General features: G+C 40.0%; 2 protein-coding genes across 2 annotated transcripts; both read left to right on the top strand.

Annotated features, from left to right (window-relative positions):
• The first annotated feature begins 15,834 nt into the window (after positions 1-15,834).
• LOC150090389 (putative G protein-coupled receptor) lies at positions 15,835-17,031 on the top strand. The gene has a single exon (XM_090390297.1). The coding sequence runs from the start codon at positions 15,835-15,837 to the stop codon at positions 17,029-17,031; it is 1,197 nt and encodes a 398-aa protein (XP_090246423.1).
• Positions 17,032-33,615: 16,584 nt separating this feature from the next.
• On the top strand, positions 33,616-61,472 carry LOC150090388 (uncharacterized). Its single transcript, XM_090369096.1, has 8 exons — positions 33,616-33,641; positions 44,285-44,355; positions 46,797-46,867; positions 50,613-50,766; positions 50,916-51,046; positions 57,185-57,358; positions 57,677-57,830; positions 61,243-61,472. The coding sequence occupies exons 2-8, from the start codon at positions 44,292-44,294 to the stop codon at positions 61,470-61,472; spliced, it is 978 nt and encodes a 325-aa protein (XP_090225222.1). The 5' UTR covers positions 33,616-33,641; positions 44,285-44,291.
• The last annotated feature ends 10,617 nt before the right edge of the window (positions 61,473-72,089 follow it).

The raw sequence follows: 72,089 nt of genomic DNA, 5'->3' as shown, positions 1-72,089 counted from the left end.
ATAGTTTTGAATATCAGTCATCCGTACTTAAAAATGAATTTTACGGTATAATCTCTACTTGTCAAGTACTTTTAAAGATTCTTTTCCAGGATTTAAAGAGAAGATGAGACTAATTAAACTCTCTTTAAAAAGGACGTATAAGATAGATCTCCTTCAAAGAAGCGAAAAATCACTACTGTGTGTTCAATAATACGGGATAGTCAAATGTTTATATTTTTTATCTTAATCCAAGGTAAAAGCAGTTTACTTTGCTTTGTTATCAAAAAGAGAAGTGCGTTTCACTTTTATATTCACAAGAAAGAGTATTTCAAAATTTCAGTGATTTCTCTAAACTTATTCAAATAACAAAATATTTCTCATATTTAAGTAATTAAGTCTTAAATAAGTATATGCAAAGGGTCAGAAAGACCAAAAAAAAAAAAACCTGACGGATAAGAATCATCGATCTTTGAAGAAAATGATGAAAGCGAATTGAGCAATGTCTTTGAAAAACGTTACCGTGTAGCTGCAGATCTCCTGTGTACTTCTGCAGCTTCCAAGGGACTGTGTGCTTCCTTACCGAGGTATATGGTTCCTTGGAAGCAGCATGGTAGGGGTTTTCATGAACTTTAGATTGTTGGGAGGGATGCTAGCCCAGCGTCCTTGAATCATGCAATGGTGAAAACAGATCCAATGGAACGACGAGTAATTTCAGATCAAGATGTTGAGCGTGGTTGTTATTTCTGTAAAATAATTTAAATTAATCTAATAAAGCATAATGAAATGTTTCTCAAATTAACTTTTAATTAAATTTAATGCTCAGAAACTATCACTACCGCAGTGTACTCATATTAATCCGGAAGAGGCGGGGTTATGGTCTGGGCCGCTCTCTTGAGTTGGACTCGGATCGTTGGCTGTTGCGTCCAGAACCATCACTGATTAATCGCACACTGACATCATAACACTTCAGTGGTGCTCGCACTCTGGCAGTTCTATGAAAATAGATACAACTGTTCCAGCGCGACAATGCCCCATCCCACGCAGCGAGCAATTTAAAACTCTGACAAACGAAGTCTAACAACTCATCAAGCCAGCCCAGAGTCGAGACCTGGCTCCAATTGAACACCATCGGGATGAACTCGATTGGAGGATCAGAAAGAGGACTATAATCCCCCCCCCCCACCAACATCTGAACTGGAGAGTGCATTCAAGGAAGAATGGGCACAAATTCCTGCTACTTGCTTCAAGGAGGTGGTCGAAAGTGTTCCACGACAGATCGACGCTGTGACTAGCAGCGTAGGTGAGCCTACACCTTATTTATTTGGTTATTAAAACTTTTTTTTTTTTTTTAACTTGATGATATAATACTTTTGGTAGCGTAATATATTTAATTAAAAGTTTAAAGAGACCGAACACATAAATATCAAAATATTTACGTATTAAAATTTACGTATTAATATTTACGTCAAACCTCGAGTTTGACTACTGAATGCAGCAGAAAAAAAAAAACCTCTGGGAACCTCTGCAATAATTTATCAACTCCTGAATCATTCACTCTTTAATAATTTATCAACTCCTGAATTTCACTCTTTAATATTTTAGGATAATTTATTTCATAAACGGCAGATGGCAGTAGTGTGACCACATCGCCTTTACTTGAAAGAAATATGGAATGTCGACAGGTTGTCACAGTTGGAGGAATGTTGGTTAACGGAAGCTAGAAGTCACAGGTGGTGATGGAGGGGAGGGGTGCTAAGTAGTAGTATTTACAAAACCTTAGGTGGCAACTGCCACAAACTTACAGTTAGCAGACCTTGTCAATTCTTAACCATTAAATCGTAATTGAGAAGCGAGTTGTTTCTTCTCTTTGCCTTCCCACACCATAATCCAAACCGATTCTTTTGGCGACGATGTGGTACACCGGTCGTGCAAAACATTATGTGTAATGTACCGCTGGTGTACCACATCGTCGCCAACGTGTTAACAGTAGTTAGCCGACCGGGCTAGTCGGGTGGGTAAAGTGCCTACCTGGCAACCCAAAGGTCGTGGGTTCGAATCCCGCCTCGGGCTTGGATCAAAGTACTGCAAAAACCTTGGGAGGTGCATTATGGTCACAGAAGCCGATGCGCCAACAACTACCAAAAAAAAAAAAACAGTAGTTATTATCTCCCTTAAAACGGGTTCCGATATTCCCAAGGAATAGATTTCAGAGCATTAAAGACGTTTCTTTCATTTGAACACTCCTCAAAGAATGAGACCTTTCGTTCTTTTCAACATCGAAGAAACGGGAACCTACACGTACGTGACCCGTTTTAGTGGTGGCATCGTTACTTTAGTAAAGATATAAAATAAACATTTCTCAGACCCGCTTATCTCTTCTATAGACCCCCACCGTTATGGTCATGGTCGCTAGAGATAAGCGTACTGACATACAGTAGTAACCTTTGGAAAATTTTAGCTTGACGAAAGCAATTACCAGCACATTAGATGATATTTGCCCTTAATTTAATACAGACTAAATAACAGACTCTCTGAAAGAAATACTTTTAATCTTTTCGTTGATGAATCATTTCGTTTATATCTTACACATTTTCTGTTTGGTACCCCACTAACCTCATATCAGCTTTTATTCATGAAGTGGTATTTCATAAGTCTTTCGATTTACAGCGTCCATGCAGGTCAAAATGATAATCCATAATTCACAGCAAATGGGTCTTGTTTATTTTACTTTTCCAGGGCACTATACAAATGCAGTATTATGAGATACCTAGCGAGTAGGGACAATGAATTATTGAATTTTATGTTTTAGCCAACAAATATCAAAAACCAATCTCATACAGTCGTTGAGACATTCAAAATCACCACGAGGCATATTGTAACACGTGATCTAATAAAGGTTGATTTAAAATACCATAGTATGTGCTTAAAAAAAAAGAGTTAGATGAACATTTTCAGTTCCGTTGTCCAAATTGAATATCATAATCTTCATCATAAATGAATGTCTGCCATGTTTAAACCTATGAACCAGTTTGGAGTAAATGGGCATCTCCCTCATCTTAGGACGAGAAATAGCTTACTATTTGGTGAGGCCAGTGAGAGAAGCAGTTTTAAATTATGATTCTTTTTGCTGTTTTAAAACAATTTTAACTATAAGCTGAGCTTTTCCTCTTTTTCAGTATAAAATACGCTTAACTGGAAATTTGTTAGACTTCGATTAACTGATTTCTAATTCCTACCAGTGAGCGTATAAGCAGCTTGACGAAAGTATAAAGCATTCTAGAAAATTATATTAGCTCTGTTAAGAGTAATTACTCATTTTATCAATCCCGATGCAATTCCAGAACAATTTCCAATTTATGATAGTTGCAAGTTATAGTTCTAATTATTGACAGCGACTGCTTAGTGCAGGGTTCGGAATGGACGGACTCACACTGGTACCCAATTCGGTTCGTCATGAGCATCGGTAATGTCATGTGTACACTTCATTGTTAAAAATCAGAAAACAGGATGCCTGAGAACAGTAGCACATAAATGAACAATAGCTTAAATGATCTGCATAGGCATTGAATGGCAGCGCCACCGTACAATCACTCAAGTTTAATCGAACTGCCGGTAGATTGCAGGCAAGTGTATGCCCAAGAATACGCTAATGAATAAGCAGCAAAGTTACTGACCGTAAGGGTCAACTGTTTAGTGAGGTGTTTCTGAATCATGATGACCGATCCATGACTTATCACCAGTCATTATGTAACTAAGAAATTCTTTACCGAGTCTCTCAAGCCATGCGATTTTATTTCTGATCAGATGTCAAATAGCGAGCACAAAGATTATCGACATTTAATTACGCTTTGTAACAATCCCCATGTGAACTGCCATATGAGATTGATATTCTGCTGTTTTAACAGAGAGTGATTTACCTTCATCGAGACCCCAGGGTTCGGTGTTGGGTCCATTGTAGTTTTCTGTATTTATTAATGATATTGTTAAAAGTATATCAGGCTTAATATCCAAGTTTGCAGACGATACAAAGGTTGGGCAGGGTTGTTAATGACACTAATGACAGTACACTGCTGCAACAGGATCTAGAAAAGTTAAGCAGATGGGCTGAGAGGTGGCAACTGAAGTTTAACATTGACAATGTAAAGTACTGCATATGGGTAGAAGTAACCCCACATAACGTATCAACTGTGTGGTACTACATTCAGGGTGGCAGAGAATGAAAAAGACCTGGGAGTAATTGTGCAGTCAGATATGAAGTTTTCTGAGCAGTGCAGACAGTCTGCAAGAGTAGCTCATGGTGTCCTCTCAATGATATACAGGAATTTTTCTAGCATGGATAAGGAAATGATTATCCCCTTGTATAAGGCAATGGTCAGGCCACACCTTCAGTACTGTATACAGGTCTGGAGGCCTCATTTTCGGAAGGATGTAGAAATGCTGGAACGAGTACAGAGATGCTCAACGAGATTGGTTAATGGAACAAAGAGTTGCTCTTACAAAGAAAGGCTTAAGTTCTGCAAATTGCAGACTGGATGTTAGGTACCCGCGGGGTGATCTGATTGAAGTGTATAAGCCCTGAATGGTTTGAGCGAGCTCAATGTTGATGGGATTCTTCCTCTTTCCCAGATTAGTCGCCTAAGGGTCCATAAATTGAAATTGAGGAAACACAGTTGTAGAATAGATGTGCAGAAATTTGCCTTTGGCCAGCGGGTGGTTGATTGTTGGAACAAACTTCCATCTGTCGTTGTAGAAGTGGACAATTTAAATAAATTCAAGGCAAAACTAGACAAACATTTGGAATGAATGGATGGGTGAAATGGGAAGGTTTTTTTTTTTTTTTTGCTGATGCTATATAAGCTTGTTTTCTTGCATCATATGCCTCTACTAATGCTAACTGGTTTCAGATTGATCACAGTTCGGAGAGGAGGGAGGGGGTTTGACCGACCTCACTGAACAGCAGAAGAAAGCAATTAAGGTCCTCATAAATAACTTCCAGGAAAACGGAGCCAATCTACCAAGTCATAAAGAAGATAAACAAACGGCACTCACCGCTCAACTTCAACTAGGAGACGCCACTCAGACAGACAAAAGAAACAAGGGCAGAAAGGTGGGCAAAGAAGGCACTCCATGACAGACGCTACAATGACCTTCATTAAGACTACATAGATAAGATGCCTTCGAATGCATGGCTCACGAGCGGGGCTCTTCCCCGAGACCGAAAGCTTCATGCTCGCCATTCAAGGCCAGGGGTAATCAACATCTGGAACTACAGGAAATGCATCGCCAAGGATCCCGGAGACGACACTTTTCGAAGACGCCACCTGGCTTCAGAAACAATCCAGCACATCACCACAAAATGCAGGGATCACCCAGACGGGGTACACTCATAGACACAATCAGGTCGCTAGGATAGTATTTCAGAATCTAGCGCAAAAATACCAGTTGATGAAAGAAAGTTAACTATATTACAATATGGTAGCTTGAATGTAAATGTCTCACTATGAAGAAATAAACTGAATATACAAGTAAATGGCATAAAATTATAAGGTTGCACCTGATCGTTTTCACTCCCTCCCCCTTTTTTTAGTTGGATTTGAAGTTTCCCCACGAATCCTAGCTGTGACCCCCATTTTTTTCTCTATATTTACCATGTTTCAGCAACTGGAATTTCAGTTTAGAAATGTTTGTATCAGGCGCACACGTGATCATGGTAGGATCGACTCCGGAAGATACCAAAATATTTTTGGGTTGTGGGGGGGGGAAGGTTACATCATCTCCTTCTGAGGCCGCGTTAAGCAGAGCACACGCAATCTACAGATATTATATATATATATATATATATATATATATATATATATGGTGCAATAGGGCCTAAGTTGCTGATGCTCCTAAACTCTACTATAACAACAATAACTGATGCTCACTATTGACCACATGATATTAAGGGCTATATCATATTACTCAAACTATTGCCATCTGCAACGAGCCCTGGATCGTATTTTTAATTAGTTTTAATTATGTGCAGTTAAATATTAGTGAAAGTTTTATGGTTTATATCAACGAAATCTATAAAATACAGTGACGATTTTGTTTTTTTAAGCAATTCATACATTTTAAACGACATTCTGTTTATAACTTTACTGACTCTCATTTCTCCAACATACGTTTAGTGTTTTCCCGAAAGGTCTGAAAATTTTGGGCTTAGTTAAAAGATTTGGCAGACGTTTAAATTACATATCTCAATAAATTTGCATAAGAAATGTTTGAGGTAGAGAATCTCATCAGTTATATGTCAACAAAAATCGAATTGCTGTAATAGGTCCAAAATGGCAGACAGTTGCCTTATAGAAAATGACTTTGCCGTTTTCTATTAGGTTGAAGAGGTTCTAATCCCGTCGCGGATTAAGGGAATTGTTAGACGTGCTTAATCGGAATTGTAGATAGGTGATCTCAGGAGGAAGGAGTGGGGTGTGTTTACCCCCTTGAAGTATTCCAGGTTTTTCATTTCCACATTCAATTACACAACTTGCAAATCGATCAGTGAACATACACCTGTTCACTGGTCGATTTGTAAGTTTTTCACAAAAAATGGGCGAAACTGAAAAATCTTTCATCAAAAATAGTTTCACAACTTTCAGATTTTATCGTATTTTTTTTGCCACCGAATTTAAATAATTCTTTACTGATATTTATATATCTTAACGTTTTTTTTTTTTTCTTTCATTTTTTTTTTTTTTTTCAATCCGCGACGCAAGGAACCCAAATAATTCTTATTCAAAAATTTAAAAAACATTATAATCACGGAGCAAGAAATATTAAAAACAGCCCGAATTAAGAAACAGGAAACTACATTAGTACTCAACAAGCAGATCATGAAACACGTCCAAAGATGTACAGGGGATGGACAAAATAATGGAAATACCTGATACGAAAGCAGTGGATTATGTAAGGACTGTACGCGTATTTATGAACATGCAGTGATGAATTTTTTTTTTTTTTTTTTGGTTTTGTAGGTAGTACTGTGGAGGAAAGATGATAAAAGTTGATGTTTATTTAGAGGTGGTGTAAAAAGGTACATAAAGAAAATGACCGCCTGTCTGAATTCCAAAGAGATCAAATTGTTGATTTCCACCATCAGCAGTGGCATCGGTGACTAAAACTGCTGATTTGTTTAATGTATTCAGAGCAACTGTATCGAAAGTGTAAAGTGTATTTAGGGTCAAACGGCACCAGGGGTTTCCCCCCATCTCCGCGTAGTTTATATTGTGTGGTGATAGAGTTCGCGCTATGAAGACCACAGATTTAAAAGTGTGTAGTGTCGTGTACCATTGTTCTGGCCATTTAGCCGCCAGACCTCTGCTGAAACCCGACATTGTCCCACTTTCACCTCGTGATATTTTGAAATAAGTACTCTGGAAAGTCCTGCCACCTAATTTCCTGAAATTTCAGTGGCTAGGACCTAAAAAAATAAATAAATAAAAATTTCGCGCCCGTTTGTAGGTTTAACAGTACACTGGTATGCAAAACTTAAGGACCAACACCATTTCTAAAGGTTACAACCACAAAATCTTTACTTAAGGTACTCTTTACTGATGAGAGTAGATTCAGTCTCAGCAGAGATTCTGAAGGTCAGCAAATCTGGCGAGAGGTTGGTATACGGTATCACCCCGCAAACATCACTGAAAAGGATCGATATGGCAGTCGAGGTGTTCTCGTCTAGGGAGGCGTTATCTTGGATGGACGTACACAACTCCAGATACTGGAAGGTGGTACTGTAACCGGTGCCCGCTACTGTACTCAGGTAATCCTTCCCCATGTGCGTCTGTTCTTAGGTGCTATTGGCCCGCAGTACATGTTTATGGATGATAACGCTACACCCCCATCGCACTGCAGCTGTTGATATGCATTTGGAAAGTGAGGACACTGTTCGTATTAATTGGCCTGCCCGTTCCAACGATCTAAATTCCATCGAACACATATGGGACGCTCTGGGGAGACGCCTAGCGGCACGTCCATACCCGCTAGAAAATGTTCACCAGCTGAAGATGGCGCTGACAGAGGAAGGAATGGATAATGTTATCGCAAGAACTTATCAACAACATTGTTCTAAGTATGGACAGGCGGTGCAAAGCCTGCAGTGACATTACGGGTGGCCATATCTCCTACTGAGGAACACCTTTTCCCTTTGTTCCATCTTTGGTAGTGATGCATCTGTATCATGGCAGTCAGTGGTATGTACCGTTTTGTTTCCGTTGTTGTGTCGGTGTTGTTTCCTTCATAATTTCTGTACCTACCTCACGAGCTTCCTTTGGTATGCTTTTCCCATATCCAGGCCACTACTAGGAGAAGCTACAGGTGAAAACCTCACTGGTCCTTAAATTTTGCACACCAGTGTACATATTGTATTTTCCCGGTTTGGTGGGGGTGTGTTGGAGATTTAGTGGCCGAAGAGTGGGCGAAATAATTTAGACAAGTTAATATTTTGGTGTAGGTCGTGCGCTGGCGTGCAGATAGAGAGAGAGCGGGGGTACAGACAGAACACTGGGGATAGGATGAACTGGGGTCAATAGAGTAGATGATCCCAGCAGCAGCACGTGTCAGTGGGCCATGCCTATGCCCCGCCAGAGGGAAAGAATGGGGTGGCGAGGAAGGGAGGAGACAGGGGACTGTCACACTTACCTGTCTTACCTGTCACACTTATTGTCTCTTGCGTGGCACACTTAACGGAGTAAAGTGTGCCAGGCAAGAGAGCCGGCACAGATCGCCAAAAGGCATAGCAGCTGTATGTCTGCTGTTTGGTTAAATCCTTGAGTCGAATTTGATCAATTCCATGGTTGTCACTTCCAGGTGTGTGGTCCAGTTTGTGGTGTCACACAGCAGCAGCAGTGTGGCTGCTTCTTGGTCAAATCCGTGGGTCAAATCTGTGGGACAGGTCTGTGGTTGTCAGAATCAGGTATTTGGTCCAGTCAGTGGTTGTTGGACAGTAGCAGTGTGTCCGCTTTGTTGGTCTGGTTCTTGGGTTAAGTCTGTGAATTTAGTATGTGATTGTTACATCCGAGTGTTCGGTCTAGTCCGGTCGGTGTTATCCATCCTGGGATGTGGTCCCGTCCTAAGTTGTTTTGTTTCAGTCAGTTGAGAGTCCGTCCATGGACACTGCGTGGTGATTTTAATGGTCAGGCTTGGTAGGTTCCGGTAGTACCTGATGGTGTCAGGTTAAGAGTTGAAGAGTTGACTACCCAATACAACATGGGCCAACCCGGAACAATATCTGGCATGACCATGCTGCGTCGCATTTCGCACGTATGGGCTGTACCAGCAGAAGACCCCTACGGCATCCTCTCCTAACCAAGGTTCATCAGCGTAAAAGACTCACCTTGTGCAAAGATCATCCAAGTTGGACGTTAGTATTAGTAATGGCCGTATGGTACAAGGAAGCCTATGGTGCCTATGCTGCACTAGCCAAAAAAAAACCAAAAAAAAAAAAAACCACCCGAATAAAACAATGATAAAAAAAACTATTAATTAATAAAAGAAAAGGAAATTAAACCTAACATCCTATGCATTTCCCCCACCCGAAGATACTAAACAGATGACCTTTGCATTTCCCCAAACTATCTACCGCCTCTACCACCCATGTAGGCAACTTATTCCAGTAATTTATAACTCGCTGGCTAAAATAAAACTTCCTGCAGTCGAATCTAAACATTTCCCCCCGTAACATGAATTTATGTCCCGTAGTTCTAGCATCATTTATAACCTTGAAAATTCCGTCCTCATTCATTTTACTGATGCCTCTCAGAGCCTTAAACACCTCAATCAAATCTCCTCTAAGGTGTCTAGTTTCCAAACTCTGCAACCCACATATTCGAAGTCTTTCTTCATAAGGACTTTTGCCGATCTCACCAAACGAGTTACCCGTCTTTGCACCCTTTCAAGAAGCCCGATGTCTTTCTTTAGGTGCGGTCTCCATACTCGAACACAGTGTTCCAAGTGTGGTCTAACAAAAGCCTTATATAATGGGATTATCACGTCCCTATCTCTACTTGCAAAAGTTCGATAGATCATCGACAGGACACGCCTTCCTTACAACCAGTTTACAATGCTCAGAGAATTTCATGTCTGACCGTATCGTAACACCCAAGTCCCTTTCCTCCAGTACTGGGTTTAGTTGAACTCCACCAAGTGAATAAGTTATTTTCCCAGGTGTAATACCTTACACTTTGTTGGATTAAAGCATAGCTCCCATTTTTCTGACCATTCCTGAAGTCTATCTAGGTCTCTCTGAAGAAGCTCAGCTTGACAGTGATCATTAACTACTCTACCAATTTTAACATCATCTGCAAATTTAGACATCACGCCCTCTATCCCTTCATCGATGTCCTTTATGAAAATTAAAAACAACATGGTCCTAATACTGATCCTCGGGGAACCCCACTTCTTACATCAACCCAATCTGAGGAATAGCCATTGATCACAACCCTCCGCCTCCTGCCCTGAAGCCATCCTGCTCTCAATCGAAGGAGTTTCCCAGTGATTCCAACCAGTTCCAGCTTATAAAGCAACCGCTCATGTGGGACTGAGTCAAAAGCTTTGCTGAAATCTAAATAAACAATGTCGAAATTATTCCCTAAATCCAGCTCGTGAGTGACCCTTTCAAAATAGCGAACCAGATTTGTTAAACATGATTTTCCCTTTACAAAACCATGCTGAGTATCCTTGAGAATTTCAATTCGATCTAAATAATCCTGAATTCTACCCTTGATTTGCCTCCATGATTTTCCCTACCACTGAAGTCAGACTGACAGGTCGATAATTTCCCACTTCACTCTTAGAAACACCCTTATACATGGGAGATATATTGACACTTTTCCAATATAACGGAATCTCCCCAGAGTCTAGTGATGCTCGCGTAATTAACCTCAATGGTTCAATGCACTCACTTGCCACCTCCCTTAAGATTATAGGGTATATTGCATCAACTCCAGGAACCTTACTGGCCTTTCGGCTCGAAATTTTTTTCATTAAATAATCTTGCGAAATTTCAATATCATTGATTACATATTTTTCAACTTCGCTCCCACAATTTCCCATTGCCACAAAAGGTTTTTCTTCTGGAAATATCGATGCAAAATAACTGTTGAGTTCATTTGCAACGGCAGCTGGTGTATTTAATACTATCCCCTTTCCCTTACGTAAAGGTCCGATCTGGTTTGTCCTGCTCTTCTTAGCGTTTATATATGTGAAGAATTCCTTATCCCCCCTCTTTGCTCTGTTTGCTGGCGATTTCTGATAAACTGCCTTTGCCTGTCGAACCTTTTCAGTGGAATTATTACAGATCATCTTGTAGCTGATATAGGCTTCAGTACTTTTCATTATACGTTAGAAGACGGGAAGAAGGTGTGCTGGTCGGATGAGTCACGTTATTCACTCCACACCGTGGATGGTCGTAAACGGATTTGGCGTTAACAACATGAGGCTCTTCATCCACCATGCATGGTATCAAACGTGCAGACCGGTGGAGGCAGTTGTACGGTGTGGGGCATGTTTCACTGGCAGGAACGTGGACCCCTGGTGCATATGGAACAACGTATCAGTAGTCTCCGCTATCGTCAACTGCTTGCTGATTGTGTATACCACGCTATGTTACACGTTTTCGAATGGCGATGGTGTCTTCCAAGATGACAATGCGCCGAGCCATCGGGCACTTATTGTGCAGGGATGGTTTGAGGAACACAGTTCTGACTTCCAGCACAACGATTGGCCTCCGAACTCCCCCGATATCAATCCCATAGAGCACTTGTTGGGCACTATGGAAAGGCATATCAGGCGTCTGATACACCAATCACCTCCATACCTGCATTGCTGAGCATTACACACAGCTTGGTTGGCCATACCTCCCGAACGCTTCCGACATCTTGTTGAATCAATGCCACGTCGGATAGCTGCTGTACTGAAGGCAAAAGAAGGACTTACGAAGTATTAGGTAGATGGTCATAATTCAGTGATATATGTAAGAGATTACGGGTGGCCCTAAAATAATAATTTGAATTTGTACCATGCAGAAGAGCGGCAGTTAACATCTGCGCCTATAATGACTCTTGCATTAGGGAACTCTGTACGGATGGTCTGTAGCTAGGTTATGGTCGCGATGTCTTCTCTCGGCTGACTGTAGAGTGAGACTGCATAAAATTCTCCTAGAGCTGTGACAATGTGGGCACATGCAGCCAGTTGTTTGAGAGCGTAGTTACTGTGTAATCAGGGTTTCTAACCAGGATGGCTGCCCAAGGGGGTTTCGCCATCAGTCTGGACTATCTTGTATTTCAGGGGTATCCCCCGACCTCCGTACAGTGAGGTGAGTATATGACTCCTGTATAAGCATTACGTCTATGTTTTCTTCTTTGGCTTTCTTCACTAGCTGAGCAGCGACTGCCTTGGATCTGTGTGCGTTTAGTTGGGCAAATTGTACCTTATGTTGATTAAACTGTTTAGGGTGTACTTCCATAATCAAGTCGTAGTTGGTACTCACCCTTTGCTTTGATGTATACAGGACACTTGTTGTCCCTGATTGAGTGGTTCGCCTGCATTTTTTGCGCCTTGCAGTTTGCGCATGTTGGTGGATCTTCGCTCTTGGGGCATGTCTTAAATTCATGGCCTATCTCAGCACAGTGGGCACATGTATGAGTGGTGTGTCAAAAGCGGCCACACCGGAAACATTTGGGGATAGTCACGTGTTCGTTGTAGCGATGGCTGCCCCAATTTATAAAATCTATTGGGTTGGTTTGTCGTCTTCCATGCTGCCGGCGAGAGCTTCACCACCCAGTTTGTTGCAGTGCCTGGCCTGGATTTCGTCTGGTATCGTGGTGTTATTAGCGTTGTTGGGTCAGCTTCCGGGTGATCCTGTTGAAGGGTTTTTACGTAGAGTTCATCTCTTAATGTCTCTGGTGTCAGATTTTTTTCTGTATTGTAAATGATTATGCTGGGTCCTCTCATTTTTGGTGGGCACAGCTTCCAGTCCAAGGGTCGGAATCGTGGGGTTCGCGATTATTCTTTGGGCATCTTCTTTGGTTTCGGTTTCTATAATGACGCCTGTGCTTCTTATTTTTCGAACAGATTTAATTCTTGCTGTCTTGAAGTCGTCTGAGAGTTTTGTAATTATTGTGTTTTTCATAGTTTCGCTTGTAGCGAGTCTTCCATTGATTTTGGTCTGAGGATGATCAAATGTGGGGTAGGCAGGAGCGACGATTTGGGTTAGTATTACTGATGGTTGCTTTGCGTTTGTCCTCAGCGCTTCTGAATATGTCGGGGCGCGCTGTGGCATTTGTATTGCCTCGCATTCCATGTAAGCGTGTAGAGGTGTGACAGCTCTCTCGTTTTCCACGTATGTATCATGCAGAATTGTCTCCATCTTGTGTGACAAAGATGGTGACAATCTGCGATCTCAGGCCTGTAGAAATTTATTTTATTTTATTAACAACAAGATACACAACAGGTAACCATTAACAGTGTATCTGAGGGCAGAAAATTGAACACAATTGATAATAATAATATGAAATCCAACAGGAAGATAAACATTGATATAGATTTAAAAATTAAAATCATATGTACAAAAGAGGATTTCATTAAGTTGTATGAGTGGTGTGTCAAAAGCGTTACTGGTAAAGTTACTGGTTAATTAGTTAGAGAATAGAAAAATAATAAAACAAATAATAATAATAAACTACAATAATTAGATGAGAGCTAGTCACTTTGCAGTTTAAGAGAAGAGGCAAACTTGTGGATGGAGTTCATCAGTGATTGGGAGTTGTCGAAGAAGTCAATGAGAGAGTCATTTGTTGATTTGCTGATTCTGTTCAGTGGTCTGAACTTCATAAAGTCCGTGGTGGCAGAGTCAAGGCGAATCGGTGTAAGGTTCCTAACTTGTCTACAAGGATCATTGAAGTTTATTTTACTAAGGATATCAGATGCTTCATAAGTTCCAGTGATTACTTTGGGCTAGAAGGGTGATGTCAGCAGTAACTCTTCTAGTGCACAGAATCCTCAGATGAAAGTAATCACACAGCGATTCATAGTACATTGTTTGATAAAATAGAGGATTACGGAACGTAAGGTAACGGACAAAATTTTTTGGACTGCTTCAATTTTGTTAATTAAAGTTTTCGTGTGAGGATTCCAGATGGATGAGCTGAATTCAAGGATTAGCAGAACAATAGTTTTATAAAGGATAACCGCATATCTGTAGTTTTTGAACTTGCAGGTGTTCCGTTTGATAAATCCCAGTGTTTTGAATGCTTTGCTGATGATTTTAAGGACATGGGCATCAAATTTCGCACTGCTGACTGGAGAATCCGTAAGTGGTTAACTTTGTCACACCTTTCAATGATCACAGAGTTAATAGTATTTATTAGTTGTGGAGATCTGCAGGATGAAAAAGAGACAGAGGCTATATGGTAAAGAAGACGATCCGGACATGCTGATGAAACTGAACACATATCTCAAGGTTGGTTGCTGTAGGGTTTAGATGCATCAGCAACATAGGCCATATTGCGTCGCATAAGATGTCTGTAAACTGTAGGTGTGCTGTGGTCGATTTGCTGTTTGTTGGACGAAAAATCCGAGTTTTCGGGAGAAAAAACTATGCTACCCTCGCCCGAGACCGACTAACTCAGCCACGTTGTGAAAAATACCCACAAAAATTCCTCACGTCACCGACGGAAAGGACTCGAACTCAGTTCTTTTCCACCCGCTGTGGGGAGAACAGTGATTATACCAACTGTGCTACCCACGAGAGCATATCTCGTCGGTAGCACAGATATATTGCTGCCCATCTCAATAAAAGATGGACAGCAATGGACAGAAGCCGGACTACGAAAAACAGATGACAGATTCCACATAGTGCCAATCAAATCGAACTCACTCCTATACCTATCACGCGTTAAAAGATCCTGTATAGGACAGAGGGTGCAGAATGGTCCTCATGTTAAACACTCTAATTTGTGCATAAGCAAATTCTTATAGAAGAAAGGGCGTGTACTAGATGAAGACCAGAAGAATAAAACCATAGACTAGAAGAGTAAAAATACTTGGAATATATTGAACCGTATTGATGGATTCATGGATAATTAAAATGGGAAAACGTAGATGTCTACCAACATGGAAATAAAAAATAAATATAAGCTACATTAATTTCGTTAAAATTAGATCGTTAGACTATACATGAATAAAATTATGTAAAGAAGACATATGGCAGAAAAATCTATTTTTTAAAGAGAGTAAAAATTCCAATGTATGCAATATCCTCTAGGTAATATACAGAGGGAGTTAAAAGCCTATCCTTCCCGCTGATGTTACCACATAGTGTTTTATGACACAAAAGAAAAATGCATCTTCTGCAAACGCTAGTTTAGAGCAGGCTACAACAGGAGCTGAAAACTTTATAAAGTCATTTGTTTCTTACACTCCTTAATTTAACTATGCGACCTCCCGTCCCCTCGCTAGTAGGTCACAATTGCACCCAATAATAAATCAACGGCGCAAGGATTATGTACGGAGTGGAGAAAGAGGTACTCCGTTATCGCACAACGGCTTACAGTGATTGTCTGCTAATCCAACGCCGTGATTTCATCACTGAGGAACAGTGCGCGCGCAACCAGATTACCTGAAGGAGACGGTTGGGTAAGAAGAGAAATTGTTAAGTGCGATCATTGTGGACCAGTTAAGGATGACGGTGGCGCGCTTCTGCTGAGGCAGATATGGAAGACGAGGAAGGAAGCGATAAGCGGGACTGGAAGACGGTGGAAAGGTTGTCTCTCTAGCGGCACTCATTCAGCTTAATCGGAAGTTTCGCGAGTGGTCGTCATGATCGACAACTTCACGCCAGTCGACCCACCCAGCAACGAAACTTTTTTACCATACCAGAGGACTACGCCCAAAGATTCGATGGAGGCGTCTCTGGAAGCTCGTGTGCTGGGAAGTGTTGTCATGGCAACCGTGATCATTCTTTCCTTCGTTGCTAACATCAGCGTGACGTACGCCGTCGTCCGCAGGCCAATTCTCCGTCATAACTTAACCAATGTGTTTGTTCTGAATCTCTACCTGTTGGGGATCACTGCATCTGTAACGGTGATGCCCGTAGCTGCTGGAACCTTCGCTATAGGAAGATTCTCCCTTCCCTTATCTTGGTGTGACCTTACAGGGTTCACGCACTCGGCGCTGTTGTTTGAAAACGTGTTTACGGTGTGTCTCATCAGTGTGGAACGTTACTTCTTCATTGTCCATCCTATGCTGCACGAAGTATACATGACTTTTCGTAAAGCCCTAGTAACAGTAGGAATTTCTTGGATCTGTGCTTTATTCCTGGCACTCCTTCCCTTGATTGGAGTGTCTCGCTACGAGTACCAGCCGTCTAGGGCTAACTGCATGTACGCCAGCCACTTGGGGTATGCGGTCACTGTGTTTATATTCGCCTTCTTCATCCCGGTTTCAATTACTATAGTGATGTATGCGGCCATTTTCAACGTGGCACGAACAGTTCAACGTCAGGTGCGTCCTCTGTTGTTAAGCATCCCCAAACCTGTGATATTATCAGCAACTGTGGTGACTCCTCAGGATGACTCGTCGACCACCAGCTTAGAGTCTGTTGCGTCTGTCAATCCTGGAAGTGTTTTCTACAAGGAAGGAACCCTTCCGAATAGGCGAACTGTGTCGGAACAAGCATGTCCACTTTCAAAAGCGACTAAGACTCTAATCCTACTCATGAGCTTCCTCCTCTTGATGACCTCTCCATATTTCATAACGGAACTGACACTTGTGGGAAGAGACACCAGTTACGTTACTGGATTGCTTCCTTTGTGGCTCGTCTACTTGACTTTCACCCTGAACCCTTTCCTGTACGGATATTTGAATCGGCCAATTCGCGAAGAATTTTGTCGTGCAGTTAAGGACATTATTAGCTACTTTCACTGTTACAAAAGGGGATCAATGCCGGATAACAGACCGGAGGAAGTTGAAGATTTCTTTCAGTTCTTAGAACACACCAATACGTCAGTTCCTTAGATATGTTCTATATCTGCAATAGATTTATTCGTCGAAGTCCAACAGGCAAAGGAATTGCTAAATTCCTTCCGCATATCAGGTTGTAACTCCGACAGTTGATAGAGGGAATGAACTGATTTCTCTGTCAGCTGTTCACTGCTATCTCTGGAAGCGATCAAAGAAGAAATGAAGCATTTTAAGACGTTAAGCCAAGTTTTAAGTTAAGTCTAACTGAAATGAATGATCACATTATTCGACATTTCATTATTTTATATTGCCCATCAGCTTATCAATTACCACTCCGCAAGTTGCTTCTTGACGTTCAGTTGAGGATTACAAGATGTTTTCGAATGACTCTCCCGGATCTTCTGGAAACATCTGTCGTCGGTTTTATCATGGGGATGAAACACACTGTGCAGTGCCAATGCTTCCAAGCAAAAACAAAGATTATGGTGGTGGCGAATCTTCAAACTGTCAGTTGTATCATATATTAGAACACTGAAAAGGCCACACTGGTAAGTTTAATAATTCGTGTTTTCAAAGATGTTAGTAGACGGACTGAGTACATAGTGAGTGCTTTATTGAAAAATAATGAAGAATATTGAGGAGAGACTTCAAAAAGTCAGCCTAGACTTTTCAGAGCAAATATTTTAATGATGAACCGTTATGCTCACATTATGCTCTTGGGTATGAGCTCAGTGTCTCTGTGCTAAGTCTGAATAAACACGTGTCATTGGATTGATGTGTACAGTACGTACTTTTTTTTCTTTTAAGGTACAGATTTACTACATGTAAAGCACATGTATAACTACACCATCTTGTCATGTTCTTTATTACGAGATTTTGGTAATAATATTTTATAATTCTGCCAGTCATGTAATATAACAACGAACTCGGATATTTAAAATAAAGCTTTAATGTTTTTAAGGGAATGGAGGATACCATTTCGTATTGTACTCATTCATTTCACACTGTAATGATGAATTTTCATAAATAAAATTATTTAAAAAATGTTTTTGTCTCTCACAGAATTACTAGAATACCTCATATTGATAAATAAGTACAATTGCAACTGTCCCGTCACGGCCAAAGGCCAGGGGCTCACATCAGAGTAAAATAATTAATTGTGTACACAACGATATAAAAAGGAAAATTTCAAAAAAATGTAACACGTTGTTATGATCCCTTACGCTTCATGCCTTCTCTGTGGAGACGCATCAATGCGCTCTTGTTTAAAGACGCGTGGGTATGGTGAGACTTTGCCCCCACACGTAGCGAACGAATTTATTCAAAGCACAGGAGAGTTTGGCAGACGGTGTAAAAAGGAGCACGAGCTTGTTTTTATTGACTTCAGTGACTCGCGCGAGCTGCTAAGACCTTTTTCTATAGGTTTTATTGGTGCAGAACTTATTCAAGTCGGCATCGAGGTGCTGTACTTCCGTAGCTCCCTGTTGGTCCTGGGGAGCTCCCGCCACTTATTTTAGGGCCTCAGACTACCTAAATCTTGCTTTGGTCAGCAGGACCTTATTGTAAATCTCATGAAATGTAAATAGTGTTCTAAATGTTATGCAATATCATCAAAAATAAGAAATGAGGTTTAAGAAGAACAAATTACAAAACAAAAAGAAACTGCAATAAAACTATAAAAGGAAAACATCCAAAGCAGCTGTTCAATGTGCCCTCCATTTTTTACTCAGTGCAACATTCAGCGCGACAAATCTGAAATTTTTATTGCTTAATGGCTCCAGTACCTTCCAAAATGCATTTTTCCATTTTCTTATGGTAATAGGTGTAGAATAAACCATGGATTTCATGGATGACTATCCCGGATCTTCTGGAAACATCTGTCGTCAGTTTTATCATGAGGATGAAATACATTGTGCAGTGCCAATGCTTCCAAGCAAAAACAAAAATTATAGTGCTGGCGAACCTTCAAACTGTCAGTTGTATCATACATTAGAACACTGAAAAGACCACACTGGTAAGTTTAATTATTCGTGTTTTCAAATATGTTTGCAGTAATCTGAGGACGCGAGTCGAGTAATCGTGGTCATTGTACAGAGCCGTTTTGGCCATCGATTATTGTACTCCGTATTTTAAAAAATCGGAAACATTAAGGCATAAGTGGGGTTGGTGCATCTTCGAGCAGAAACTACATCCTCTTCCGATTTTCAAGAGGTGCCTTCCAGTAGTGCCCACAAATTATTCCTCAGAAAATGTGGGTTATGCGATTCTTCAGAGGTTTGCCGGTAAAAAAAAAAAAAAAAAGGCCCAATAAGATTTCCTCCAAGAACAGTCCCAAAACCTACCCAAAAAATAAACACAATCACAGACACGATATGATGTACTTTGAGACATAAGTTGCTTCGCAGTTAACACAACACGCACCTAACAGTTATAACTATTATTGTTATTATTATTATTATTATTACTATTATTATTAATATTATTAGTCGTAGTAGTAGTGGATTTTTTCGACTCGTCCAGGTTTCTAGGTTTCATTAATAACAAGAACATGACTAAGAAATTGAAGATAAAGTGTACATTGCAGAATGAGTCAATGACAAAACTTTCTGCGTTTATTCATGTAATGTCCTACATATGCTTGCAGATGAAACATTCAAGCTACCTGACAACTCTCTCGTAATTGAGATGCTTCTACGTGTAGAGAAAATATATCTGATGCGACCTGGTAACTTTCTGGTAATTGTACAGCGCGAAGAATGTGGTCTTCAACAGTTTCAGTTCGTCGAAATCTTCCTCAACTGCCCTCGTGGGTAGCACAGTTGGTAGAATCGCCATCCTCCTCCATACCGAATGGAAAAGACCTGAGTTCGAATCCTGTCGATAACGTGAGAAATTTTTATGGGACATTTTTCACAATGTGGCTCAGTTAGTCGGGCTCAGGTGATGGTAGCGTGGTTTTTTCTCCCGGGAACTCTGGTTTTTCGTCGAGCAAGCAGAAAATCGACCACAGAACACACGCAATTTACAGACAATATACACAGAGCAATATGGCCTTAGTCGCTGTGCTCCTAAAAATCTGCAAAATCAGTCAATCTCCCTCAGCTAACTCGGCAAAACTAAATAGATTTGTAGTATTTTCCATAACATCAGTTTAACAAATGCCACACTGTAAACAATGATGCAGTAGTCGTGGACCCGGAAACTCAAGTTTTTTTTTTAAATTTATGCCATATTTCTAAGATGTAAATTTGGACAATAAAATGTTTTTCCGCTTTACACTATGTCCTCTTCCGATTTTCAAGGGGCGTCTTCCAACAGTTCTCACAAATTATTCCTCAGAAAATGTGGGTTATGCTATTCTTCAGAGGTTTGCCGGTAAGAAAAAATAAGAACCAATAAGATTTCCCCCAAGAATACTGTCCCAAAACCTACCTAAAAATAAACAATTACAGACTTAATGTTTAATATCTTGGAAATAAAGACTTTGAGACATATATTTATAGGAACTTATTTTATTTTATTTTTAGCTGTAGAATACGCTTCGTCAATTGTTCTGTAAAATTTTTAAACGTCCCGTACAGGGCGTTTACAATTTAGGGTCATTAACTTAGAGAAAAACTGGGCTAATTTAACATTATGGAACGTAATACGAGTCTAACATTAAGGAAAGCGTTGCATTCGGGTTGAAACATTGTTTACTCTGTTATATGTACCCGTTTATCAGCCTTCATCGCAGTCCTGATAAATAAAAGGGACAATATTTTTCATCAGCGGGCCCTCGTGGGTAGCACACTGGTTTTAATCACTGTCCTCCCCCTACTAATCTCTCAATAATAAGAGAGATTTATATTGACTTTTTTTCCACACCGTGGCTGAGTAAACAAACTGGCTGAAAACTTGTCAAAACTTTGTTAACGCTAGTGTATTTAGACAAATTAAGCTGGTACATATCGTATATTTGACTGGTTGCCTTTGTCCGAATGAAAAACCGAATGAATTCATTCGATTGTTACTCATAATCGAAGACGACAGTTTGAATCAACTGAATAAATCGATAGTTTGACACAATTAAATAAACCGATAGTTTTCGTTTGATTGCGCTCATCAGTAGCCTGTATTACTTCTAGGCAATGCATCATTGTGCTGGTCTTAGGTCACGATTATACGATTTTTTTTTCATTCTCTGCGTCACTGATCGCTATCTAGTTGTGCAGCTATGCCTGTTTGCATCACTGTATGGTTTTGCTTCCACGGGCCCAACAGGCTCTTTTAGCATAAGATAGTTTAATTAGGCTCGAAAGATGTACGCAGGCTCCACAGAACCGCTTTCGAAAGTCATTGATACATTATAGATGAATACATTACATTACAGATACACTGACAGCCATTGATACATTACAGATGGGTCTTCTGTTGGCACTCATCACACGTCACACTTGATCGTGTCTTTTGTGAGCAGCTTTCAGCATTCAAAGCTCTCAGTGAACCGGATGGAACTACAGGGGGTTTGTGTTTAACAGCGCCACAGGTCGCTAGAACAATGAAATGGACAAGACCCCTCAGACGATTAGTACTGTGTATTACATGGAGTCAGGAGGAACCCCTGGATCCAAGGGATAGGGTGCGATCGCCTCCTCTAGAGACCGAGTATATGGAAACAAACACTGCGTGCTTTATGATATTAAGTTTTGCGGTAACCATTCATTTATATTTTATAAACACTGGTTAAAATTCCACAAAAATTCCAGCGAAATTCGAGCTTAATTTTCAGTGACATATATAATCATCGTTATATCGTCTAGAAAAGCAGCCTGGATCCAACACTGCTATAAGAAAAAGAAAGAAAAATTGATTGAACATGTACTTGGGGAGAAAGAAAATTTGTTAAGAGATATAATGGAAAGGAAATTGATGGACAAGAGACAGAGATTTGGAATGTTGGATGACTTGATAGCGACTGATAGATGTTGTGAGCTGAAGGAGAGGGACAGGGACAAGGAGAGATAAAGATGCCATTGATCCGCAATGCGGCAGAGAACGTTTGATGATGAAACAGGTAGACCGACTTTAGAATATATAATTTATTGACACCCGCTGTTTGTGATATTTCGTCCATCACGCTAACTCAAACCAACAAACAAGAAAACCTCTCTCTCTTTCCTGTCCATCACGTTAAGTCAGACCAACAAACAAGAAATCTCTCTCTCTTTTTTTTTTTTTTTTTTTGCTGATCCCTTTTTGGGGATGGGACATGCCAGTCTCTTGAGGCAGGACTGCTGGTGCTTCCAGTTTAGAATCCCGGGGTTGCTGGCACCCACAGCTTTAGCTTCTGTCTTTATGTGAGCTAAAGACCTCACATAAAGACAGAAGCACAGTGGCATTGTCACCGTCCTCCACACACCGGGTGGAAAAGGCCAGGGTTCGAATCCCGTCGATGACACGAGAAACTTTGATGGGAAACGTGGCTGAGTTAGTCGGTCTCAGGCGTTGAAAGCAAGTTTTTTTTCGTCCAGGAAAACAGGCAAATCGATCAGAGAACACACGCACGCAATTTACAGACACAATACACATGGGTATATGTAATAACTTACCAGGTTACCCTAATGTAATCGTTTGGTTTGTTTGTCTTCATGTGAGTGCAGGATCTCATTAGTCCTACCTCATGACAGGACAGTTCGCAAACAATTGTGGCCCACCTCCTCGTGGCGAGGCGTATTGGGGAGCAGCCTTCCTGGTAGCAAATTGGCCAGAAGCTACTAAACAACACAACAAAAACACATACAGAGGCATAATCATACAACTATACTCATTTCTGGCCATTTTACAGAGTTATGCATCATCACAGTGATCACGGTGGAGTTGACCTAAGAAGCCGTCTACAAAAAACACAAAAAAAAAAAAAAACACACCCTGAAGAATAAAAAATAAAAAAATAGTTTTATTCTACAAGCAAACTCTCGATGGCACATTAACCTATCTACTAGTTTTCATCTATAACATCCATCTTCTTAATACAACTTATTCGTGAAGGCAGTTGTAACAGTTTGTTTTTGTAGGATTTTAGGAGGTTTAGCGACTTAGCCCATATTGCTCCATGTATACTGTCTGTAAATTGCGTGTTTTGTCGTCGATTTTCTGTTTGCTGGACGAAAAACCCGAGATTCCAGGCGGAAAAACCATGCTACCCTCCCCTGAAACCGACTAACTCAGCCAAGTTGTGAAAAAGGCCCATAAAAATTCATCACGTCATCAACGGGAGTCGAACTCTGGTCTTTTCCACCCGGTGTGGGGAGGACGGCAGTCCTACCAACTGTGCTACCCACGAGGACTCTATAAGATAAATGGTACTGTTCTTTTAAAGGTATACGTATCTACAATCACAAAAAAACAACCTCTGTTGCGTGAAAATTGCGTTATCGTTTAATTTATCGTGTTTTAATATATTTAATTTTACGTGATTTCATTTAGAAACTATTTTGTGTGCAGTTTGGTTCTCTTATAATATCCAAGATGCCTTACCCTACGTTTAATTTTATTTTATTTTCTCCAAAGTGCCCAAATTCGACAATCACCCGAAGTTCTCCGGTCCAATTTGTTTTAATCTCTGCATTGGAATACCTGATGTCAACCGTATTAAGATAGTTTTGGAATTTTTACGAAAACTTTATAATAACATTTAAATTTTTTTTTAAATTAAGAAGAAGTAAACCTAGAACACGAACACGAACACGAAAGTATTTCAATACTGTGGCAACACCGGAGTTTCCTTCTGATAATGCAGACAACATGGCAACATTTTACAGCATTCATCAAATGAAAAATACGCTTTAGTGAGAGTATTTAAGAAGTTTTTGAGACATTTGGCGCGTGTAATAATGAGCAATGCATGCACATGGAGAGATGGAGGGGCCGGGGAACAGAAATGATTATAAAACTATTAAACACTTAACTGCTTCATTTCTCGAATCCTTTAATGACACTTCTTGTCGCTGTGCAATCAAGTAAATATGGTCAAGGTCATTCGTACCTAAACAGCTGGCGTGAAGCATTTCGCTCACAACTTCATCCTCCTATTCGAGAACACAAGAGAGATCAAAGTCTGCCAGACTTGTGTAATTAGAACGGATGGCACCGATAGCAATTCTGCAATTCTATATCGCGTGAACTGTTTAAATAAACACTATCCATTCCTTTATTCAGTACATTTTATTCGAGCGTCAGTATTGCTTTCACATTTACCAACCACAGACTGTAGAAAGGAAATACTGTACTTTTAAAGCTTACGCCATTTTAAATAAAATATTCACCACATATATATAACTAGTAGAACGCTAAATTATTTTTAAATAGTATAATATACGGAACTCTATAAAGATAGTACAAAATTGTAAAGTAGTAATAACAAAATTAATTACCTTTCATTTAATTTATATATCCATATATATGCAAAATTAAGCACGAGAAGTAAATAATACAGTAACAACAGAAACACCATTTTCATTAAATCACTTTATATTGAAAGAACGTCTCACGTGACTGAATGTCTTCTGCTAAGTTCATTCAACGAACATTTAAATTGTATGAAATATCGCTAGAGGCGCTTTAACAGCAACGTTTACTAGCAAATGTTATTTAAATTTTTAATCCAAATAAGAAATAAATAACACTTTAATTACTAATTTAAAGAAACATTAATTTTTTTAATTTCCTGGATTTGCTCAATATATATCCTAAAATATATAATACTTATAGTATATAGAATATTTAAAGTATACAATAATTAAACTTTATTGCATTAGCTGGAAGAAAATGTGGTAACTTTTAAATATGATTGAAAAGACTCGTGTAGTGAACCTTGGTTATTTATTTACCAAAATATTGTTCTTATATTTTTTTGCCATATCCATGTTTAATGGCTCACGTGTTACTAGAGTAAACAATTGACAAATTATTCCCTCTCACATCAACTATGCGATGCCGTTGAGGAATTCATAATTGATTTACTCTGTTTGGGGGGGGGGGTTATTTTAATGTTATTTCTATTTATCTTTTTTTATTTACCTTATATCTCACACAAGATTACTACCCTTATTTATATTTATTTAGATTTTTCTTAGATGCCTCACACCTATCAAGGCCCCACCTTTTGCCACCTGACTGCTGTACTCTGTATATATCACAGAAGATTCTGAGGATCATGAGAATTTCTTTTGTTTCCCTTTAATCAGTGTCCAGGATTCTCTGGCCAACCTGTGGGAGAGCAAACACTTAACTAGGTAAGCAAGGCGTGTGTTACTTAGAATAACAGGACTCAAAGTGAAAGCAAAACATGAAATTTATTACATACACATATACAACATAATATACAATTGAATTAGAAAGCATGCAGTCCTAATATTAAAAGTCGACTCAGAGATACCTTGCATATATTATTCTAATTACAGTTTCCATTTACTAGTTATTCTGAATTGACAGTTAAAAAAAAAAAAAAAAACCTGATTCATTCTACTTTCCTTATTCCCCAACTAACTCCTAACGCTTGTACATTCACTATACCTATTTCTCTTACTCCTGTATACAATACTGTTTCATATATTAATAATCAAATATGCTACATTCATCATTAAGCTCGGTGTTCTCACCACTCTGTTACAATATACTTGTAGACCAATCTTCAATATTCTAAAGTCCCTACTTGTTATTAATCACTCAGATAAACCAAAAAATCTTCATCGATTAAAACACTATATTCAGAATTGCTCGCTCATATAACTCAATTATCTGTAATCAAAACATATTCAGAATCCCTCTTTATAAACTTTACTACCCTTTTAACACATTATAGCTATTTGTATATCAATTTCATCATTACTCATTCCTTCGTTTCCCTTACATTATACATTAATCTTTTTTAACATAATAAACTTTGTTAGTATATCTACCTCAGAAATAGTTTATCTTTCACTTTACTTTCTAGTGCTACCCCCTTTTCATTAATTACTATACTATTTCACTAACAGTCCTTGTTAACTTAGTGTACTTAATATATCGCTCACCTACTTTTTCTTTTCTTTTCCAGGGAGGTTTCAGGCCTTCATCTGCTTTCTCCTGAATCTGCTTCAGATAATTTTCCGGAACTCTTGGCCGCTTAGGTCTGGCATCCTTGATCTCCTGCTTTGAATACACAACTCCTCCTTGCCTACAGATCATTCAGATGTATCTTTCTCCAAGAGGTCGTTATCTTTCCTGGTTCACTTTACTGTCTTTCATAACCTTTTTGCTTTTCATCCTTAGCCTATCCGTTACTTTTCTCCTACATTTCTGCACTGCCCGACTTACTTTTCTCACTGCGGCTAAAGGGGCTAAAGGGTGTCTCCACGATCACCCCTTCAGCCACACTCCCTCTTACGCTTGCCACTTCTGTGTCTCTCACACATTGATGACCCCAACATTTTCTCCGTCGTTTGACCCTCCTTCCCCAGGACTCTCTACCAATCCCAGGAATTCACCTAATCGTTCCCTCTTTTCTATTCTTTAAAAAAAACTTACCATAACTATTTGCCTCGTGTGCAAACCAAGCCATTTTCTTGTTTATTTCTCAGGGTAGCACAATCCTTTCATGTCTGCCATCCGTTGTCTCCCAGGATAGCCATTTTCATCTTTTCCCATTTGCGAAAATGTTGACAACTTACCAAAAAAGCCCCCACAGTGACCTGGTCTTTTCCGACCCAAACGCTAGCCCATAGGGACTTATGTCCAGATGCTGCATAGATCAGACGTTTCTTAATCATCTGCATTTCACCGACCCATTGTTCTTTTTCCAGTAACTCCTTTCCGCTTGTTCACTAATGACTACTCCTTCCCTGGTATGGGGTGACGGTTTTTGTTTACTCACCGTTCACCCCTTTTTTCCACGGATCTACATTTATATATTACTTTCTCTACCATTTGACTGCTATTCAGTTTGCACAACTGTAATCGCTTTTTTTCTAAATCTAATATTCTTCCCATATAAGCTTCTCTTAAATGTCAGAACTTCCTTTCCATATCAAAGATTAAATTATTCCCAAATTACAAATTTTTCCATAACCTCTAAATCTCTATATTTGTAAGACTGACATCTTACAACTCGTTAACACGAGAGATGTTCAACACATGGCAGGTCCTTCTTGTTTCCCTTCTAGAAATTTGATTTTTCTTCAGCTGAACAGGTAACCCGTCCATAGAATTCAATTTATTTACAGATATAATATAATAGTGCCCGATAGCTCTATTTTCTCAGTGCAATTTTTTAAACAATGTGACCATCCCTGAAATTATAATTTTTCATCCCGAAAATAGCAAACAGACCATAGAATATACATCAATTAGGCATCAGCATTAGTAGAGGCATACGATGCAAGAAAGCAAGCTTATGCAGCATCAGTCAAAAAAAAAAAAACCCAAAAAAACTCTCCCATTTCACCCCTCCCCCCATATTAGGCATGACATACTGAACGTCAGAATACCACAGCTACCTCACGCTTATTTTAGACGAGTGTTTTTTTTAAATCTGTAGTCAGTGTATATACGATTAAAGATCAATAAACGATTCTATTTAACAATAAAATGTAAAGCTGGTTTTATTTCGTTTTATGACACCAGCCATTTTAACATCTCATCTATTAAGAAGTAATATTAAACTTTTGTTCAAGATCCATAATAATAAATTAAGACAGCGTCTATTATTCTCAATACAAAAAATAAAAGAAGTGTAAAATATATCAATGGTCCGTGTTATTTGTTCAATTAAAATTAAACGAACAGTGATTCTTACCTCTTTCTGCAACTGGAAACGTTAAGAATCATTGTTCTGAAAAAGCAGACCCTCCCCTCATGACAGCCAAGTCGGCACTCCTGCCACTCATTTAGGAGGTCTAAGTTCGTAGTGGAGGAATTTCTAAAGTTCCTTCATTCGGGAATGAAATTAGCCAATCTCAGGCGGAAGGTGTTCGGTTTTTCCCTGTTGAGTATTCCGGGTGTTTCAGCCCACACAACACGCAAATCAACGGACGAACACATCAGTTACTATAGACAAAATGCATTGATAGTTATCAAAGTAAGTTTGAAAGCTGTTAATAGCAATATTTTTTTAAATTTCTTTATGATGTCTGCGCGGTAGCACAGTTGTATTGTCACCGTCCTCCCACACAGGTTGGAAAGGGCCCAGGTTCGAATCCCATCGATGACGCGAGGAACTTTGATGGGCTTTTTTCACTCAGTGGGTGAGTTAGTCGGTCTCAGGAGTAGATGGCAAGGATTTTTTCCCCAGAAACTGGAGTTTTTTCGTCAAACAAAGCAGGCAACTCGACCAGAGAACAGAAGCAATTTACAGACACGCAAATGAGCATGTAAAAGAAATTCTGGTGACTCTAATAAAATAATTTAATTTGAATTAAAATTTTTTTATGTTCCAAACAAGAAATCCTAGCTTGATCCAATCCAAGCTAGTGAAAATATTTATAGTAGGGTAATTCGAGGTCTAGAAGTAAATGCTCAGATATCACACTTTCTTTCCGTGTTTTTTATACGAAAAACACATTAAAACTCTAGCGTCCAATGCGATTTTTCGGATCATAATAGAATTAACGTAGCTACAGGTGTTCAGGATTGTGACTTTCTGGAGTTACTTGTAGGTATTCGCTGGGAGACCTATTGCTGCTAGATTCTTACGTAGGGATTTTGGCACCATACCGGTTGTTTCAACGATAATTCTGCTGATCGTTACTTTTTGCGTATGCAACATCTCTGTGATCTCCTGTCTCAGGTCTGTGTACTTCCTGATATTTTCCTCGTTAGGTTTTTTGGAGGTTGCTGTTGTTGGATACCGCTATGTCGATCACATAGGTAGCCTTTCCCTTCTTGTAGACAAGGGTTATGTCGGGTCTGTTGTGCGGGATTTCCTTGTCCATTATTACCGCTCGGTCCCAATACAGCTTGTGGATTGGGGTCTCGAGTACGGCATGGGTTTCGTACTTGTAATACGATACACTTTCTTAGAGCAACTAGTATTTCCTCGCTAGCTTCTGATGTATCATCCTGGCGACCTGGCCGTGTCTGTGAGTATACAGTATTCAGTCTGGGTGATCGCCCTGCATCCTGCGGTGATGCATTGGATCGTTTCTGAGGCCAGAAGGCATTGTGACATGTGCCATCTATCATTCCGGGTTCCTCAGCAATATATTTTCAGGCCACCATAGCTGAGTGGTCATGCGCGAGGTTCATAAGTACATGTGTCTTGAGTAACTGGGGTTCGACATTGTGACTGCTAAATACCGTGATGTTTCTTGTATTATCTCTACCGTGTAGTCATCTCAGAATATAAACAGAATATTTATTTATTTATATTTTATAGTATTGATTACCTGCTCTTGGATGGCTAGCATAGATCCTTCAGTCTAGGGGAAGAGCGTCCTTTCGATTGAGTTATGTCGCTTATCTATCTTCCTTATGGCCTGATAGAGTGGTTTTTTGGAATTAATCCGTCAGATTCTCTATCGCTTTCTTTTGTTGAGCGATGAGGTCTATGAAGCCCCTTCCTCCTTCTTTCCGAGCTATGGTCAGTCTCTCTACGGCTGACATCGGGTTGTGTTGAAGGCTCTTCGTCATCATTGTCATTGTCTTTCTCAGGATCTCGTACAGCTCTGTGCTGCCCCATTATATGATCCCGAAGAAGTATGTTAACACTGGAACTGTATAGGCGTTTATGGCTTTAACTGCGTTTTCTCCATTGAGTGGGCTTCTTAGTCTCTGATTATATTTTTCAGTCAGGCAGGCCTGATCTCCTTGTGTTCTAACTGCTGGGCCTGCATTTGTAGGTCTCTCCCTCTGTCATGGCTTCCATCTATTTACTACCTTCAGCTAGTAGATTTGGCCAACTAATTTCCCCTGATGCAATCCGTGTGTCTTGCATTTGTCCAGTCCAAATTCCATCCTTATGTAGTTGCTGAAGTCTTCGGTAATCCGGAGTAGCTGTTGGAGTTGTTTCTCAGTTCCTGCATAGAGCTTGATGTCATCAGTGTATCCGTAATTGCTGTTGTTGATCATGACGATGCCCTGAGCCCACACCACAATGCCTCAGGGAATCGCCCTGAAAGATTCCTTTCCTGATGGGAATCGGTCTGCTTGAGATGTTCTCAACCTTGATGGTGCTACTCCATTTCGCCATGGTTGTCTCTAGGAAGTTTGTTGTTGTCTGATTGAGTTTGTAGACCCTCAGTGTCTCTGTTAGATAACAGTGAGGCACAGAGTCGAAGGATTTGTGGTAATTGATGTAGGCCGTGTACAGGTTGCGGTGCTTCTTGTGGTCTGACGTCTTTTTGGTTATTCAGCTGGTCAGGATCTTGTACATTGTTGGGAGACAGGTGATCGGCTTGTATTTCGCTGGATTTCTTGTATCTTGGTCCTTAGCCGTCATGTATGTGATTCCTTGAGTAAGGAACTCTGGGACAGTCTCTGGGTGACTTATCATCCGAGTGAAATGCCCTGCTCGGTTCTTGAGTGTACACGTGAACTTCTTATGCCAGCAGTTCTGGATCGTTATCTATTCTTCGGCTGGCAGTTGTGAGACTTCTGATCGCCTGTTGTACTTTTTCCTCCCGAATCGCACATCCTCTCATCCCTTATACGTCCTTGGTTTTTTTTCCGTTCTACTTCTATCCAGGGAGCTCAGCTGTTATCTCTTTCTTCACTGCTCTGTATGTTCTCCACAAAACTCCTCGATTGTCTTCTGCCCGGGTGGTTCATTACCTTCTTTCTTCTCTTGTCCGATGTTCCTATAGAAGGATCTTTGATTTTCATCGAAGATTTGGTTGTTTGTTTTCCTCTGGAAGCTCTCTTTGTATTGGCGTAATCTCTTGAAGAGTGCGAGGAGGCTCTGCTTTAATATGTCTAAGTATTCTCCTATTCTGATTTTTGGTCTCCTGATTTCTGTGGATGCTGTCTTTATAAAGGATACCTTTCACTTTTACAATCAATTTCTTACTCCTATTACCCCTTTGGTACCGGGTCAATTGGCCTCTCTTGACTCTTAGTTTTTATATATTCCGCTGAAGTCTTCTTTCCCAAGCTGGCGGTTACTTCCGTAGCAGCCACTAGGAAGTGGCTGCTACGGAAGTAACCGCCACAACATCTACATCTGAATCTAGAGAAACGAACGCGGAACTAAACTGCATGAAAGACCACAATCCTGGACTGAACCAGTGGCCGGATTGGAATACACCGATCTAGACCACGCAGCCTCGCTGACGAGACGCCTTGTTGGCGATGAATCGAGCACTCTGACTTGATTCCTTTTAATTCCCTTCCCTGTCAGGGGAGGGAGGAGACACTGTCTCCTCACTCTCCCGCCGACCCTCTCTTCACCTGGTGGGGCATGAGCATGCCTCACTGATCATCTGGGAGCACCTTTCCTGTCGTCCCCATACTTCTGCCTTTATCTCCAGTCTTCCACCCCCCCCCCTACTCTATCTGTACTCAAGCGACGCCCCACATACCAAATAAAATTTCGCTCAAAGTATAGTTTCGCCCAGTTTCGGCCTGTTCATTCTAAGCGATACCCCAACAATCGATGACGCATGCATGTGCATGCATGCAAATTCAAATTCATTTTTTTAAAGGTCAGTGCCGCCGAAATCTCAGGAAAGTAAGCGGCAGGACCTGCCAGAGTAAATCTAAGTCTACCGGGTTCCTAGTCTGCCTCCACGGGGCGAAAGTGGGGCAACGTTGGGCCTCAGTAGAGGTCCAGCGGCTAAATGACCAGATGAACAACGGTACATGACACTACACATATACAATGTCCATACACTTTTAAATCTCTGGCATTTCCAGTCAATTGGTACACCCACAATGAAAGCAACGCGGAGATGGGGAAAACCCTTGGTGCCGTATGACAACAACACACTTTACACATAGCTATATACTGTGTATACAAGACAATACAAGATGTAATCCTTCAGCCTTTTAATAGCTTTATTCTGTTGTTCGATGAGGTCAGTCAAACCCCCTTCCTTCTTCGTTCCAGGCTATGGTCAGTCTTTCGACGGTCTTCTTAGAATCCCTTCCAAAAAAAAACCTTGGTAAGGGTCTTTCGGAAGGGTTCCAGTGACTGGCGACCCTGCTGCTTAGAGCCGCTCAGGTATTTTTGTCGTGCTGTGGTCTGGGGGTATCTTATTGGGTATTCCGGACTCTATGAGTACATGCATCATGTTCATTTTAAAAGAAAGTCTGGACGAATTTCTCCGACAAAAGGAAACCACAGGAATCGAGGATGATCTCATCTCTGTAACTTACAGCAGTCCGTGGTTAAAATAACATTTAAAAAACAAAGGGCTGCAGCTGTCAGGTAGAGTTTTCACACAGAGATTTGGTTAGTAACGGCAGACAGCCAGCGACTTGCACCAAGATAACGAGCGTGCTAATATTTGAAGTCAGCAAAATGTGAGATAAAAAGCAATAGAAAAATTGTTAAAATCGGAAGATATCAAAAGTAAATCAACAATATGAGATAAAATCTTTGAATATGACACAGCATATGCACAATAGACGAAACATGAATCAAATTTGATTCATGGTATCAAATAGCAAAAGTATTCATAATATTATCAAATAGCAAATAACAAAAGTATGAATAAAAAAGCCATAATTACACAATAAAATTGTTTCTCTGCGTGACTGTAATGCAAAGTGAGGCCTTTTTTCGATACAGAAGACAAAAACATGTAATATCTTACCTACCAGTGCAAAAATTTGCATAATCGATTGAATAATAAACTGCGGTAATAAACCAAAGAAATAATAATTGTCCTTTTCTCTTGTCCGATTTTAATATAAAATTTCCTGAAAATCCATTGAATGCGAGTCGAATTATTATATGCAGACAGACAAAAAAAATAATAATTGATAAATTTCTACTGGTCGGATTTTAGTGAAATTATAAATTTCTCAAGATCTCTTTCTTACAGAGCCATATATAAAATTTCATGAAAATCCATCCACTAGGAGACAAATTAATACATGCGGATGGACAGACGGATACGGTAAAGAAAATAGGCGCTTTATACCTAAAAATTAATTAGAATTTCAGTTATTTTTTCAGAAAGATAGCAAGCTTACAGTTTTACGATTACAATAACTTATCTATCGTTCGATAAAGGGAAGATAAAAAAGTAAATATTAAACCATAATTTTTAATTAAGTAATATTTATACTAAGTAGGTCCTTATTGTGAATGAATGCAAAGAATTAGCACCGAACTAAAATAATATAAATTAGGATTAAGAAATATTTGTTCGTTTATCTTCGGGTTGGTTCTGAATCCCCACTGGTTATAGTAAACACTTCAAAATAACATATTTTGAAGTGACGTTAAACGTATAATCACATATACAGATATTAAAATAATGTATAAAATACGGTATATTATTTTAGTACTTTCCCACAGTCTCGTTTAGATATGAAGCAGATCTTCGACGAAGTTATCTGAAAAATTATCACAGTGAGCAGTCCGAATTAACAGACGTTCCGATGGAAATTCAACAGATGTCGACATCAGAATGGAATATAAAGATGTCGCAATTATTTCTCTGCCTCTACGTCTCAGTTCTGTGAACTTGAAGCATCGAAAGGTAAGAAAAGTAAGGTAAAAATTATCACTTTGCTTAAAATTGTTGCCGAAAGAGGGACACATACAATTCAAAAAATAATTAGAGCAGTTTATTATTTAAGTGCAGTAATATTCAAAACAGTATTTCATTATTTAAGTACAATATTTTGAATTAGAGTATTTCAAAAATATTTTTGCGCTTAATGAGGACACTAAAAATATTTTTTGGTGTCCCCATAGGACACCAGTAAAACCGTACTTAACGGTTTTACTGTATTAATAAATTACGTCAGAATCATCACTAATTACAAGCATAATCATGTTAACAGCTGAATGCAATTTCGCTTACAGCATTAAGCACTATTGCCATCATCAGCATTGGATGACAAAATAGGAAACATTAGCAGTGTAATTAGGGCATGTTTCCGACAAAGCTGTCCCAGGCGTCTCTTAATAGTTCTACCACCGATTGGTACCCGCATGTTTCTGGCGAAAGTTAAACTACTCACAGTTGAACATTAGAACTCTATCATGAGTTAGTAAGAACTTATAATTTGCGTGAAATAATTCATTTCATTGACAGAATTAATATTTACATACTACAGTATTTATATTCCACCTGTATTGCAATGACTTGTAATATTCTGTTATGTGATTCTTTCACTAATGGCTTTTTTACGTTTAATTTTTATGTGGGATCAAGGTAGTGTCAGTAACGAATGATCTCTCCACACAAAAGAGCTAAATATAAAATCCATCTACTAGAAGTCCATTTAGTACACGTGGACAGGTGAATGTTGTGAATATGATAGGCGAAATATGGGTTTTCCACTCTTGACGAGTACTGGTACGGGTGTTCAGGATTGCGACTTTCTGGAGTTCCTTGTATATGTTCTCTGGGAGACCTATTGCTGCTAAGCTGCTATGAAGGGTCTTTGGCACCTTATCGGTGGTTCACACGATGATCGGGATGGTCGTTACTTGTTGCATATGCCACATCTCTTTGATCTCCTGTCTTAGGTTCCTGTACTTCCTGATCTTTCCCTCGTGGGTTTTCTGGAGGTTGCCAGTGTTGGCGGGTTATGCCGGGTTATGCCGGGTCTGTTGTGCAGGAGTGTCTTATCAGTTATTATGGCGCGGCCCCAGTACAACTTGTGGGTTGGGGTCCTAGTGCGGCCTGGAGTTCCTATTTGTAATACGGTACACTTCCTTTGATCAACTGGTATTTCCTCGCTAGCTTCTGATGTATTCTCCTGAGGACCTGGTCGTGTCTGCCAGTGTACTCTGTCTGGGTGATCACCCTGCACCCTGTGGTGGTGATGTGTTGGATCATTTCTGCGGCCAAGCGGCATCGTCAGCATGTGTCATTTGACACTCCGGGCTCCTTCGCGAAGTATTTTTTATAGTTTTTTGTGTTGATTACCTGGTCTTGGATGGCGAACACAAATCCATCAATCTCTGGGAAGAGCGTTCTGCTCGTGAATCATGCGTTCGAAACTATTTTATCAATGTGATGGAGTTCATTTTAATGGGAAGATAGAGCTTGATGGAGATCAATCTTCCTTATGGCCTTGTAGAATGCTGCTGTGTTTTTCTGGCAGTAATCCTTCAGGTTAGCTATCGCTGTCTTCTGTTCCTCGATAAGGTCTATCAGGCCCATTCCTGCTTTCCGAGCTAGTATCAACCTCTCTACAGCTGACTTCAGTGGTGTTAGCGGCTCTTGGTCATCATTGTCCTTGTCTTATGACATCCTCCACCTCGGAGTTAGTCAAATCTATGATCCCGAAGGATTATGTTAGCACTGGGTCTGCATAGGTATTTATAGCTTTAACTGTGTTCCCTCGGTTCAGCTTTGCTTTGAACAGGCTTCTGAATTACTGATGGTATTTTTCGGTCAGGCAGACCTTGAATTCCTTGTATTCTAACTGGTGAGCCTGCATCATCCCAGGTATTTGTGGGTATCTCCCTCTGTCATTGCTTCGATCTCTTTACCTGTGTACAGCTGATAGTTTCAGCCGACTAATTTTCCCTAATGCAATTCGTGGGTCTTGCATTTGTCTAGACCAAATTTCACCCTGATATCATTGCTGAATTCTTCGGCGATTCGGAGTAGTTGCTTCTCGCTTGCCGCGTAAAGCTTGATGTCATCCATGTACATTAGGTTGAAGTGGGTGTGTACGGGTTTTTCCTTCCTTCCTTCGTTGAGGTTATATTCATACTTGCTGTTGTTGAGCATAGTAGATAGCGGGTTAAGTGCTAGACAGAACCACAGTGGGCTCAGGGCATATCCCTAAAAGATTCGTCTGCTGATGAGGATCGGTCTGGTTGTGATATTCTCCACCTGGCTGCTGGTAATTCATTTCGCTATGGCTGCTTCTAGGAAGTTGGTCACTGTCCGATTGACTTTGTAGATCTTCAGCGTCTCTATTAGCCAGCAAGGAGCCACGGACTCGAAGGCCTTGCAGTAATCGTTGTTGACTGTACACAAGTTGAAGCGCTTTTTGTAGGCTTGCTCTCTAATTGTGGCATCAGTGGTCTTTGTAATTATTTCTTGCATCCTTTCCTCTGTTCGGTCATGATGTTCGGGCTCTGCAACTATATTTTTGTCTGATCTATTTTTGACTATTCAGCTGGTCAGGATTTGTACATCGTTGGAAGACAGGTGATCGCCTTTATTTCGCCGGGTTGCTTGTATCTTGGTCTTTATCCTTCCGAAATGTGATTCCTTGAGTACGAAAGTCTGGGACTGTCTCTGGCTGACGTATCTTATCATTTGGGTAAACTGCTCTGCAAGGTGCTTCTTGTACCAGTAATTGTGGGCTTATACCAGTAAGTGAGCTTCTTGTACCAGCAATTGTGGACGTTATCTATTCCAGTTGTGGGACTTCCTGAACGCCTGTTGTACTTCTTCTTCCCAAATCTCCCATTCTCTCACATTTTATATGTCCTTGGTTTTCTTCCGTCCTAGTTCTATCAAGGGCTTGGCTGTTCCATCTTAGTTCACTGCTCCATATGTTTCGCCAGAGCTCCTCGATCGTCTTCTGCTTGGGTGGTCGGTTTCCGTCTTTTTAGTCTTGTGTGATACTACTGTAGAAAGTAGTTTTCATCAAAGATTTTTCGGTTTATTTTTCTCTGGGAGCTCTCTTTGTATCGGCGTAGTCTCTTGATGAGTGTAAGGAGGTTTTGCTTCGGTGTGTCTAATTATTCTCCAATTCTCTGATTTCTGGTATCGTGTTTGCTGTGGATGTTTTCTCTATTGAGTATGTTCTTCACTTTTCCAATCAATTTTTCACTCCTATTACCCCGTTGGCACTGGGTCAATTGGCCTATCTTGACCCTTAATGCTGCTATCTTCTGCTGAAGTCTTCTTTCCCAGGCTGGCGGTTCCTTGTTTTTTTCTGTTCTTCTACTGCTGGTCTCTCGTTTCTCTTTCATTAATCCTAGTGGCTGCTATGACAGCGCTGTGGAGATAATGTGGCATTATTTGCCGATTGAGGTGGTCTATGACTTTCCATAGCATTCTATTGGGTCTCTGCTTCGGTATCGCGTGTGTTTTTGTGGGGTCTATCCTCTCGAATTCTGTTAGGGCCTTTTTCTACTCGTCTTCTATTCTGTATATCGTGACCTCGTCTGTTTCGATTTCAGCTGCTCTGGGTTGAATTTCTTCTTACTCTTCCTCCTCTGGTTCCATGTTTCAGTATAATTGGCCGCTCACGTCCTGCTTCAGTTTTTTCAAGATTACAGGAGCTATCAGGTTATTCGTGACGATGGTCCTTCTCTGGTCTGCTATTCGTTGTTCGGTGACGTGAATATCCGGGATTCGTTCCAATCACTTGATATGTAGTCTCGACCTGTATAGCTTGGTTATTTCGTAGTATGTTCGCATGATGAAGGTATTCATTTATATGCTCCACTTCATGCGTTGGCATTTTCTTCCTTCCTGGTAGATCACTAGCGCAGTTGCGCAGGAAGCACTTCCAGTTGGTTGGCCTAGATGGCCTTGTCCTTCCCTTGTGGTGGCCATACGGAAGACACGCCACTTGTTCCACTGCTTTGCTCGGGAAACTGTCTTCGACTTTTCGAGCCGACCCCTCTGCCTAAAGCCTGAACGCGAGTGACTTTATCCTGCGCCACACTCGATGCAGTATGATTATTATTTCTCTCCGATATCATCATCCATCTATGGATTTGTACCTGTTTAGCTTTGGCTTACGTCCAGTGGTAAAGTTAGTTCTTGGGAATGACTGCTAGCGCTACCATCTGTCTCAGCCGTCATTTCGGCCTTTGGGAGGTACGTCTGCTGAAGTGACTTTCGGGATGGTTTTTTCTATTATTACTATTCTTATTATTATTGTCTGCGCGGGTAGCACAGTGGTATCGTCATTGTCCTCCCCACACCGGGTGGAAAAGGTCCGGGTTCGAAACCCGTCGATGACGCGAGGAACTTTAATGGGCTTTTTTCACTCAGTGGCTGAGTTAATCGATCTCAGGCGTAGCTAGCAAGGTTTTTCTCCCCAGAAACTGGGGTTTTTTCGTCCAGCGAAACAAACAGGCAAATCGACCATAGAACACACGCAATTTACAGACAGAAAATACGGGTTAATGTATTCAATTACGGGCAGCCCTAAAATAATAATTTTTTTTATAATAATATTCTTATTATTATTGTTGTAATTTATTACTATTATTATACCGGTCTCCCAGCGTGAAGGAGATTAGCATTAGCATTAGTATAGGCATATGATGCAAGAAAGCATGGTTATTCAGCATCAGCCAAAAAAAAAAAAAAAAAAACAACCACTACTCCCATTTCACCCCTCCGTTCGTTCGAAATACCTGTCCAGCTGAGCCTTAAATTTATTTAGGCTATCAACTTCAACAACAAGCGATGGGAGTCTATTCCACAAACCAACTGCCCGCTGGCTAAAGGCAAATTTCCGCATATCTATCCGACATCCGTCCTTCCTCAATTTGAATTTATGCCCTCTCAGGTGATTATTCTGAGCAAGAGGAAGAATCCCATCGGCATTGAGCATGCTCAAGCCATTCAAAGCCTTATACACCTCTATCAGATCACCTCGCCGATGCCTAGACTCCAGGCTCTGTAATTTGCAAAACTTAAGCCTTTCTTCGTAAGAGCAACCCTTTGTTCCATTCACTAATCTTGTTGCCCTTCTCTGTACTCGTTCGAGCAGCTCTACATCCTTCTTGAAATGAGGCCTCCAGACCTGTATACAGTACTCAAGGTGTGGCCTGACCAATGCCTTATACAAGGGAATAATCACATCCTTATCCCTGCTAGAAAAATTCCTGTATATCATTGACAAGACACCATGAGCTACTCTTGCAGCTCGTCTGCACTGCTCAGAAAACTTCATATCTGCCTGCACAATTACCCCCAGGTCCTTTTCATTCTCTACCACTGTCAGTGTAGTACCACAGAGCTGATACGTTGCTCTGGGGTTGCTGTTTCCCATATGTAGTACTTTACATTTGTCAATGTTAAACTTCATTTGCCACCTCTCAGCCCATCTGCTCAACCTTTCCAGATCCTGTTGCAGCAGCATAGTATCAGTAGTGTCCTTAACAACCCTGCCAACCTTGGTATCGTCTGCAAACTTGGACATTAAGCCTGATACACCATCATCAATATCATTTATAAATACAGAAAACAACAATGGACCCAACACTGAACCCTGAGGAACTCCACTAATAACATTAGTCCACGTTGAGCAGTGTCCATTGATTACCACTCTCTGTCTTCTGCCACTCAACCATCCCTTTATCCATAGCAGCAATTTGCCTCCAATGCCACACTTCTCCAATTTGTGCAGCAGTCTTCCATGCGCAACAGTATCAAAAGCCTTTCTAAGATCCAAATATATAATATCAAAGTTATTCCCTGCATCCAGTTCTTTTGTGACTACATCATAGTATCCAATCAAATTGGTCAGACAAGATCTACCCTTAACAAAACCATGCTGTGTCTGAGCTATAACTGAATTCTTGTCCAGATGATCCTGCAGTGCTTCTTTAACCAGTGCCTCCATTAATTTTCCTGGAACCGAAGTTAAACTAACAGGTCTATAATTACTTGTGTCAGCCTTTGATCCTCCTTTGTGAATTGGGGTTACATTTGCACATCTCCAGTCCATGGGTACCTCCCCTGAGTCCAAAGAAGCTCTCATAATTATGGCTAGGGGTTTGCTTACTTCCTTTGCTGCCTCCTTTAATATAACTGGATAGATCCCATCCACCCCTGGTGCCTTTTTTATGTTTATCCTCAGCAATTTCTCCTCCACTTTCCTCTCAGTTATTAGAAAATAATCTAGCTCACTGCCAATGTTTACTTCACCTACGACATTCCCCTTCCTGAATAACTCCTCATGTGTGAATGTAGATGCAAAATACTCATTTAGATTGTTAGCCACCTGAGCAGGATCCTCAACTGTTGAACCATCAACATCCAGTGGACCAATCTGATTCATCCCTTTCCTTCTTGAGTTTAAATAGGTAAAGAACTCTTTTCTGTTTTTCTTTGCGTCCTTTGCCAAGGATTTCTCATAATCTGCCTTTGCCTGCCTAATCTCCTTTGTGACTTGGTTACAGACCAACTTATATCTATCATAGGCTTCCATGTCACCCATTAATTTATATGTATCCCATGCATTTTTCTTCTCTGCCATATGTCTCATTAGTTCATCTGACAACCATTTAGGCCTGAACCTTGAACAATATTTCTTGGTTGGTATGTAAAGCCTGGTAGCTTCCAAGATTAGTTCCTTGAATGCTTCCCATTTTGAATTTGCTGTTGGTAACATCATCAGTTGGTCCCACTGTATAGAATTTAAATACTGTCTCAGACCGTCATAGTCGCCTTTACGAAAGCAAAAACCCTTCCCTTTGCCTCTGATGGTAGTTACCTCCTTGAGTAAATCCCACTTCAGCACACTGTGATCACTGCCACCCAGTGGTTCCTTTATCTGCAGATTCCTAATGCATGAAGAATCACTACTGATAATCAGATCAAGAGTACTACTCCCTCTAGTTGCCTCCCGAACATGCTGGTGTAGAAAACAATCATCCAATAAATCCACAAAAGCCCTGCTAGTGTGTGAGTGACCAACCCACAAATTCCAGTCAATATCTGGGAAATTAAAATCCCCCATTATAAGACTCTCTGATTTACTGGCCCATTCTATTTCCCTGTACAGTATCTTATTATACTCATCAGAGTCATTAGGCCTATAGCACACTCCTACTCTCAATTTTGATTTACCTATGCTTGTGTCACACCAAACTGACTCGACACTGCACTGTCCGGCGATGTCGACTGGCTTCACTTCCTTGGATTTTATGTGTTTTTTAACTAATAGCATAACCCCTCCTCCCCTCCTGTCCTGTCTATCCTTTCTATACACATTGTACTCCCCAAATTCCAGTTCTGCATTCCTTATATCTGTGTGACACCACGTCTCTGATATCCCAACAATATCTGCCTTTGAAGTTTTGAGCAATACCTCAAATTCATCAAATTTATTTACTAAACTCCTAGCATTGGTGTACACGCAAGTATACCTGCACTTGTTTCTATTCTTAGCTACCCTAACACAACCCATGTGTTTACTTGTATCACAATGACTTCCAGCAGTCTCTGAAATATCCTGCATCTTGTTTTTCAGATTACTTCGCTTCAGCCAAAGAGTGAATCGAACCCGGGTCCAACCACAGGGTAATCGCACCTCGTATTATTATTATTATAAGTAGTAGTAGTAGAGTACACTGGTGTGCAAAACTTAAGGACCAGTCAGGTTTTCACCTGTAGCTTCTCATAGGAGTGGTCTGGATATGAGAAAAGCATACCAAAGAAACTTCGTGAGGTACAGAAATGATGAAGGAAACAACACGACACAAAAACGGAAACAAAACGGTACAAAGGGACTTTATTCAAAAATTACAACATAGCACGGGCTGCCATGATACAGATGCATCACTGTCAAAGATGGGCAAAGGGAAGAGGTGGTCCTCAGTAGGAGATATGGCCACTCCTAACATCGATGCAGGCTTTGCACCGCCTGTCCATACTCAGAATAACGTTGTTCATAAGTTCTTGCGGTAACATCGTCCATTCCTCTGTCAGCGCCATCTTCAGCTGGCGAACATTTTCTGGTGGGTGGGGACGTGCCGCTAGGCGTCTCCCCAGAGCGTCCCATTGTGTTCGATGGGATTTAGATGGCGAGAAACGAGCAGGCTAATCCACACGAACAATGTCCTCACTTTCCAAAAGCATATCACAGCTGCAGTGCGATGGGGTGTGGCGTTATCATCCATAAACATGAACTCGGGGCCAATAGCACCTAAGAACAGACGCACATGGGGAAGGATTACCTGAGTACAGTAGCGTGCACCGGTTACAGCACCGCCTTCCAGTATCTGTAGTTGTGTACGTCCATCCAAGACAATGTCTACCCAGAAGAAAACACCTCGACCGCTATATCGATCCCTTTCAGTGATATTTGCAAAGCGATACCGTGTGCCAACCTCTCGCCAGATTAGTTGACGTCCAGAATCGCTGCTGAGACTGAATTTACTTTCATCAGTAAAGAGTACCTTATCCCACTGCGCTGCTGTCCAGTCCTTGTGTTCGATGCACCACTGTAAACGGTGTCTCCGATGGGCAGGTGTTGAAGGGATACAGCATACTGGCCTTCGAGCAAGAAGTCCACCTTTGTGGAGTCGCCTGGCCACAGTAAACCGCGATATCCTGCGTCTTGTGCTCCTGTGCAGCGGGTTTGCAATGGATCTCGCTGTCTGGTGTCAGTCCCTCTTGACCTGTATGAGTATATAGAAGTCATCATTGGGCGTAGTTTTCGTGGATGACCACGAGTGGTCCTTCGAGCAGCTGTACCTGTCGTTCAAGGCCGACCACGCACGTGAGACGATGTTATGGGAAATACCGAACTTTGCAGCCACACTGCTCGCACTTCGACCTTCCTCGATCTTCCCAATTATTCGACTCCGGGTAAAGTCATCAAGATGTTGTCTACTGGCTATTTCGTTGTCTGTACCACTGTATGAAACCAATCGAACGTCTGTAACAATCGTGCTCACCATTCGGTAATTTGCACATAACAGCTGAATTGCTGCTTTTATCTGTTTATGTGAGTCCTCGCATCACGATTAAAACTTTTGCATGTGCACCAGCTTTCTACTGAACGGCCACAGTTATGCAAATCGCCACAGGCTGTTGAGTTTGATTTTGTGGTTGTAACCTTTAGAAATAGTGTTGTCCTTAAGTTTTGCACACCAATGTAGTACCATATGATGCAAGAAAGGAAGCTTATAAAGCATCGGACAGAAGAAAAAACTTTCCACATTACCTGACCATCCTCTCCAATAATTTTTCTAGTTGTTCCTTGAATTTATTCGCACTACCCACTTCCAAAACAACAGATGGAAGTTTGCTCCAACAATAAACCATCTGCTGGCTAAAGGCAAACGTCCATACATTTATCTTGCAAATGTTTCCTGAAAAATTTCAGGATACATTATCCTGAAATCCTTGCTCAATTTGAATTTATGCCCTCTCATGTGTGTAGTCTCAGCAATAGGAAGAATCCTATCAGTATCGAGCTTGCTCAATCCATTCAGTGCCCTAAACACATCAATCAGATCTCCTTGCAGGTGTCCCCCAGATGTTGTAATTTGCCACGTCTTTCTTGATAAGACCACGCTTTCTTTCCTTCTCTAATTTCGTTGCCTTTCTCTACATCTGTTTCAGCAGATCTACCTCCTTCCTAAGATGAGGCCCCTAGACCTGTATGCGGTACTCCAGATGCGGTCTAACCATTGCCTTTTACAATGGGATAATCACCTCCTTATCCCTGCTAGCAAAGGTTTTGTATATTATTGACAAAACCCCACGAGCTGTCTTGGCACCCTGTCTGCACTGCTCAGAGAACTTCATATCTGGCTATATAATTACCCCCAGGTCTTTCTGATTTTCTACTTACCTGAGTGTAGTACTACATAGTTGTACGTTAATCTGGGATTACTGCTAGCCATATGCAGTACTTGCATCAATATTAAACTTCAATGGCCATTTCTCAGCCGTTCTGCCTAATTTTGTTTTAGAACTTGTTGCAGTATCTTACTCTGATTGCTGTCATTAACCACCCTGCCAACATTTGCATCCTCCGCAAACTTGGACATTAAGCCTGATATGGCTTCATCAATATCATTAATAAATAGAAAAAAAACAATACCGGATCCATAACTGATCATGGGGGAATCCACTAATAACATTAGTCCATGAAGAGCAGTGTCCATCGATAACCTCTCTTTGTTTTCTCCCATTCAACCATCCCATTTTTAAGAGAGCAGTAACTTGACCTTAATATGACATTGCTCCAATTTGTATAGCAATATTTTTGTGCAATAATATCAAAAGCTTTCCTGAAATACAAGCACGTGATGTTAAGAAGTTTAAAGCAACTAGAAATTTATAGTACAAAAGGTGTTATCGATAGTCAGTAATATAGTTAATAAATAGTAAAAAGAGTATAAAGAGTAAAGAAACTAAAGAGTTAATAAAGATTTCGCAAAAGCAGAAATTTAATTTATTTTTGCATTGCCCTCGAACAATAATTAATATTTTTCTTTCAGAATAGATATGAAGACTATTGCCATTTTTGTGTGCTTCCTGCTGGGAACTGCTTTTGCTTCCCCTGTGGAATGTAAGTACCTCTTGGGTTTAATATTTTTATAGTGTGTGTACGCAAATTATGCTTTAGCATTTGTAATATAACATAAAAATAATTTCCTCTTTATACTCCGTGATAACTACATAGGGTATAGGAAGTTCACAACATAGAAAGTAATTAACAGTGACGTGGACTTAAACCACGGGCACTTAAATCTATCCGCTCCTTTAGTTTAAAAAAATATAATATTAGTATTAGTATTAGTATTAGTATTAGTATTAGTAACGGCCGTATGGTGCAAGAAAGCCTATGGCTTATGCTGCACCAGCCAAAAAAAAAAAAAAAAAAAAAAAATCCGAACAAAACAATGATAAAAACAAAAATTAAATAAATAAATAATAATAATTAATAAATAAATAAAAATAATAAAATGAAATTAAAAATTAAATAAAAAGGAAATTAATCCTATCATCCTATGCGCTTCCCTTACCCGAAAGTACTATCCAGATGACCTTTGAATTTCCCCAAACTGTCGGCCTCTACCACCCATGAAGGCAACTTATTCCAGTAATTTATAACTCGCTGGCTAAAATAAAACTTCCTGCAGTCCAATCTAAACATTTCCCCGCGTAACTTGAATTTATGTCCCCTAGTTCTAGCATCATTTATAATCTTGAAAATTTTGTCCTCATTCATTTTACTGATGCCTCTCAGAGCCTTAAACACCTCAATCAAATCTCCTCTAAGGTGTCTAGTTTCCAAACTCTGCAACCCACATATTCGAAGTCTTTCTTCATAAGGACGCCCTTTTGCCGATCTCACCAGGCGAGTTACCCTTCTTTGCACCCTTTCAAGAAGCTCGATGTCTTTCTTTAGGTGCGGTCTCCATACTTGAACACAGTATTCCAAGTGTGGTCTAACATAGGCCTTATATAATGGGATTATCACGTCCCTATCTCTACTTGCAAAAGTTCGATAGATCATCGATAGGACACCATGGGCCTTCCTTGCAACCTGTTTACAATGCTCAGAGAATTTCATGTCTGACCGTATCGTAACACCCAAGTCCCTTTCCTCCAGTACTGGGTTTAGTTGAACTCCACCAAGTGAATAAGTTATTTTGGGATTACTGTTTCCCAGGTGTAATACCTTACACTTTGTTGGATTAAAGCACAGCTGCCATTTTTCTGACCATTCTTGAAGTCTATCTAGGTCTCTCTGAAGAAGCTCAGCTTGACAGTGATCATTAACTACTCTACCAATTTTAACATCATCTGCAAATTTAGACATCACGCCCTCTATCCCTTCATCAATGTCGTTTATGAAAATTAAAAACAACAGTGGTCCTAATACTGATCCTTGGGGAACCCCACTTCTTACATCAACCCAATCTGAGGAATAGCCATTTATCACAACCCTCTGCCTCCTGCCCTGAAGCCATCCTTCTATCCATCTAAGGATTTTCCCAGTGATTCCAACCTGTTCCAGCTTATAAAGCAACCGCTCATGTGGGACTGAGTCAAAAGCTTTGCTGAAATCTAAATAAACAATGTCGAAATTATTCCCTAAATCCAACTCGTGAGTGACCCTTTCGAAATAGCGAACCAGATTTGTTAAACATGATTTTCCCTTTACAAAACCATGCTGAGTATCCTTGAGAATTTCAATTCTATCCAAATGATCCTGAATTCCACCCTTGATCAATACCTCCATGATTTTCCCTACTACTGAAGTCAGACTGACAGGTCGATAATTTCCAACTTCACTTTTAGAGCCACCCTTATGTATGGGAGATACATTTGCACTTTTCCAATCCAAGGGAATCTCCCCAGAGTCTAGTGATGCTCGCATAACCAGCCTCAGTGGTTCAATGCACTCGCTTGCCGCCTCTCTCAAGATTATAGGGTATATTCCATCAACTCCAGGAGCCTTACTAGTCTGTAGGCTCGAAAGTTTTTTCATTAAATAATCTTGGGAAATTTCAATATCATTAATTACATATTTTTTAACTTCGCTCCCACAATTTCCCATTGCCACAAAAGGCTTTTCATTTGTAAATATCGATGCAAAATAACTGTTGAGTTCATCTGCAACGGCAGCTGGTGTATTTATTACTATCCCCTTTCCCTTACGTAAAGGTCCGATCTGGTTTGTCCTGCTCTTCTTGGCATTTATATATGTGAAGAATTCTTTATCCCCCCTCTATATACTTTTTATGATGTGATAAAAGCAATATCAGTTTTTAAAAAAAAAAACTGATACAGGTCAAGGAAATTTCGCATTTAATTTAATTAAAAAGTAATGTTAAATTAAAAATTTTATTTAAAAAATTAAATTAATTTAATATTATATTTAGCTCAATTGTAATTTAGATTATATTTAATTAAATAACATTTAAACAGTGGTTTAAATTTATTATTATCTAATTTCCTGAAGGGAAAGTCCAGTTAAAATTATATTAATTTATTCAACAGACCAGCTAGATTTTGAATTCCATGGCGTGGTGGACACTTTGAAGGAATTTGGATTAAATGTCATAGCAAAGGTAAGGAACCTTACAAAAATATTTTGAATTGAAAATTGTAAAGACCAATCGATCGTACTAAAAATATAACAAAGGTTTTTCAACATTTTTAATTTATTGATCCCTTCCCCAAAGTTTGGAAATTATGTTTGAAAAAAGAGGAATTAAAAATAAGAGATGTAATTAAAAATATTAATTTTAATTTCATCAGCCTGCCGAGCAAATTATACATTGGTAAGGTATCATTTGAAGCTGCTGGAGAGCTCTTCAGTCCATGAATAAGCTTTCAGAATACAGCAATTTTCAAAACTTTCTGGCAACGTCGGAGGGGATTTGTATTTATTTCTCGACGAAATTAGCACAAAAATGTGCTTATTTTGGAGTGAAACTCGATGACCAAGATAAACAATGAGCTGCACATAAAGTTTGTGGAACCTGTATTGAATTGTGTATTGAACATGGATTGTGGAAAAATGGTAAAAAGAATGCTATGCCATTTGCAATTTCCATGATTTGGGGGAAAAGGGGTAAGCACTGGGATGTCAAGTCTGGCCAAAGAGGGTCAGCTTGTTACCTAGATCAGAGACCATAGTTCATAAACACTAGTAGGCCCCAAAACTGTTCTCCTTCCACCCTTGTAAACTGGGTTTGAAAACTGGGTTTGTAAACTGGGTTTCATCAAACCCAGTTTCATCAAACTGGGTTTGATGAAAGCGTTTCAGAAAGATTTAGCACAGGAAGGTCCCTGATTCAAGTGCCTCTGTACTAAATTCACATCGATCAACCAAAAAAAGATATTTTTGTTGGATCTCAAGTTCGAAAACTGATGAAGGGCCGAGATTTTGAGGGAACTATGAATAAAAGAGAAAAACAGGCATGGTTTACCTTCAGGTCTGTTGTTGAGAACTTCTTAGGGAAAACAAGGATCCAGATTACAAGAATATAGTTGGCAAACTTCAAGAAGCTGGGCTGCAACATGTCAAGGTACATATTTTATACTCCCACATCGACTACTTCCAAGAAAATCTAAGAAGAACAGGGTGAGAGGTTTTACCGGTTTTACCAGGATATTAAAGACATGACGATGAGGTACCAAGGGAGGTAGAATGTCAACATAATGGTTGACTATTGCTGGATGCTGTAGAGTGACTGTAAAGTAGAAGGATCTGCAAGAAAATCAATGAAACAAAATTTTGATCCATCATAGATTAGGTTTTAAAATGAGAACAGTGTCTTCGGCACTGTTCACAATAAACTATTCAACAAACATTTTGTTCTGTTAATTTTGTCGAGCAGTGAATTTGAGGTGTTATGCATTAAGTACTGAAATTTTTAACACTGTACAACTACCCTTTCTTACTCAGGCCACGAACGTTTCAAATTCCCCTCGTATGTTTCTGGTTAGCATCGTTGACATGCGATTCATCTAAAGTTAGACTATGAGAGGATGCGCACAGACAGGACGTACAGAACCACGGTGGCTGAATTGTAAAAAGTGATCACATTTTGACTTGGAAGTGAAAAATTAAAATGAGGTTTAAAATGCACCAAAAATAGATGAGGTATGTTTTAAGCTGAGATGTATTTTAAAGCCAGATTTCTAAATCAAGTGCTATCTTATGTATTTGATTATGGGCACGTATGTATGTTTTTTAAGTCATGGATGGAATTAAATGCGCCAGTCGATGCATTTGTAAGTGCCCTAGTGGCCAAGCATGCCCTGAGACAAATGTAAATTAAAATGAATAAAATAAACAAATAATATTTAAGTGGCCGAAATATTGTTCTGAAAGAGTTAGAAATGCAAGGGAGGCAGTAATACTCAAACATGGTACTCCAAAAATATACAAATTGAAACTCCTGAAGGAGGGATCCCACTCGTATATGTTTTGTTTCACTTTAGTTGCGGACACTGGTGAATTCATTTATAAAACAAATGAGAGCCGTGAAACTGATAACTTTAATCCCTGTTGCAGCATTAAATATTTATTGGACTGACACTGGTGCTTGTTTAAGACAACGCTTTAGATCCGAATGACGTCACCCCTATATGATAACGTGTACTTTTAACATAGTGGCACGTGCTCAGGTGGTAGCGATGACTCGGGAGGCAGCAAATGCTTCAAAGCTTAAATGATTTTGTTAATCTACTCCTCAAAAGCTCGCTAACTTCTCTTCTTAATCGTAGATGACTGATAATACTTCATCAGCCTATCCTAGTCCTAAAGCAAACAACTGAATAAAGGGAGCGTGACAGGAACTGTATATTGCATAGTATGACACGCTATTTCTTCATGTTTAAATACACTTTGACTTTTAACTTTGTCGGCATATTATGCAATGTAGAAGAGCAAATCTCACTGGAAAAAAGGTCTTTGGAGAGAAAAAATACATATATAATAAATATACGTCTGTAAATATTCGAGCGATTTGAATTTTTTTTAGATTTCAGCAAGTGAGGACATCAATGCCTCCATTGCTCATATGTTGGTTACAATCGCTACACCTCCATATCTCGTGGACATTGTCTGAGTTCGAGTCCCATCTAGATGGGGGAACTTTTATGAATTTTTTTCACGCTATGGGCTAGTTAGTCGGCCTCTAAAGAGGATTGCATCGTTTTCTTCCCAAAAAACGCGAGTTTTTCATCCCATAATACTGACAAACCAGCTGGGGAACACTCATTTTACAGATTATGGTACACCACCTTATGGCCTTAGTTGCTTGGGCATCACATCTAAAAATATTTTTAAAATAACCAACAGTAAGAATTCGATCATGGTTAAAGGGGTGATTTTGTCGAATTGCACGAAATTGTGGAGATATATTCGGATTGGTCAGCACACCTAGTTAAATAGGAACTCTCCTCCTTAACTCCAACTGTACATCTTTGATTGTAATAATATCTTTTATATGTCGGTTATTTCTCCAGGTTCTTCTACCGCTTCTGGAACCAATGCTCAGTTCTGGACAGTCATTACAATTACCGATAGCATTATTAGCAGACCTGAAGATTATAGTATGTTAATATATCTTTACATAACAACTGATTTCGTTACTAGCTTACCCAAAACTATACAGTTTATTTGTACCTGGTCTCTAATTATTGTAGAAACAGGATGGTAGGATGATCGAGGTCTGATACCACTGAAATTCAGCAAAGCACGTTTTCATTTTAACTATTAAGAATATATGAAATTTATATAAATTAAAGACACAGGCCGGTGTAAAGTTTGCAAGGGAGTCCCACGCCTGAATATAAATTTTTACTCAAGCAACTGATGGTCATCACTACTGCGAAGATTCCTCGAGTTATTCAAAATTTAAATCATGATGTTTATACACTTTCCCTTGTAACTGACCTCATAAATGCCCTCATGGGTAGCACGGTAGGTAGAATCGCCGTCCTCCCCACACCAGGTAGAATCGCCGTCCTCCCCACACCGGGTGGAAAAGACCTGAGTTCGAAACCCATCGATGACGGGAGGAATTTTTATGGGTGTTTTTCACAACTTATCTGAGTTAGTCGGTCTCAGGCGAGGGGAGCATGGGTTTTTATCCCCGGAAACTCGAGGTTTTCGTCCAGCAAACAGAAAATCGAGTTCAGAACACAATTTACAGACAATATACATGGAGCAACATGTCCTTAGTCGCCGATGCTCCTAAAACCCAATAACAGCAACCTCATAAATGCATTTTCTATTTGCAGTTGAGCAACTGAGAATACAAAACTCTAGGACTAATTAAAATGCTCTGTATTTTCCAGATGATTACTCTCGCTACCAAACTTGAGCAGGCACTTATTGAGGTGAAAGACAGTCTACTTGACGATGCAAAACCGATGCGTGATTTATGTGACCAGCTACTGGAAGAGCTTAAAGACATCATTCGGGAACTCCAAGATTGGTACAAAGAAAGAGGTGAGAACCTTGTATCCAAAGGAAGTTTACTTTGAAATATTATATAAATCAGAATATAATTACATATTTCTTATTTACACTCAAAAAAGCAGGATTTGCATCGTAATACGAGTCTGCCATGTTTTACCATCACTTCTTTTTTTCTACAGAAAAGACTGCATACGGTTTTGATATTCTAGACACGTTGACTGACCTTACTGGTGGCACCAGCATTGGTACAGCTCTCCGACTAATCCGCCTGGCAAATAAAGTCATTAAATTCTTCAACGATCTCAAGATGGTGAGTTTCCTTAATGATAATTTGTATTAATGCCTTTCTAAGAGATGTAAATATTCATTTAACGCCAATTTTCTAAAAGTTATTGTTACAGGCATGCATTAACAAACCCTTGAAATCACTGGACACACGAATCCGCTAAGTATCGATAAGAGTCATTCGTGCCATATAATTCATATGTTAAGAACTAACTATGATTTAAAAGTAATCATTCTTATTTTAAAATAAGAATTATTAGTTATAAATAGTAATGACATCAGTTTTTAGCCTATTTTCCAGAAATGGAAATCATGTTTATAAGGTCACCATATGTCTTCTTCTCTTAGCTACCAACGCAAACCCCACAGGAATATTTGCATTTACAGTTCGATTCAAACCAAATTTATAATTCCATTAATCATTATAACTTATATTTATGGAAAACGGCAGAGATACCTCTTATTAGAATGAATTACAGTAGAATAACAGTGATTACAAGAAATGAAAATCACAATGGAAGAATGGACAGCGAGGGTCGTGGTATCGAGTATTTCCACCCATTTTGTCATATGTCTTTTCAAGGTCAATGAAAATCAAGGTCAATCAAAACAAATTATGACAGCTGGTTCCCTCTGGTAACTGTTCCAGGAAGTTTGACATCCTAGAGATAAGTTAACAACGTCGTGCAACCCTTTACATTGCCCTTTGTAACAATGCAATACAAAGCATTGCCCTTTGTAGCAAGTGTGCTGGCGACATCTTTTAGCAAAATAGTGCCCGTTCACATACTACTACGATCTCCAAATTGGTCCTCAGTAATTTGAACGCTAAGCCATGGTCAACCATGTCCCTAGGTTTATCTCCGCTCATTTTTGGAACATGCTAGGATGGCGTGTAATGGCCATCAGCAACCAGCATTAACCATTCAGTCGCCTTTACGGTCCGGTTGCAAGGTGCATAGTGGACTGTGTGTTTCTTTGCTTCGACGTGTAGCAGTGTATATTGCTAACCATGGGGTGTTACACTGGGTGGACAGAAATCATGGTATACCTACCTAGTAACGGGTACGCCCATCTTTCGCCAGGATAAGGGCAGTCACACGACGAGGCATTGAGTCCACTAGTACACGAAAGCGTTCCAGAAGTATTTCCACCCATGTTTGCTGCACTGCTGTCCACAATCCCCTCGCATTCCTGGGTAGAGGATCCAAAGCTCGAACGGACCTTTCCACAGCATCCCAAAAATGCTCCACAGGGTTCATGTCCGATGAACGGGGAGGCCATTACATGCTGGTAAAATCTGCGGAATGCTCTTTGAACCATGTTCTAGTCGCCACGGCTCTGTGGGGAGGCGACTGTGCTGCTGGAAGAATTCATTGCCCTATGGGTGCATGATGACCATGAAGGGATGCAGATGGTCCGCAAAGATGGATACGTAACCTGGATCGTTCCGAGATGCGTCTGGACGTACCAGAGGTCCCAACATGTGCCAGTTGAACACGCCCCAGACCATTACCGACCGTCCACCTGCCTGAACAGTTCTTTGTTGCCATGACGGACGCATACACATACACCTGTATTTATCTTCCTCTTCAAGAGGAGTGTTTCCATTTACAATGGGTTTCCTCAGCCTGCAAGTTATTTTTGAGAGGAATTTTTTGCCGCCATAAAGTGCAGTTCAAGGTGTCTTGGTCAGTTAAACCTCAGGCTGTCATGCACTCCCGTACTCCATTCATCTATGTCGTCCTACGTCTTCCTCTTCTCCTTCTTCCAGGAGGTATCCATTCCAGGAGAGCATTTGGATATCGGGATTCTTCATCCGTTTTACGTGTCCATACCATGTTAAACGCCTTTCTTTGATAGTGTCAATAATATTATTTTTCACGTCCATTTTCTCTCTTATGTCTTCATTCCGTTTTCTGTTTCTTGTAGAAGTTCTTGCTGAGCGTCTCCAAAAATCGATTTCTGTGGAGAGCAATTGTTTTCCCCTTGCCTGTTTAACGTCCAGGTTTCCGCTCCATACAATAGAAGACTTTTTACAATCGTTTTAAATATACGTTTCTTTGTTTATTTAGAATATTTTTGCTCCACAGAACAGAATTTAACATGCCGATAGCCTTTCTGCCGTCTGAAATTCTCTTATTGATCTCTGCTTGGGATGATCCATCACTTTGTAAGATTGATCCCAAATATTTGAATTTATCGACTTGTTTGATTTTAAAACCTTCAATATTTAGAATGTGTCCTGATCCGGAAGACATTTCAGTCTTGCTAAAATTGATTTTTAGACCCTATCGTTTATATTCCTCAAACAATTTACGATATGCATAGTCTGCATCTTCTAAGGCTTGTACTATTACAACCTGATCGTCTACAAAAGTAAATTGCGAATATAGATGATCTTATTGATCAGCAATCCCATTTTAGTGCATTTTTTTGACCAGGATCTTAGGCAGATGTCGATATAAATTGTGAAAAGTGTTGGTGACATACAACAGCCTTGTAATAAGCCTTTTGAAGTGTGGAATTCAGATAACAAAGAAGATCCCACTTTATTTCTGCATCTTTTATTCCTGTAAATTGTCTTAATAATGTTACTCAATTATCCACCAATATTTACCTCTTTCAGTTCTTCCCATAAGAGTTTTCTTGGAATACTGTCATATGTCTTTTCAAGGTCAATGAAAATCATAAAGATTTCTTTTCCTTTCGATTGGCATTTTTCAAGGATCTGTCGCACTGTTGAGATATGGTCTATACATGACCTCCCGGCTGAAAAACCACTTTGTTCTTCTGACACCTTGATTCAGGCTTCTAAATGGTTCCTGATCCATTTGCCAAGAATCTTTAACAGAGGGTTCAGAATGCATATTCCTCTGTAATTTGAACAGCTTTTCCGATCACCCTTCTTATAAATTGATGTAATATATCCTGTTGTCATTTCTTTCGGCTTTTCTTCTCCTCTCAGTATACCATTTAACAGTTTTTGTATCAAAACAGCTCTTCCTACCTCTTCCTGCGTATTTCAGAAGTTCCATATAAACTCCTCCACGTCCAGGTGATTTGCCATTCCTTCCCTCCTTTAGTAAGAGTTCCACTTCCCTAACAGAAACTTTTAAGCCGGAGTCTTCTTCACCGAAATCCTCCACCGTCTTGAACTCTTCCCGGTCTTCTTTTAAAAGGCCTTCATAGTACTTCATCCAGTCTTTCAAAGGTATTAATTGCAAACCAGCGTTGTGTTTATTCTATTTTTTCAAGTCTATAAGGTCCTTCCACGATTCCGCTGATCGCTTGAAGCCCAATTTGCTATTAATAGTCGCGCATTTCCTTTCTTGTTCTTCATTTTTTGCTTCTACTCTCAACCGATTGGCTATTTTCTTCTTTTCAACATTTTCCTATATGCATCATTCCTTTCACCCAGCCATTTCTGATATGCAAGTTTCTTTTCCTCTACAGCAGCTTTTACTTTCTCTGTAATCCATGTCTTTTTTGGTCCTTGGCTCTTCTTTTTGCTTAGGATTTCATGAGCTATTCTTTTTACAATTTTTTAAAAATACTCATAGATTTCTCCAGTATTACCTTTTATCTCTATGTTAATTGCAGCATCCAATCTCCAGGTGAAGTTGTTTCTAATGCTGTCGTTTTGAAGTAGTTGAACATTAATTCGATCCACTTGTAGCATTTCTCTTTCCCTGCATAGTTGGTTGTCCAACCTTCTTTTCTTAATCCAGTTCCACCTCAGTGTTGTCCCTGAATGTTTTGAAATAATGTAATCTACAACTGATCTAATTTAGTCTTGTCTCCTGGGACCAAGTATATTTATGGATATCCTTGTGTTAGAAAAATGTGTTGTTTATTCTCAAGACGAACTGTTAACAAAGATTGAGTAATCTATCTTTTGTTCTACAATAATCTGACAAAATTAACTCGAATTTAGCAAAAGTAAACAATTGTGTACTGCACCACGATAAACAACTTATCAAAATGCTGTCTTGATAATTCTAAATGTTCGGAATTCTGCCGTTCATATTTAGGAAGCTCTTGCTCTACTCTTCTAATTCATGTATTCCTCTTTTATAGGGTACACTTGTGAACCAAAACATTGCGCCCACCTACGTAATAGCGTGATGGGCCACCGTTCACCATGATAACCGCTTGTACCCGACTTGTGATCGACTCTACGAGACCGTAGACGGCATCCTCAGTTATCCTGGACTAGCTGTAGAGAAGGACGGCCTGAAGTTTGACAACGGTACAAAAGGCATTGGCGTGGACTGGCAAATGCTAAATTCCACCACATCCCACAAATGTTGGATGCGATTGATGTCGGCGGAATTTGGCTGTCAGGGGAGCGCACGAAATGCTTAGACACGATCCCCAAACCATTGCTGCACAATGTGGGCCTTGTAACATGAGCCATAGTCTTGGTAAGAAGAGTCGAGTGTCATCTGAATACACGGTCAACATGCAGGGCAGAACTTGATCCAAAACAATGCCGAGGAAGGATCTGGCGGTGAGGGTGTGTTCAATGCTGAGGAGGAAATCCAGTGGTGTTCATGAAAACATCCCGTAAACCATAATATCACCACCGACGCTGGCCTGTTCTCGTTCGGTCTCGGGCGTAGATAGCAAGGTTTTCCTCCCCAAAATCTGGGGGGTTTTCATCCAACAAAACAGACAAATCGACCATAGAACACACGCAATTAACAGACATAAGAGAAGCACGGCATATGAATTTAATTATTCGGGTGGCCTCATATAATTGTTTTTTTTTGCCTATTTTCGTCGAAACATGCGGTCTGATTGCAGCTGTTCGCTTGCTAGCCATTGAATACGTCCCATCTGGTGTATAAGGTATATAAAGCCTTGAATGGGTTGAGCACGCTGAATTCTGATGGGATCCTTACACTTGTTCAGATTCGTACCTAAGGGGGCATAAATTCAAATTAAGAAAAGACAGATGTAGAATAGACGTGCGGAAGTTTGCCTTTAGCCAGCGGGTTGTTAATTGCTGGAACAAACTTCCATCTGTCGTTGTGGAAGTTGATAGGTTAAATAAATTTAAGGAGGAACTGGACAGGCATTTGGAGGGAATGGTGTGATTTTTTTTTTTTTGGCTGATGCTGCATAAGCTCATACACTTGCTTTCTTGCATCACTTGCCACTACTACTACTACTACTACATCTATCGGCACGGTGGAGCTGGAACCTTGATTCATCAGATCACTCTTTTCTGTTGTCCAGGAACTTTTTCCTTGTGCCCAATTCAGGCGGAGGTGCCGATGGCATTCGTTCAATATAGGCAAATGAACAGATCGTCTACTTTGTAGGCCTATCCGAAAGTGCGTCCGCTGAGTGGTGTGTGCTCGAAATGTTTCTTTCTGCATCCTGGGGATCTTTAATTTAGGGATCGTGAGCATCTGTTTTCCTGCAAAGCTCGTGCCAACTGTCGTTCACCTCGATTGCCAATCAACCAGTGGTGGTATCCCCCATCCCAGCACGTTGGGTGGTTGTGTGTCCCTCTTCAGACCATTCCCGTCACACTTTCTCTTGGCGACCCTCTTACAACTGACAGTGCTGGCTGTTGCTGAGATGCTGGCGCGGAAAACCATTCCCTATTCAAATTCCGTCAGTTCCTTCCCTTTTCCGATTGCACGGGCTTGGTATTGACAAACTAACAGGTACTGTCCTGGGCCGTCGCTGAGATGTTGGGCCGGTCTGTTACGCCACTCCTAGGTTCTGTGGGATGCGTCCACTCGTGGAGACAGGAGTGCTCATAATGTTTTGGCTCCTGAGTGTACATTCGGGAAGTCCCGTAGGCAGAAGGCAGCGGTACGTACCTACTGTTTAAAAGGTCCTGACGAAATACATTGTGATACGACGAATACTAAAAAGGTTGTTACTCAAAAGATATTACTTGAAGGAAATGGTAAAATGAATGCGGCAGTTTCTCATTTTCAATAAAAAAAATTATTCCAAAGCTGTTACAAGTTTTATAAAATCTTGTAACGGCTATGGCCATTTACTGTTAATCACAAGTAACTTATAGTCAACGGGGGGGGGGGACATAGGCACACGTAATAAGAATTTTGTTAATGAACTACTTACTCGCACTTCCAGTTGTTTTTCAGATTATTATTATTTTTTTTTTTTATATTTCCAGATTTCTCCAAGATTGGAAGATACACTGAACAGGATTATTGTGCATATTTCAGCTCAAATTCAAGCTCTAATGGACGAATTGCTTGAGGAGGTTGGTCTGACAAAGATGGCTGCTGTTTCCCATAGCGTGGTGGGAGATACAATGGACAAACTAAGGGAGTTCTTTCATGACAAGGTAATTTGTTGCTTATTTTTCATTGCACAATACAAACAAATAAACAGACTACAAAATACATGCAGTTTTCTGCATGTATTCTGTAGCCATCTTGGTGTTTATTGCAAAATAGTCAAACCCATGCGTTCAATCTTCACGAAGATTAATCAGATTATAAATTTTTAAAAGTTATTTGCTGTTAGAATTAGGACAATTTAAGGAGTCATAACTTCCTTAAATAATTTTTTGTTTTGATTCTCTCTGTCTTTCTCTGGACAGATAGACAGAATGATAGCAAGTTGCGCTGCAATTAATCTAAACGATGTTTGTGGTTTTCAGGTAATAGCTCTGGTTGAGTTTATCAAAGATCTTCTCCACAAGATTGAAAGTGCTCTTCCCGATGGAATCCATTACATAAAAGACTGGATTGCCGATATCAGAGAAGACATCAAGGACATCGTTAATGACTTTACCGGCAAAAAAGTGGTAGCAAGTAAGAATATTACTAATCACACTAATAAGAAATCTCACTAAAAATCCAAAGTACTCTAAAATATAAAGATTGAAATTAAAATTGTACATTATCTTCGAGTGAAATATAATTAGCATAGTTTACATTGGATTGCAACAAATTATACAAAATTGCACACAATTCAGGAGATCGTTTTTTAAGCCACGATGATCTTTATATCGTATACGGTACGCCACGAGCCAAGGCAACAGCAAGGATTAGGTGTGTTAAGCACTAAGTTTATGGTTTGTAGATACTGTAGGATACAAATACAGACATTCATCACTTTCACTAATTCTCAAAGTACTTCATAACAATTTTCTTGCACCGGATCGTTCACCTTCACAATTGCTACATCGTTTAATACTATTGCGTGTACAAAATTTCAGTGCTTACGCAGGTCGTCACTACCACACTCCTTATATTGCCTTGCAAACCCTTCCTCGCAATGTTTCCTATAAAGATTTGCATACAAAGAAGGATCCTCACGTATAGTACAGTGGTTACTATTATCATCCTCCCCACACCAGGCAGAAATGGCATGGGCTCAAATCCCATAAATGACGCGTGGAATTATGGAACCCTTCAAGGACACATGTCACCTAAGCAAAGAGACTGTAATGTGCAAAGTTTATCAATGAAGGGTCTGACATTTTGGTTAAACATTCCGACTGTTACCTCCAAAGGCAGTGCTGATCTCCACCTTTCATCGCTATGCAGATGGGCTGCTCTGCCCTGGAGCTCGAAGATTCACAATTCCTTTCATCATATAGCTCCTTAGAATCCGCTGACGCCTCCATGAGCTACATGATTGTTCGGATTTTATTAATTCATTTCTTGGTGGCACTCACCACAGGAAAAGGGTGCGCCCTTTGTTTATTGATTCATCATCCTTTATGCTAATTTTGCTGTAGTTTCATCTGGTTGACATCTGCTGATATCTATTAAACAAGATTGTGCTGTGGGAAAGATTCTGCCAATCTTCCTTCAGCATGTGGAATGGACACCACGTCTGTATCAGAAAAGTTAATTCTATTGTCTTTGCTCTGAGCTCTTCCTTCAGGTGATTTTTTACCTCCATATGGGATTGACCAACTCGGTGCTGTGATTTATGCTACCTTTACATCTCCATGATTGACTTCTCCATAAAAGAGCGGTCTTAGAAGAGTAGTCTAGCCTTGTAAATCAAGGCGAATTCAGTTTTATTTACTCTAGCATAAAATATACGACAAATACCCCAAAACGTTAAAATAAAAGTTATTGGTTCATATCCTGTATATATAAAGTCGATCATTTACTTGAGCATCTTTTTAGCAATCACTCGGTATACAGCAACAGTAAAGTTAAAGCGCTGCGACTGGTTCAATCGTATCATGCTTCGTGGAATTTGGAAGGTGGAAAAGTATTCTGGAACAACCAATCCCAATATACGCTGTTTTCAGTAGATGGAAGAACTTCGGTGTAGTTCTATTCCATAGAACATTTTGAAAAGGATGCGCCATCCTATTCATCATACGCATGGAGCCCTATGGTTATAGTTGCTGATGCGCCAGAAAAATTGAAGCAAACACCATCTCAACCGTGACGCTCAGTGGAAATTTGGTTGTTTATGCCTACTTTTCGTGGCATGCCCCTCTTTTTCTTGTGGCACGACAACCCTGTTTTGAGGTGGGTGAGGGGAAAAGAAACCGTGCAACCCTCGCTCGAGACTGATTAACTGGGATTCTCATTCTCTTGATGTCTTAATACCTTTAACATAATGTATAGCTTGTTTCCTATTGTTGAATTGGGTAGACAAATATCTAAGCGGGTTTACATCATAATTATATTCTTTGATCAATAGAATATTAAAGCAAAGGCGACCACAGTCCGTATGAAAAGATTCGCAAATGTATTAGACCTAGTCATGTTGGAGAAAAAAACAATGAACCAATGAGTAACATTTCATTGTTTGCGATCAATCTGTATACAATCAACATGAAGATCCTAAGCCAATATACGATCTTGTTTGGCGAGTGTCAGCAATTTAAAATACTTGAAGTAATCAGTAAGTGGCGATCTGAGAAGGACGTCTTTTCAAGAAACATTTAATCATTTCAGTCTGAATATGTTGCAGTTGTTGTTTATTTAGAAATTCGTTATGGCGCTGAGATGAAAAATTCCAGTCCAGGCAAAAATAAAGAAATACAGAAAAAGCGTGTTATTTTACGGAAGTACTAAGAAAGTCTTTTAATAAAAACCAAGAGTTTTAAAAGCATGTCGACTGATATATTGAATGTGCAAAGTAACGCGACCATCTGAGGAAATATATATTTCAAGGTCTCTGATATTAAACACCATGTTTATATTTTGTAAGGCATATGTGCGCGCGTATATGCGAGACGGAAACATGAAAAAGGCGTAAAAAATAATAGGTAGGACCAAAATAACCTGGACTTCTCTCTTTGAGCGAAGGAACTGATGTACCGCATGAAGGATCTAATGGCTAGCGTACATGCCACTTGGGCTACTGCACATGCTGGTATATTGCAAAATGCAGTTTAATATACTTTGACATGCAGAAGCCTGTTATGAAATGTAGGGTGGTCACTTCGAAAATTTACTCCTCAAGCGATTGGTCGAATGGTATCTTGTAAAGAAAATGTTCTTCAATGTAGGCTGCAGTTAGCCGATCTCAGGCGGAGGGAGTAGAGGTTTCAGTCGTGAGTTATATCGGGTTTTTCAGCCCGAAAAACGTGGAAACCAGCCTGTGAAGATACGCAATTTACACACATGGCATGCAGAGCCCGTGCCATTAACAGAGTTCTTCATTAGGGAAACCAGAATGCCATTGTCAGGGATCCAGGTCAGTATATCCCATGCGCTTATTATTAAGGAACAATGGGAATACATGGGTTAATTAATCTTAAAATAACACTCCAATCTTGTGTTTTCTCCTGTAAACATGTTTTTGCTGCATCGCGAAGTGACTATTGGGAGAAGTATCAATTTCTTCGTCATAGTCATTGATACTTGGGCCACTTAGTAATTAATACAGGAATGTAATATTACATGGTTCTACGAGTATAAACTGAATTGCAATTACAATGGATAAAATAGGTTTATTTAATTTCATTTATTTCCGTATTGTCTAATCTTTGACATAGTCTTTGGGGGGGACTGAGCACACTCATTCGTACTCGAAATGACAGACTTAACAGAATAAACTTTCTGTTTATACTCTATATATATAGTATCGAAGGAATTTATGATTTTGGTTATTTACAAGAACTCCAGCATACTTTGCCAATGATTTAAACTTAAGCATATACAGTACCTTATTTTTAATTCGTACGCAATATATCTTATTTTAACCTGTTTTGTGCTTTCTAATATTAGGTTTTTCTTCACTTAGGTTACGATTTGTTGTTTGACATGTTTGAACGTTTTGCTAAAGGCAACAAAGAACTCGAAAAGATCGTCAAGGTTATCAAGGTAATCAAGAAAGTTAACCATTTAATCAGCGAAGTCAGGAGTAAGTTTCCACTAACAGAAAAGATACTTGGCAAGATTTTCGATAAATTTGTACAAATGGGCAAAGATTTCGCGAAGCATGCGATGGAAAGCTTGCTCCATCTGAACTAAATTCGAACTAAATCTTGAATTGTGTAATAAATAAAGTGTTTATTACTGAAAAATTTCAAGGGTTCCTGTTTAATTCGACTTTAATTATCTACAAGCGAGTACACAGTTTAGTGAGTAAAAATGTCTCCCCAGCTGGGGAGGGGCTAAATTTTATTCACACTCACCGAGTCTGAAGAAAAACGTTTTGCGACGATTATGCTAAAAAGTCCCATGTGGTCAGTTTTGTTTGTCGATTTACCTCCCAGGTGGCAGCACTGCACGATAATAATTACATTTCCGTGCATTTCAAATAAAAGGTATAATATTATTGCATGCATAATAACATTTAGTTAGTTAAGTTATTTTAACTTGGCAAAGAAATTTCGTTACCCATTTTATTAAATATGGTAATATAACTTTTGGAGAATCATCCCTAACAAATGAAAAGATACAAGAATCAGCAAGGAAGGTGACATAATTAAAATTTTAATTTTAATTATTTATTATTTAAAAACGTTGGAATGATAAAAAATTTTAAAGTTATCACTGGAGCTTTATACACCAAAGAACTAAATTAACTTCCTATTTCAAAAAATTAAAAGTTTCTGTTATAATATATCACGAAATTAATTACCAGCATTCAGTTATTATATTGCGTAGGTCTTCATAATTAATTTAGTTTCTTGATTTATTCTTGAAGAAGCCTAGAATTTAATGTTGCATTCATTAATTTTTAAAAGCATGACAGAATAAAAGCTCAGTTAGTTTCTTCTGTCAAAATAATTGCATCTATTTAATGCATATAATAAAAATAACGTTTTCCTTTCCCTTATTCCTAAACCTGATCGAAAACAGCAATACATCTTGGGAAGAAAGTTGGGCCATTTTCGGCTAGTTAATTAATAAAAAAAAAAAATAAAAATAAACATTTCATACATCGCAGCATGTTATGCAACAAGCAGAAGACATGCGATTCTGATGCCATCTCGTGCCGGAATAAACAATTAATTAAGGAAAACAAATTTGTTAAAAGATGATTGATTCAAGGTCATCGCGGTAAGAGCACTGTATATTAAATATTGACTGACACGCTACATTTTAATAGTTTAATTACTTATTTTAGTTAAGTATAAAACTGTCCATATATACGTAATCATGAGCAGTTTTGTACTGACGAATTAATGTGAACATCTATGCGCTTACCTGCTAATTAATGTTCCCAGCCTTCAATTAGCTTCCTACTGCACATCGAGCACTTTATAAAGTCCGTTTATCTTTAAAATCCAACCCCCCCCCCCCTGTAAATTTTTTTTCGGTTCGTCCCTTCTTTTCTTCCCTGGAGTTACTAGTGGGATTTTTTGGTACTGCCGGAAAAAGTGCTACCAAAGATCTCGAGCGAGAACATGGAAGGATCGTTAGGCTTAATGAGGAAGTAGGCAGAGGAAGGGCGTGCAAATAGCGAGGATGTCCTCTATTATCTCATCACCGTACGGCGCGGAGTCGTTCCCAAACTAATGACTCAAACACGCACGTGAGTCTGGCGTTGTTAACCTGCCCGCCACCGGGCTGAAACGCTTGGAGTTTCGCTACAATTCGTAGGTAGGCCAATAGGTTAATCAGCGCCGTGGTCCACTTATGTTTGCAAATGACCGGAAATACAACTGTCCAGTGGCATTCCACGTCTCACACGGTTCATTTTACAACGATTGAATATTAAAACACAACTGTGAGCATTTAATATTACTCAAATGTGCATTTTTCAACGCTCTTTTTGTATATTATTAATTAGTAAACCTGCTGACCTGCAATTTTACTGTTGCTATAATTTCAACAGGTGAACTTGTAAAAAATTAACACATTTTTACAAAATTCGAGAAGAAACTCAAAGAATAATATATTATCATTAAATTAATCATGTGGCCAACGTAAAATCAATACTTTTCATAGAACTATTGAAAATAAAACCTTTCAGATTATCGTCTGTAAAATTCGACACCCTCTGGTGACAGATTTCCTAGTTATAATTATTCATAACTTCTATATATTCATCAAAGGATGTTAGGCTACTTTTATTTCAGAGTGTATTATTAACGTAATAAAACAGTAAATGATGCAGACAATAAAAAATAATAAATTTTTCGTTTGATTTGAAAATTTTGAAAACTTGTATGGGAACACGAGTACAAGATTACACGATGTTTTAAAAATTACACTTCAGTTTCAATTGAATATATTTAGTGAAATACTCTACATCGGCCTTTGTGACAGCGTAGCATAATGGCTTCGCCTTTTTAATTCGTTTAGAGGTCTGGGTTCGAATCCTGCCAGAGATCGGAGAAATGGGCCACAAAAGGCTATTTGAATTGGGGCTATAGCTAGCAAATTTATATCTGAGATGAAACAAGAACTATCGAACAGAGTATATTAAGCTACTTCAAAGAAGAACGCTACATTGAAGTTAAGGTGTTGACAATCAAGTTTCCTACTTACAATTCTAGCGCTCAGTGTAGAGCTGATAAAAGAGAAATTATTTCAAATATAGAAAACTGACGGGAAGGAAGCCTCATTAATGTGTTCAAGGATTCTAGCAAAACTAGGAACTCAATCCATTCACCTTGTTTCCAAAACACAGCTGACATAACACGCCGATTGTCGTACTTCATCTCCCAAATACCTGCAAAGCAGTCAAAGTCCGTCTAAGGAATTACCGAAATTAACTGGCTGCCTATTTTCAAATTATTATGACATCTTAATCTTTACAGAAACTTGGCTTCATTCTTCCATTTGATGAGAGTGGGTTTCTTCACCATGGTTGTAGGGATTTAGGCCCATTAGCAACTTAGGCCATATTGCACCATAATGTAATACTATAAATTGCGCATGTTATGGGTCCATTTGCTGCTGCTGGACAAAATATCCAAGTTCTCGGCATACAAAAACCATGATGTTCTCGCCTGAGACCGACTAACTTAGTAGAATTGTGATAAAGGCCCATAACAATTCCTCGTGTCATTGACTGGATTCGAACTGAGGTCTGTTCCACCCGCCGTAGGGATGTAGGTGATTATACCAACTGTGCCAAGAGAGATTAGAAGTCTGTGATAGAAATTGTAGGGGTGGAGGAGTTGCATTGAAGAGTAATTACGGAGTACTGAATACTCTTGAGGGATTATTTATATATAAAAAAATAATTTCTAATCTTTCTACTCTTCTATTTACTTTCTTCCACAAGTAAAAATACATTGCATGAACTGAACCAAGTATTATATCATTTAACTTTAAAGTTAAGTTTATCCGGCATTTTAATGATATTAGGAGATTTTGACATTCCAAAAATAAGAATTCCACTCCACTCTTATCTTCGATGACATCCAGATTTCTAGAACAACATCACACAAATCTATCAGGGATTACCCTGACTTCTGATAATAACCTGTTGTTCAGTTGTACGGCTGTGTGTCTTTGTTGCTCCAGTTAATCAGTTAAATTAACAGAATTATGCTCAGGTTTATATGATGATTTTTATGTTGGTGTATTCCTAATTTGATGCTGAACAAGAGGATATCCATTGTGTGGCGACCTGGACATCCAGGTATTTATTATTTATAGTTTTCTCATACTGCAAAATTTGCTGTTTTTGCTACTCACGGCTGACCAGAGATACCTATCGCTTCCGGCTACAGGTCAAGGTCAGGCAAATGCGCTGTGGGTTTGTACTTGCGGTCAACTGACCATGGCAACACACGTCATTTACTGCCTCCTAGCAATTATCCACGCCTCGTACAAGCGGATTTCTACATCCAACAGTAACAAGTCTAGCCAACTAAAATAAGCCGTAATTTTTGACTTATTTTGTATCTGATCGGTAAACGTATCACTTGGAATACGATACGTAGTTAAGGCAACTACTAAACACAATTGTAAACTCTTTTCCAGCCCACTACTCGTAATCCTTTTATCTGCGCCTAAAATCTGAAAATGCCTTTAAAGCAAGATCACCCAAATAATGAAAGCTGTGTAATTTGTGGAATTGTTCCGGACGTAGCTATAAAATGTACTTCCTGTCTCAAGACATACGGAAGCGAATGTCTCGCGTTGGACCTAAAGAGGCTCGGAAAGCAGCGACGGAAAGTTTGGCAGTGTCCCCCCTGTAAGGGAGAAAATTATATGCATTCACTCGGAACAACTGGTGAAACTTTTAACGACGTTAACCAAATTTCGGATTCACCTGAGCACAGGACCCAACCCGAACCTGAGGTAGACACGGAAAAATTGACATCGCCAGATGCACATGTGGAATTGACACCCGACTCATTACAGGAAGAACAAAATGACCATTCAGATCTCATCATGCAAAAATCTAGTAGCTCCCAACAGGTTAACACCCTATCAACAGAGATCTCCGCAATAATTAATCAAACATCACTCGAACACAGTCCACTCCTGGTCTCGCTCCTCACAAATATTGAGACAACTCTATGTATAAAGCTGTCGCCAATTCATAATATCCTCGCAGACCTACTGCTAGAAAACAAGCGACTACGAGAACACAATGAATGCATACACAAAACATTGGAGGTGTTGCGGAAAAATTTTGAGGACCTGAAGCAATCGGTTTGTGATCTTGCTGTTCAAACTAACCATCATGAGCAGCAGCCTCCGGACGAACACTTTCACGCGAAACCGAGAGCTCCTACCCAAACCACCCCATCTTTATTACCACATGACCCCTCTCCAGCCCCCATTCTTACAACATGGGAGTCTGAAGTTGTGTGCCCTGAACGTAGCACTAGACCAGTATATATTGAAATCACAGCAGATGCCAACGGATACTCAGGAAATACTGCCTCACAGAAGACCCAAAGAATTCATCAGGAGCAGAATCTGCCAAATCGCACCTATTCGCGATCACAAAACTCACATATGGGGTCCTCGCGCTCAAATCCGGATAATGCTTTGGCTGCTGAAGTACATCGCAATTGTAGTTCCGCTTCAAACAACGTGAGAGGTAACCATTATGCAGGGACTACGATTGCATCTAATGTAAAGACCCATAAAGACACTACAACGTATGCAATGATTGCAAGCCAACGAACAAAAGAACAAACACTGACCCGTAATCCAACTGTTAAGGAACTGAGCCCCAATCTTAAAGTTATTGGAACCAATTTGCACTTCAGCAAGATGCAAATTGCGAACACTGGAATGATGAGCAAGCGGATCCGTAATGTCTTCATTAGTAGGCTCTCCCCTGCTACCACAGCTGATGATGTGGAACACCTTCTTGCTGCTTTCAAAATGAATGGTAGAGTCACCAAGCTATCCACAAAATATCCCACCTACGCCTCCTTTAAGATCGATGTGGCTGATGCAGATTTTGAAGCACTCTTCAATCCTGAAATCTGGCCTGCTGGAGCTCTTGTTATGCCATATCTCGGGCATAAAGGGCAGCGATATAGAAGTAATGGAAAGGACTCCCACCAATGGTACCCTGATTCATAGCAATCCCAGATCTCGTTACCGCAACTAGAACCACAGACACGGAACACCAATATGCCGATCCCTGTGCTCATCAGTCCTAGACACACCCCGCTGAATCGAGTCGTGCTATGTCAGAGACCACCCGTCCGTATCAAAGTACCTACAGTACCTGCCTGCACCATATTTTATCAGAATGTGCGTAGTCTTAGGAACAAGCTTGACACTATGGAGCAAATTCTGCTCCCCGGATATTTTGACCTGCTCGCCATCACCGAAACCTGGCTCAATGACGATGAAGAATTCCTAGCAGCAGCTGCCCCAGCTGATTATGGGGTCGTATTCACATCTCGGATTGCACGCAAGGGTGGAGGCGTCGCAATATTTTACAAGAAATCCACTTTCAAGCTATTGGATAATAAATCCAGTAACTCCCCTAACTATGAAGCAATCCTCGTTACGTTAAGATACAACTTCGTGACGTTTGACCTCTGTGTGGTGTACATACCTCCAACGCCTTCCCCGCAAATCTTCCTTGAAGTTTCCAACTGGATAATCAATCAGCTGCATCCCACAGCTTCTCACGTAGTTTGTGGTGATTTCAATTTACCTCCTCAGCTATCTAATATGAAAAAGGATCTTCTGGCACACTTGAGATGTGCTGATCTACAACTTATTAATGAAGCTCCAACCAGGGGGAATAACCTCTTAGATCTAGTTCTAGCCTCTATCCCTTGCACCCTTGATTACATTGCAGAAACGTCATTCGACTCTGATCATGTCCCAATACATGTGACTGCATATCTGCCAGCCCCCAAATTAGAAACCAGAAGGACAACAAAAAAGGTTGACATCACTAGCCCCAACTTACTTGACGTAGATAAGTGCATCAGAGCCGCCTCTCTCATTCCCTGGGTGGCCTTAGAGACTTGTGACCCAGAAATAGCTGTGAACATTCTCACAAACTGGATCAACACGGTTGCCAAATATGCCGCCTCTAAAAAAATCACAATCAGTCCATATACAAGACTTTGGTGGAATTCAGAACTCAAAATGAGTTTCCAGCTGAAGCAACAGCTCCATCGCACATGGAAACAGTCGCAAAATGTCAATGATCGCATCGTTTATTCTAAGGCACGGGCTCAATTTAATCGCATGAAATCTGAGGCAATCAAATTATACGTTAACCAAGATCTGGCTAAAGGAAAAATTCCATACAAGAAAGTGAACCTTCATTTTCCTCTGCAATTTGATCCTGAATTGTGGCTCGATTTCGTCACAAGATTTAATCGTAATCCTATGCCAAACTCAGATCTGGCTCTACTAACAGAGCCCACCCAGCAAGAGGTGTTGAGCACCATTCAGATCACAAAACAACAGCTGATCGTCGCCATCAATTCTCTACCTGCCTCGTCAACCGCTGGTGATGATGGAGTTCCCCAATTCATGCTCAAATGCCTAAGTCCGTACATTATTCAGCCACTTTTAATTATCTTCAACCAGTTACTCTCGAACCAGATTTTCCCACAGCAATGGGAAAACTATCTTATCAAACCTTTAGCCAAAGTTCAGTCGCCATCGAAACCTAAACATTTCCGACCCATCTCCAACTCCTCCGGCCTGCTGAAGCTCCTGGAGAAGACCTTACTCCCGATCCTCACCAAGCAGATCATGCCCAGTAATCCAGCCCAAATTCACTACTCCCTTCCAAACAGATCAACGATCACAAATCTGCTAGCCACAACGAATACTATCTTGTCAGCATTCGAGAAAAGGCACGAACTAGCTGTGACTTACTTAGACATTGAGGCTGCATTTGATGCCGTCCAAGTAAACCAACAACTCACTCTCCTGGAATGCCACTTCCAGATCACAGGGAACATATTATGCTTTCTCTCCTCTCTTCTGAATAACAGAGTTATAAAGCTTCATACAGGAGATCGCACCCTTACTAGATCCGTCACCGCAGGAGTCCCACAAGGAGGGGTCCTTTCCGGCCTTCTGTTCTCATCCATTATCTTCCCACTGGTTGCACATTCTCGATGTCTACTGAGCTATGCAGATGATATCAAGATACTGACTCCCATCATCCCTGGTCAAGACCTTGATCTGGTAAAAACCGAAATTAACAACACTCTCACTGCAGTCACATCTTACCTCTGCCAGTTCGGGCTCAAGATCAATCCTGCTAAGTCCGAATTCATGGTGTATTCATTGAAGCAAACTCCTTCTTCTCTCCAGCCTTCGGTCGGCAACACCCTCATCCCAATTGCATCCAGCCATCGTGATCTGGGCGTTGTATTCGACTCCAAACTTCGATTCAACGCCCACATAGACATGCTCCTCACACGTGCTTCAAGACTCCGGTGGATAGCAAAACAGCATCTCCTTCATATCAGAGATAAAAAGACAACCGTGAGGTACATAAGAGCAATCATCTTTCCACCTTTACTCTATGCTGCTGAAATTTGGGCGTCAGCGGCACCATCAATAAAGAAACCACTCTTTGCCACAGAATTCTGGCTCCTAAAGTGGGCCAACAGGAAGCACAACCTTCCAGCTCTGATTCACACCACGCAGCTTGCCAACTCTCTCGGGATTCCACGGCTTCCCACCTTAGTCGAAGACCAACGCCTCCTAGCAACAGTCAAGATGATAACAGGCATAATCGCAACACCTTCATTCTGGGATACCTGTGGCTGGAGGATCCCCCCTGCTGCCCTTAGGGCCAATCCCGAGCTCTACTCGCATTCAGCGCGACTCCATCTCTCGGACAGGTTCCTCCCTCAGCAGATGTTCAAGCAAACCCAGGCACTTGACGCCGACCTGAACAAATTCGCTATTGACCGGACTTACAGGAAAAAAATTATGTCTAGTAGGACTAATCTGCATTGACATGTGTACCTTGCATCTGTTCCTGTCTGATTGAGCTGGTGCTCTTATCTCGATGTTAAGTCAGCTCAATCAGACCTAACTCTCGTAAGGAGTTCTCTCCTTTGTATCAAAATATGTTTTCTTTTGTAAAATTACCTGTTTTTGTAAATTAATTGTTCTATTTTCCCGGAAGAGTCGGGAGGTTGTAAAAATGTAAACCCCTGGCTTTTTGGCCGTGAAGGGCATTAAAGATTATCTCTCTCTCTCTCTCTTTCTAATTTCTGTTGGCTTAAACATCACAAATATTGTTTCCTCTGCATCTAAAAAACTGGGTTTTCTCTTTCGCTCTCGGCGTTACTTTTCTTCCAAACAGCTGTTCACTCTGTACAAAACGCAATCCGCCCTACCAGGGAATACTGTTCCCACATCTGGGGCGGTGCCAACAAAACCTCTCTCAGGCATCTAGATTCCATTAAGAAGAGGGCAGTTAGGCTAATTAATTATCCATCTTTAACAAAGTTTTTTCCAATCGTTGCCTCATAGATGTTCTCTTTTTTGCTACATGCCTTTTCTATAGATAGTTTCATGGGCACTGTTCTTCTGAATTGGCTTTTACACTGCTCGACAAAAGTAACAGAACAAAGCATTGCACGCCGACAGCCAACTCCTCGGTCCTTTGGTGAGCTAAGGTTTACGCTGGTGGAAGAATGGAATTTGCTGCCACAGAATCTTATAGACATCCTTATACGGAGCGTGGGTCAGCACTTTCAGGCCTGTTTATCCGTTGGAGGGAATCATACGCCGTACTGAGGTCAGGTGACCATATTTTCGACCATCTTTTATCGACTTCTGCAATGTTAACCTTTTTAGTAATTCTTATACAACCCCTATAGATGTCCCTTATACCTGTCCGAAATTTCTCGCTGTCTCCTCATTTCATCGTTATTCTTGATGCACCACCATACGAAATTTTGTGCCTATCCATCGCAAGCTGCACGAATTACGCAACTTTCTCTGTGTGTTCTGTTAATTTTGTCGCGCAGTGTATAGTTCCATTCTGTCTTCCAAACTAGTCCGAACACGTGCTGCAACCAGTCAACGTCCTTTTACTCTCCACCTTCACGCTCACAGAACCAAGTTTTCTTCTTCCTCCTTTATTCATTCAGCTTCCGTTTTCTGGAAAAACCTCCTTTCATCTTCTCAGCCTTCAACCCATGCACGGTGCTAAATACTATAGGTTCTAATACCGCTCCTGCTTGGGATTTTCGCAAAAAACTGGGGGGGGGGACAAAGATAACCTTGCTGATTAACTTACTCGATTAATATTATTGCGAATATTATGACGAGTTACTATTTTACCCAACAAGTTACAGTTCCAATTCGTAACAATAACATTTTAGATCTTTTTTTCTCAAGATTGAGGTCTTAGTAGGAAATTAGGGCATTGAGGTCTTAGTAGGAATTTTCATTTCTGACCACAAGCAATTTCACTTGAGCTTTCAGCTGATCAAATAACTAATAATCAAAAGAAGCTATGTAAAATTATCACAAAAATTATATATATTTAAATCAGTTAATAATTTAGTTAATTAAATTAAATTTAATAGAATTAAATAAAATTAAACTTAAGAAAATAAATAGCCTCCAATACTTACATTCCTGTAATACGCTGCTTATGACACACACTGTCAGCTTCACATACCAAGACAGTTTGCGATTAATTATAATTATATGCTGTACTCTCAAATTAAGAAATCCGAGATTAATGTACCAACTGTGGTACCTTAATCACTCACAATAGTGGAGAATGAAAAAAACCTAGGAGTAATTGTGTTGTCAGATATGAAGTTCTCTGAGTAGTGTAGACGGACTGCCAGGGCAGCTCATCGAGTTTTGTCAATGATATACAGAAACTTTGCTAGAAGGAATAAGGAGTTCCTTCTTGAAATTGAAATTGCAACCATACAGTGTTACATACCCGCTTTTAGATTGGATAAATGATTATATCTCCTCCAAATTACACCAAATAAAAGTCTATGAAGGTTAGATCTCCAGACAAATTAAATTTTGTACTGGAGTGCCTCAGGGTTCATCTCTAGCACCAATGTTGTCCAACATTTATATGAAGAACCTGGCCCTCCTTCCGTTTCCTAAAAGAATAAGGTTATTATTATTAATGCATGTTACGTAAAAGTATTAATATCTTACCAAACTTCAGAGGATTGTATACAGTTACAGAAAGTCTTTATACTTTTTGCAATCGGATCTTAACAAATACAAATTTGT

This window comes from Mastigoproctus giganteus, chromosome 2 (genome assembly GCF_048544385.1).
Source record: "Mastigoproctus giganteus isolate SK-2022 chromosome 2, ASM4854438v1, whole genome shotgun sequence".
NCBI lineage: Eukaryota > Metazoa > Arthropoda > Arachnida > Uropygi > Thelyphonidae > Mastigoproctus > Mastigoproctus giganteus.
Note: the sequence above shows the minus strand (reverse complement) of the source record. Positions and strands in the feature narration are given on the sequence as shown.

Excerpts from the sequence above, each read along its gene's own strand:
- LOC150090388 (XM_090369096.1), top strand. The coding sequence starts at position 44,292 with ATGAAGACTATTGCCATTTTTGTGTGCTTCCTGCTGGGAACTGCTTTT. Across the intron at positions 50,767-50,915 it reads AGATTGGTACAAAGAAAGAG|AAAAGACTGCATACGGTTTT; the intron begins GTGAGAACCTTG and ends TTTTTTCTACAG. Across the intron at positions 57,359-57,676 it reads GGGAGTTCTTTCATGACAAG|GTAATAGCTCTGGTTGAGTT; the intron begins GTAATTTGTTGC and ends TGTGGTTTTCAG.
- LOC150090389 (XM_090390297.1), top strand. The coding sequence starts at position 15,835 with ATGATCGACAACTTCACGCCAGTCGACCCACCCAGCAACGAAACTTTT.